The sequence below is a fragment of the Adiantum capillus-veneris genome, chromosome 27 (assembly GCF_014529385.1).
Source record: "Adiantum capillus-veneris isolate H3 chromosome 27, ASM1452938v2, whole genome shotgun sequence".
NCBI classification, from domain to species: domain Eukaryota; kingdom Viridiplantae; phylum Streptophyta; class Polypodiopsida; order Polypodiales; family Pteridaceae; genus Adiantum; species Adiantum capillus-veneris.
Genome location: NC_140957.1, coordinates 87,369,497 through 87,441,585, shown reverse-complemented (window position 1 = coordinate 87,441,585; position 72,089 = coordinate 87,369,497). Strand labels below are relative to the sequence as shown.

The 72,089-nt window shown below is 41.7% G+C and overlaps 1 protein-coding gene across 1 annotated transcript; it reads left to right on the top strand.

Moving 5' to 3' along the window:
• Nucleotides 1-38,403: 38,403 nt before the first annotated feature.
• LOC147422340 (aconitate hydratase, cytoplasmic-like) lies at nt 38,404-45,941 on the top strand. The gene is made up of 19 exons (XM_086503679.1): nt 38,404-39,028; nt 40,664-40,768; nt 40,850-41,010; nt 41,119-41,397; nt 41,718-41,879; nt 41,957-42,101; nt 42,201-42,343; nt 42,435-42,491; nt 42,572-42,651; nt 42,732-42,807; nt 42,898-43,083; nt 43,169-43,236; nt 43,324-43,442; nt 43,523-43,644; nt 43,726-43,828; nt 44,412-44,887; nt 44,985-45,083; nt 45,201-45,443; nt 45,527-45,941. Exons 1-19 carry the CDS (start codon nt 38,779-38,781, stop codon nt 45,587-45,589), a joined length of 2,937 nt encoding a protein of 978 aa, XP_086359805.1. The 5' UTR covers nt 38,404-38,778; the 3' UTR covers nt 45,590-45,941.
• The last annotated feature ends 26,148 nt before the right edge of the window (nt 45,942-72,089 follow it).

Here is a 72,089-nt window from a genome sequence, read left to right as displayed (position 1 = left end):
ACTTTTGGTGTTTATCAACACCACAATCCTATGAGATTTTCACTTTATTTACTAACCACACACCTCAGTTTTTCCCACTTTAAGTGGAAAATTCCCAAATTACATGAATTTAGTCGATTTGGAGATTCCCATAATGTGAGATTTTTACCAAAATACCTAATATGGTCTTACTGGTTGATCCTTTTCGTACAATTTTCCTTTTTTATCTACATAGTGTGCATATGAATTATGGGTGCCATACAATGCGAACATCATTCTGTTTGATGTGTCCCTTAGATTCGTGAATGATTGCACACTTGTGGTAGTGGATGCAGAATCATTTGCAAACCTAACAGTCTTTTCAACCTTCGGTGACATCTGGACACCTTGACTAAATTCATGCAAGAATTTGTTGTTCAAAGAATCAATTTTTAACTTTTCAGGTGCCTGTGCATCTTTATGATGATTTTGAACTTGCAGTGTTTTTACTGGTGCTTCTAATGGTAATGCAGAATCATCTAATTGCATTAAAAGTGAGAGTTAGATGCACTTACATCGAGATTCACATTTTCAATTTTCTATGTACCTTACTTGGCAGTTGACGAGTTCCTGTTGGCTGGATTTCTTGGAAAATCTTCAAAAAAATGTCCACCTTTTCGTCCACAATCTGAGCAATACGCCACGATTGGTGGTATTTCATTTGGTTATGTCATGTCAAGCTCTAGCTGAGGAGTTTCAGCTTTTATGCTTGTCAAGTTGTCGGCATCTTCATTCGAAACACTAAGCATCAAGTTGTAGATTGCTCCATCTTGACCTTTGTACTGTCTTTGGCTTGGTTCTCCAATTAGATTGGCTTCTATTGGTTGTTCTGTTGGATCTGGCAATTTTGGTTCTCGATTATAGATGTGACCACTGTAATCCATGTACAATGATCCTGATTGCATATGCTGGCTTGTGCAGATTTTTGAATAAACACTTGGGTTGACTTTTTGCACTTCTATCTGCACTTCATCTTTGAGCTTGCAATACCTAGCTCCACTGAAGTCTGTGAACATCTGGGAGTTCTCTGAATCTAGCTTTACCCTGATCAATAGGATCTTGGCTCCTGTGTTGCTTTTGCTACTCATTAAGTATCTATGGCCTTTTGAATCTGCATATAAGACTTTATCTCCATTGTAGCCATATAGCTATAAAATCTGCTATGTTGCGTCTGTGGATGTGTTGCTACAGCTGCTACCTTGCTCTGTTGTACTTGAACTCTCAGCTCGATTTGAGTCCATGTCGACTGGTTCTGTAAAAACTCTCCTAGCAAGTTTTGGTATCGATTAGCAAAATTTCTGATGCTTGGTTTTTATTAAACTGTTTATGACAAAGCACGTTTATAGTTGATTGCTCCTAAAACTCACAAGAGTTGATTAATTCTAGCTCAAAAGTTTCAGAATTGATTTAGGCCCTGAATAGTCTAATTTCCTATCCACCGTGATTTGTGCTTTGTTCGTCCGATTAGAAGTTAATTTGTAATGCAATTGCTTGAACTTGCCAATTTTTGAACTTTATATGCCTCTCAAACGGCTTTGAGTTGGTCAATTTCAGCTTTTTCGCCTGTTCGGATTTGCTTTTACGTGGTGTAATTTTCCAGATTGTTGTTCTCGATTTTTGCTTACTTTGCGGTACAATTCTCCGGCCTTCTTGTTTTTTGCTATTTCGGCCTTTTTCCGAGCTCTTTTTGACTTTTTCTGGCACTTTCGGCCACTTTCTCTTTATTTTTCTTTATTGTTTTTTAAATTTTGAATTTTCTAAAAAAATTAGTATTTTTGTGATTTTTTTTAATTCCTTTTTTGAATTTTCTGTGAGTTTTTTGAGTTTTTCACTATTTTTGTGATTTTTTTGGTAATTTTTTTTATAATTTTTTTTATGGCTTTTTATGGATTTTTTATCTTTTTTTTATTTTTTAGAATTTTCTGTGTTTTTTGGGTTATCAGATCAATTTTTTTTGTTTTTTAATGAATTTTCTACGAGGTTTTTAAATTTTTTATAAATTTTTGTGCGAGTTTTTCTATTTTTTGAATTTTTTAAAACCTTTAATTGATTTTTTTATTTTGTGATTTTTTAATGTTCTTTTCGTATTTTTTTGACTAATATACAAATAAATGAAATGAAAGTGAAAAAAGAAAAAATTGAAATTAAAATGAAATGTAAAGGGAAAAAATGAAATTGAATTGAAATGAAATGAAATTGAATTGAAATGAAATGAAATTGAATTGAAATGAAATGAAATTGAATTGAAATGAAATGAAATTGAATTGAAATGAAATGAAATTGAAAGAAACAAAATGAAATGAATAAAATACAAAAGTCAATGCACACATACAAAAAAGCAAAAAGACAAAAGGCTCCGAGGCACGTTGAGGAAAGAGAGAAAAAAGACATGAGGGTCCTTTTTTTTGTCTTTAATGAATTGTGTGTTATGTGTGTAAGGGTGCGTTCACGCATGTGTGTGTGTGTGTGTGGTGGTTGACGGCGTTCACGCGCACAAAGGAGAGAGACGAGAGAGAGAAAGTTAGAGAGAGAACTGGTGCATCCACGTAGTTAGAGGGAGAGAATGAGAGAGAGAGAGAGAGAGGGAGAGTTAGAGAGAGAGTGTAGGCAGAAGGGTGTTCACGTGCCACGAAGCGCGAGAGAGCGTCGGCGAAAGAAGAAGGTAAAAGAAGATTACTTTAATGTCGTAGGAAACTATCGAAAGAAACCATAACGAAGAAAGTTCATGCGCCAAAAGGCACGCTCGGAAAAACCCGAATTTAGTCCGACTAATAGCCGAAACGCTAAAAATTACCTGAAAATCCAAAAAAAAACACCAAAAACATCCAAAAAAAAATCTTTAAAATTTCTAAAAATCTTAGAAAACCATCGACAATCACAGTTGAACACTTCCGTCATGCAAAAGCACACCAAAATTAGCAGATTTTACTGAAAATGCCAAATTCGACAAAATCGACAATCTGACCCTCCGGAAATAGTAAAACGCTCAAAATTTGGCAAACGAAAGGCCAAATGCGTTGGAAAGCAAGCCATGAACACACATTAAAAACAGCTTGTAAAGATCACAAAATATCAAATTTTTATGGAATTAAGCAAAAATTAGTAAATTAATGCTAAAAATTTGCAAAAAATATCATTTTTTAAAAAAAATTCACCATTTACTGGGGATTAGTGCAACTAAATAAAATCATAAAAATCACATCAATTCAATTGCCAAACAATTTCATCAATAAAATCAAGACTATGCAATTAAACCGACAAAATTAGCGACAAAATTAGGTCAAAATTTGACACAATTGGAGTGTATAAATCCCTGTTTTGAGATAATAAATGCAGCAATTAACCATTACACACATCAAATATGCAATCAAAACATTGAATTAATCATGCACATTAAGCACTTTTTGGGCCACACACACTAATAAATTTGGCAGTTTTTACCAATCTTTAGGTGCGCACACAAAAGGGTTAAACTTGTCGAAATTGCAATGTGACTTCACAAATCATTAGTTGGACATAACCACAACACAAATTAACCATCACAAATGAAAAATCATTAAGCACACATTGATTTTTAGGTGCACAAACATGCGCAAAATAGTGCACATATACCTAAAATTAGGCATACACACACTCAATTAGAATGCACATACACTTGTAATTGACCATTCAAGCATGCAATTAACTCAATTAGGCACCCAATTAGCAACACACAATTCACCAATTAGCAATTAAAACTTTTCAATTTCATACGCCACCAAATCTTTAAAAATTTGGCATTACGACCACATGAAAACGAACAATGGAAAAATTTTCAATCCAACACAGCATCAACATTACATTGCATTATGGTGGAATCTCTACACAATTCTACACATCCTTAAATTCTAGGGAGGTTGAGAATACCACCTTGATTACCTTTCCACTGAAGATCAATTGAATGGTTGAATGCTCCAATCCTTCATAGCAAATTAGTAAGTTAGCAAAAATTAGTCAAATTAGCAAGGGGTTAGTGTGAAATTAGAGTGTGTAAATACACAATTGGCAAGATACAGTGACACATTTGGGAACTATGAACACATTGCTTCATGCACACGCATCCAAAATCCACAAAAACATTCAATTATGCCACAATACACTAGCGTAGGCCATCGTCCCCGGCAACGACGCCAAATGTTGGGGGTCCCATCATTGCAATAGCTCCAATGACCAACAAAATTATCAATCCGGAGGGATGAGCTACCTGGCTAGGGCATGGAGACACTCACACGGTTAGTGAGCTAATATGGCAACACAAATGGTTAGCTCTACGAGGTGATCTTCTCGGCCTATGGAGGAGCTAAGCCACAATGAAGGGCAATCTCCACATCCATTTCCCTTCACCTCTAATCAACCCAATCACACACACTAATGATTGCAAGACACACAAAACACAAATCCTATCATGCAATACACTGATCGCAAGCACACACACATAGATCTATCGAGCACCACACTCCAATCAAACCTACATGCACACACAAGAAAAAGAGGGCAATCACACAAGATTAGAGAGAGATTAATCACTAATTAGTTAAGATTTAGTTAATCTAAGCATTATAGGCAATCATAAAAAGCATGAGAGAGGCATAGTGAAAGAGAATGAATCATTGATTAGTGTTAATCAAGTCTCATGAGCAAGGAGAAGCTCAAGGACTCCATAGCCACACACCTCAAGAGCTCTCACCAAAGAGTGCTCTCCACAAATGAGCTTGAGAACCCTAATTTCTTTTACGCACTGCCTTATATACCTAAGGTAAAAATATGCAATGTCCGGGCGTCCAAGGCCTTTAAGGCTCCACCACGTATTGAATCTGTAACCTAGGCACACTAACTGACCTATTCTTTACAGTTTGGAACTCCCATTGAGCCCGTAACACATTAAAATATTACAATGGCTTGAAATAAATCGGGAATTTACAATACGTGACCATTTTGGGAAAACGTTAAAAATATGTAACTCCAATCTTTACTGCTTCTTTGTATTCATCCTCGATGTGCATCCGTACGTCTTTGGTCTTTAGCATCTTTTGTTAACTGACGTTGACTCTGCTAACATTATATACTTGTACAAAAATATGCTTATTTTGATGTGTTTGTGTGTTTGTGTGTGTGTGTGTGTGTGTCAAGTGTGTGTATGAAGCTAAATCTAAGGTCTTTAAGCTCCATTAGTTAGCATTGCTCTTTGACATACCATCTCTTATTTGGACCCTTTGACTTTGGCCTCGTGTTGAATAGATCCATAAGCACATGTCTACATTCTAACCCTTGTTCCCTTTTATTCTCCCACATTAAATGATCAGTTTAATGTGAGAAAATCATTTGGGTTGGTTAGATATTAGATTTTATGGCATGTGTAGACTTAAAATGATAACTTGAATTAATGGACTAACAACATACTACATGCATTGGGTTGGATTGGGTTGGAAAGTGTGTACAAGAACTTGCTACTTCTTATATGGTAGTTCATATGGCTAGGTCTACCTCTCAAGGTCCCATGGGTACCCTTTTCCAAGGGTCAAGGTGCAATTCCCAAAGGTCAAGAGTGGCTCCAAAAATTGGAAAAATCTAGGGTGATTGGGATACCATTTTGGACTCTTGTGCAGCTCACCTCCTAGATGTCTAAGTCATGTGCCCTCACATGCTTACATGCTTACTAAATTGTTGATTGTACAAGAGATGGTTCTCAACCAATTGTTTCAGTATAGGCCAAAGGCCACAATCCCAACAAACCTCCTAGACTATTGACCAACTACAGAGAGTATGAGTACCACAAAGGCCAAACCGTGCACATTATAATGATACGATGGACTATGATGCAATGAAGGCTAAAGACACCTCCCCTCAAACATAAGTCTCTTCGGACCAAGCTATCCACACAGATCAAGCTATCCTCCAAGATGACTCCAAAAAAAGAAGGTAGGGCTCACCCATATTTTGCCTACAAGTCGCCACTATTAATGCCAAGTCACAGGACACTAGCTTGATATTCATCCCTTCTACAGTGTTGTTTGTCAAGATGCTGCTACAATGTGTACATGCTTTAATCTTCCAATTCAATCCTTTGCTAAGTATTCGGGCTTTCTACAGTATTTCTTGATTCCTTTATTGGATGAAGGACTAAATGCTATGCAGTAAAAACTAGATATAATGCAATTTGATGGTGATCGTGCTCTTCCCCTTGAAAACACCTTTTTCTTATCTCTCATAGTGCTCGATGGAGCACTCTTATCACTTGGAGATTCTCCAAGGATAGCATCTGTCTCCGCACAATAGCACAAGGTGCTCCATAAATGAGAATAGTTTGTGACTTTGTTGTCACGAACGCTCTTAGATTTTTAGTCACCCTTAGAAAGAGGGTTGGTGATTCTCCACAAAAGCTTATTCACAAAGTATTTGTGATTCTCATCAGGAACTCTCACAGCAAGAGGTTTTGCACCTTCCCAGCTAGACAGCACACATTCCGACATTTCTGGTGAAGCTGACGCGAAGTTGTTGGGGTGGGAGTTTGTGAATTGATCTACATACTTTGTTAGCCATGGATGAAAATGAAGAGACACATGAGATGCACTTTGATCTTGCAGTCATGCAGATGTTTCAAGCATTTTCCATGTATATGCAGCAACAACAAGCAGCAAAAAGAAGCCTTTATCCACGCTAACTCTAATGGCTCACTTTTTTGAGTGCTTCCCCTTTTGTGTGGTGACTGTGTTTGTTTACCATAAAGACAATGCTCACAGTGAAAAGTCTTAGAAATTGAAGCCAGGAACATAACCAAAACAAGACAAGATTTTCATTCCCTTTTAAAACATATATCCTAACCGGACATGCCACAAAGAAACACTTGGCTGCTTGGTTACTCAAATTACATGGTTTTTAACATTGGATACATATAGCATGTACAAAGTCCCAGACTTTGAACCATGTGCTACCACTAAAGAACCTTTGGTGATCTTCCATGAACTATCACCAAATGTGCAGTAATATCTCACGTCATCCAATTTTCCTGTACTAATCAAGCTTCGGTACATGTCTCACATTCTTGAGCATGAATGAAGAACCATTCTGAAATTTTAGCTGCACATCACCGGCACCAACTATGTTGCAAGCAAAATCATTGCCAAGATGAACATGACCTTTACAGACTACATTATGTATACTGAACTACTTGCTGTGAGGAGTCACATGAAACGATGCACTTGAGTCAAGACCCCAATTCTATAAAGCATAGTCATTAGTGGCAACCAAAAATGTTGAATCCATGGCAGATGTGAAATAAATGTCTCCATCAGAATCTTCAACAAAAACATTATTGATCTCTTCTCAATATTTATACTGCTTTCCTTTGTCTTGCCTTCTTCTTGCTTCTTGTCTTTACCTTTCTCTCGTTTCCACTTTCAACAGTCTTTCTTCATATGACCCTTTTTGTGACAATGATAGCACCCAATGTCTTTTCGGCCATGTGATTTGCTACGAGATTTTCCTCTTTGATTTTGCTTGCCCTTTTCTTGTTATCGACCATGAGCAACAAGAGCATTGCTAGTACCACGAGAAGCATCAAGATTCTTCCTGCTAACCTCTTCAGTAAGCAAACTGCCCTCAACATTAGCACATGTTAAACCATCACGAGGTACTGAGTTACTTATGGCTGTGCGAAAAGTATCCCAACTTTCTGGCAACGTAACTAGCAAGAACATTGTTTTGGCTGAATCGTCGAAATTGACTCCTTGTGTAGAAAACTAACTAAAAATGGTGTTGAACTCATTGAGATGGTTGCACATGGGTGTGCCCTCATCCATTTTCAAATCAGCTAACTTTTTCAGCCAATAAACGTGTGATGTTGCACTTGCTTCTCATACAGGTCACATAACTTCTTCCGCAACTCATAGCTAGTATTTTCCATGTTCACATTAAAGTATACATTCTTTGACAAAGTCAGCATGATGGTGGACCTGGCAAGCTCATCCAACTCCTACCAATCATACTCATCCATATCCTCAGGCTTTATCCCCTTTATCTTTATCGGCCGGATCTACTTCTTCTGTACTAAGACATTGTAAATTTTTTCCTTCCAAAAATGGGAATTTAGTGCCATCTAACTTCTCAATGTTGAACAAGGATGTTGAGGGTCCCATCGTTGCATAACTCCAATGAACAACAAAATTATCAATCCAGAGGGATGAGCTACCCGGTTAGGGCATGAAAACACTCACACAATTAGTGAGCTAATCATGGCAACACGAATGATTGATTCTACGAGGTGAGCTTCTTGGCCTATGGAGGAGCTAAGACATGATGATGGGAAATCTCCACATCCACTTCCCTTCACCTCCAATCAACCCAATCACACACACTAACGATTACAAGATGCATACAACACTAATCTTTTCATGCAACACACTAATCGCGAGCACACACACCTAGATCTATTGAGCACCACACTCCAATCAAACCTACATGCACACACAAGCAAAAGAGGCCAATCACACAAGATTAGAGAGGGATTAACCACTAATTAGTTAAGATCTAGCTAATCAAAGCATCATAGGCAATCATAAGAAGCATGAGAAAGGCATAATTAGTGTTAAGCAAGTCACATGAGCAAGGAGAAGCTCAAGGACTCCATAGCCACACACCTCAAGAGCTCTCAACAAATGAGCTTGAGATCCCTAATTTCTTTTACACATTGTCTTATATACCTAGGGTAAAAATATGCAATGTTCGGGCGCCCAAGGCCTTTAGGGCTCCATCACTTACTGAATCTGCAACCTAGGCACACTAACTGACCTATTCTTTACAACTTGGAACATCCAACAATTCGATGCGGCGTTTGGAGACGAGGGCTTAGCAGACTCCTCTAAGCTACGCCATGTAGCTATGCACTTTCAAAAGTCTGCCAAGCAATGGTGGTCTAGCCTACGGGTCAACGGTGAAGCTCCACGATCATGGAAAGCTTTACGAGCTTCCATTATGAAGCAGTTTTTGCTCACCGGTGCCAAAGACAAAGTACTCACCGAATGGCGAAGCTTGAAGCTCTCTCCCTACGAATCCATTCACAAATATATAGACAAGTTTTGGGATTTACAACTCAAAGCCACTGTCTTCAAGAAGTTGGATTTTGGAGAGCAAAAGCAACAATTTTGTGCGGGCTTAATTGAAGAAATGGCGGAGTATGTCAACTCCCAAAGGCCACGCACCGTATCGGCGATTATACACCATACTATGGTGGCCTCTTGAATCAATTTCCAAACGGGGGACTAAAAGAAATTCTAAGCATGGAAAACAAGGGTTCCAATGAGCCTAAGGGGAAGGACAATGTCCAAAAGTTTCCTAAGGGCAACTCCAACAAAGCTAAAGAGAAGGGAGTTTATAAAGGCAAAAATAAACTCTCTCCTGAAGAGCTTGAGCGTTATCACAAGGATAACCGTTGTTTCAAGTGTGGAAAGCAAGGGCATGCGTACCACGCTTTTCCCCAAAAGAATACCCACCATGAACCTCCTAGAGCTACCTTGGTCGAAATCCAAGAGGAGGAAATTCACCACAAAGGATCTCCTCTATGCCATGCTTGGGGAAAGGTAAGAGAACATGATGCTTTTATTCTCTTTGACCCTGGTTCTACTCACAATTTTATATATATATAGTTGGCCACCAAGCTAGGCATACAAGCCTACGAGATGGGAGATGTCCTACCCGCAGACGGTGCTTTCAAGGGGCAAGAAGCTTCAGTCACTCCCTTAATCGGGAAATTGAGGCTCCATGTCCAAAGCTATGTGGACAAAGAGGACTTCTTTATCTCTCCTCTCAAGCATGAGGATGTAATCCTAGGGGCACCATGGTTTGATCGCATGGCTGCCAATGTTAAATTTCCTGAAAGGAGAATCTCCTTTAAGTTCGGAGAAAAAGATATGTATATAGATACTAAGGAAATGGGTAACACTATACCCATTGTACATACACAAGCTTTCAACAAGTCAATAAAGAGCTCTATTTCTGTGTACATGATTTCATTAAAGATTCTCAAAATGAGCCTAATGTTTTAGCAAAAGAAAATATACACAATCAAAAGGAATTAGAGTTATCCAATTTTCTCAAGGGGTTTCAAGATGTCTATATTGACAACATCCCTTGTGAGCTACCTCCTGAACGAGGCAATGATGACCATGCAATTGAACTTCTTCTAGGAAGTTCACTGCCTAACAAACCTCCTTATAGAGTTTCTCAAGCTCAACAAGAGGAGATTATGCGGCAAGTGCATGACTTAGTTGAGAAGGGCATGGTTAGGCCTAGCTCATCTCCATTTTGTTCTCCTGTGCTACTAGTGCAAAAGAAAGATGGCACATATCGTATGTGTGTCGACTATAGAGCACTAAATAGGATCACTATCAAGAATAGGTTTCCCGTTCCATGGGTAGAAGACCTATTTGATAAGCTACAAGGATCCACCTACTTCAGTAGGATTGACCTAGAAAGTGGCTATCATCAAATAAGGATAGTTGATCAAGACATTGTAAAGACCACATTTCACACTACGTTTGGTCTTTACGAATACATTGTCATGCCTTTTGTCTTGACCAATGCACCAGCCACATTCAACCGCTTGATGAAGAAGCTATTCAGGCCTCACCGAGCCTTTACTGGAGTGTTCTTTGATGATATCATCATCTACTCTAATTCATTAGACGAACACGAGCAACACCTCCAGGTAATATTTCAAATTCTAAGAGAGAATAAACTTTATGTTAATCGAAAGAAAAGTGATTTTTCTTACAAGAGATTTAGTATTTAAGTCACATTATCTCTCAAAATGGCATCCAAATGGATCCATCAACGTTAGAGGTAATAAAAGGATGGCATAAACCAAGGAATCTTCATGAATTAAGAAGATTTATAGGTATGTGCACATACTATAGATGCTTCATAGAAAAGTTCTCACTAATAGTAGGACCATTACATGACCTAACAAAGAAAAATGTTAGGTACACATGGTCTGCCAAGGAAAACAATGCATTTGAAAAGCTTATCTCCTAACATGTGCTTACACTACCGGATCTCTCAAAGCCATTTGAGGTCCAATGTGATGCTTGTGGTGATTGCCTTGGAGCTGTTTTTCTTCAAGAAGGGCACACCATAGGCTATAAAAGTCGAAGGCTCGACACAGTTGAGCAAGCTCTAGGCATATATGAAAAGGAACTCCTCGCAGTTCTATATGCCTTAGACTCATGGAAGCACTATTTATTGGGGACTCCTTTCATTCTGTGAGAACGGATCACCAAAGTCGTAAGTACTTCATGACGTAGACCAAGCTCTCCGACAAACAAATGAGTTGGGAAAACTTTCTTTCGCAATTTCATTTTCATATTGCTCACATTGCTGGCAAGCATAATCAAGTAGCCGATGCACTCTCAAGACAGTCGAGAGTGAATGTGGTTTCCATAGCAACTCACAATTATCTATCTTTTATGATAGATGAGTATGCTATTGATTCCAATTTTAGAGATGTGATTTCAGCCCTTGCACTAGGGAAGAATGAGGAACCATTTACGTTACAAGATGGTTATCTTCTCTATGGCAATAGACTATGCGTTACTAGCTCACTACGTGAGAAAGTAATATATGAATCTTATGCTCCTCCTTATGCAAGGCATAGAGGGATTCAGTCTACCCTAAAGGCGATTGAAACATATTTCTATTGGCCTACCATGAAAGCAAACATACAAGAGTATGTTTCTAAATGTGTGGTATGCCAAAAGACAAAGTTTGATAGAGGGAAGCAACCTGCATTGCTTCAATCTTTGCAAATCCATAATTCACCATGGGAGAGCATATCCATGGATTTTATCTTTGGATTGCCTAAGTCTATCCATGGGAATATGGGAATATGGACGATAGTAAACAGGTTCAGTAAACAAGCTCATTTTATACCTGTCAAAAAGACTATCAAAGCCATCAAATGGCAGCCCTCTTCATTTCACAAATCTTCAAGTACCATGGCTTGCCAATGTGCATAGTGTCGGATAGAGATCCTAGAATGCCCAGTAATTTCTGGAAGGGACTCTTTGAGAATTTAGGAACAAGGCTAAACTTCTCTTCGGCCTGTCACCCGCAAACGGATTGGCCAAAGTGAAATAGCTAACCTAACAATTCTCGATCTACTAAAAGCCTATGTAACAGAAGTAGATCAAAGATCCCAATGGGAGAAATACTTACCCTTAGTGGAGTATGCCTACAATAACATTGTACATACTTCCACGGGAAAAGCACCTTTTGAGGTAATTGAGGGAAGATCAAAAAGTCCCTTGCTACTTAAGGTACACGGGAAGATCTTCACTGCAGATGAGTATAGAAGAGACCTACAAGAATCTTTCCAAAAGATTAAGGATGCTATCTCTATCTCACAGCAAAGGCAAAAGGCTGCTACTGACAAGCACAAAAGAGCCCAAGCCTTTAAAGAAAATGATTGGGTCTTACTCAAATTTCCCAAGGCTCGATTAAGGCACACGACGGGCAAGAATCCTACGAGACACCAAAAGTACTATGCTAAGTTAGCAAAAAGGTACTATGGTCCCTTCCAAATTCTTAGGCCAATCAATGAGATGGCCTATCAACTCAAGTTGCCCAGCCATTGGCTCATACACAATGATTTTCATGTGAGCCTATTAAAGCCTTACAAAGGAGAGCCACCTCAAGAACCTACTATTGAAGACCCACCGGAGATCGAGGCCCAAGAAGAGGTGCTGCAACCCGAGTCCATTCTCCGACATGAAGACAAGGTACTAATAGGCGATAAGACTATCTGATGATATCTTATTAAGTTTAAGAATTATCCTTTTGAAGATGCTAGATGGTGCAAGGCATACAATTAAAGGATAACCTAAACCTTTTCAATGCTTACAATGCTTCCCTAGAGTAAGCAAATGTACAAATGTTAAAAATGAACAAAGTTTTTGTCTTATAAGACTCTCTTTTTCTTTACTGTGCACAAAAATGAAGTAGTATGCATGCTTATATCACGTTTGCGGAGACGACGTCTCCCAATCACCAAGTAGAGCTTGTCCCTCTACTATGGAAGATTGATAGGACTAATGTGCAGAAATTCTTGCGGCACCTTAGGCTCTCAAGCGCCAAATAGACTAGTCATCCATTCTGGAACGATGTCGTAGGGTAACATAGGGATCCTTTACCCGCTAGGAAAAAGGACTAATGAATATGCTTTATCTTCTCTACCCCATAGTCGAGGATGATTATGATTTCAAGAGAGAGGTAATGCCATAATAATCAATATCTAATTCTCCTAAATGATTTTGTCATGTTAAATTGATCATTTAATATGGGGAAGTGCCAGGGGAGAAAAAGCTAGAATATTGGTTAAGCTAGCAGACTGGCCACAGTAGGGATCCAAAGGAGGGAAAATAGGGATCCAAAAGGGGGGCCATCTGCAAAAGAGAAATGTACACCAATGGGCTTAAAAGACCCTAAGGTTCATCCCATTAAGACTTCCAAAATGCTAAGGTTCCAAAGTTCAAAGGTTTTGTCCAAATGTCAAAAGCGTAGGGAAATTGGAGGCTTTGTGTGTGTCCCAAAAGTCTTCAACCATCCCTACATAGGAGGGGGCGAGCCCTAGAAGTAGGAGATGAGAGAGAAACTCTCTCTCTCTCACACACACAAGCTCCCTTTACACAAAGAGAATGAGGGACACATGTCAACTCCCTAGCCCAGATGCCCACAAGGTGTACTCAGTTCCTATTGGATGGCCTTGGAGGTGGACCAATGAGAATTAAGGTAGAGTACATCTAGTTTAATTAAATTAAAAACACTTGATAAAAGGACCAATAAGAATTAAGCTCTCTAGAAGACTATGGACAGTCTCCCAAGGGGTCCAGTGAGCATTCAGCAGCCCAATGGCTTGCCTGATTCCTATAGGCCAGGAGGCAAAGGGGTCCAATGAGAGTTTAGTTGAATTAAGTAATTACCTAAAGCTCTCACAAAAGGGGAAAGGGGGCCACATGGCAGAAGACTATCACTTATGTTGGTTAATTTCCATTGGCTAGGCCAGGGGAGGTCCAATGAGGTGGGAGAATGAGCAAATAGCAAGAGGGGTCGACTGAGAGAGAGAGGGGGCTGATTTTGCAAGGCATTATCACACACACACTCACACAATCCCAGGTGTGAAGCAAAGAAGACTCTATCTCCTTCTCAAGCTTTAATGGAAAGCTTATCACCTACTCCAAGCTTGTGAGAAGGGGGGTATACACCAACAACTCTTGGCTTTGTGATGCAATTCCAACCAAGATCCAAGCTTCAATGCATGCTCATCTCCTCTAATATGCTAATTACTAAGCTAAGCTATGCTAATATGAGTGATTATGTGAGGAGATGTACATCTTTCTCGTAAGAATACTCCTTCTTCCTCTCAATCTACTCTCATACCCCGCTAGCTCTCACCATCTTCGAAGGTGTGTGAGGTCTTGGGTCTGAGACCGTGAGGGAATTGATGTTGTGTTTGATAGTGTTTTGCTTAGTGCATGAAGTTTCCATCTTCATTGCACTAGTATTGAAGGAACACAAAGCATTGTATTGTAAAATGTCTCTCTCTTGATGGGAGAAACCATAATACAAAGCCTTTTGGAGTGGGGACCAGCTCCATGCAAATCCGGTCCTCAACTGTTGTCAATTGCTTAATTTCTCTCTCTTTTGAAGTATTGTTCATGCTATCTAACTAGGTGTTAAACTTTTTGTTGCTCTCTCCACCCAAGCACTCTTGTTATTCTCATTAGGAAGCTATTCTAATGAAATGCTCACTATGTTCATGCTATTTTCCGCTACACACAAGTTACTAGACCATTAAGTGTTACACCTAACCATGCCTTTCTCAACTAACTTATGCACTTGCCGCATAATCTCCTCTTGTTGAGCTTGGGAAACTCTATAATTAGGAGGTTTATTTGGCGGTGAACTTCCTAGAAGAAGTTCAATTGCATGGTGTTTGTTGCCTCGTTTGGGAGGGAGTTCACAAGGGATATCGTCAATAAAAACATCTTGGAACCCCTTCAGGAATTTGGATTACTCTATTCCTTTTTATTGTTTATATTTTCTTTTGCCAAAGCATTAGGTTCGTTTTGAGAATCTTTAACAAAAACCATGTACACGGAAATAAAGCTCTTTATTGACTTATTGAAAGCTTGCTTATGTACAAGAGGTATGGTACTACCCAACTCCTTAGCATCTATGTACATATCTTTTACCCTGAACCTAAAGTAAATTTGCCTTTCAGGGAATTTAACATTGGCAGCCATGCAATCAAACCATGGCGCCCCTAGGATTACATCCTCGTGTTTGAGAGGAGAGATAAAGAAATCCTCCTTGTCCACATAGCTTTGGACATGGAGCCTCAATTTCCTCAATTAAGGGAGTGACTGAGGCTTCTTGCCCCTTGAAAGCACCATTGGTAGGTAGGACATCTTCCATCTCATAGGCTTGAATGCCTAGCTTGGTGGCGAACTCTATGGATATGAAATTGTGGGTAGAACAGGGGTCAAAAGAGAATAAAAGCATCATGTTCTCTTACCTTTTCCTAAGCATGGCATAGAGGAGATCCTTTGTGATGAGCATCCTCTTTTTGAATTTCGACCAAGGTAGCTCTAGTAGGCTCATTACGTGTATTCTTGTGGGGGCAAGCACGATAGACATGCCCTTGCTCCCCGCACTTGAAACAACGGTTATCTTTCCGATAATGCTCTAGCTCTTCAGGAGAGAGTTTATTTTTGTCTTTATAAACTCCTTTCTCCTTAGCTTTGTTGTTGTTGGCGTTGCCTTTGGGAGACTTTTGGATGTTGTCCTTCCCCTTAGGCTTGTTACGATCCTTGTTTTCCATGGGCTTAATATTTCTCTTAGCCCTTTGTTGGAAGTTGATTCGTGATGCCACCATGGTATGGTGTATGACCGCAAATATGGTGCGTGGCCTTTGGGAGTTAACATACTCCGCTCTCCAAAATTCATTTTTAAAGACAATGGCTTTGAGATGTAAATCCCAAAACTTGTCTACATATTTGTGAATAGATTCGAGAGCTTCAAGCTTCACCATTCGGTGAGTACTTTGTCTTTGGTATCAATAGCCAAAAACTGCTTCATGATGGAAGCTCTTAAAGCTTTCCATGTTCGTGGAGATTCACCGTTTGCCCATAGGCTAGACCACCATTGCCTGGTGGATTTTTGAAAATGCATAGCTACATGATGCCTCATCTCTGAACGCCACATCAAAAGGCAAAATGTACTTTTAGTCCCACATAGGTGGTTAGTGGAGTGAAATACATTGCTCCAAGGATACTTTTTCGTGTGCTTTCTCTGGCTTCAACTCAAAGGTGGGAATATCAAATTTGATATAAAAAAGCATAAAAAGCCTTGCAAACGAAATCTTTTAATCCAATCCTTGAGCTTCATGACAGATACATTGTCTTCACTTTTTTCTCTACCCCAGCACACGCCTGCTCACTTTCTCCGATTTCAGTAAGGTTTGACGAGCGATCGCAGGTCGACAAATATTTTGGCCTCCATTTTGACTACAGGCAGTGCTGCACAGGCTATTTTGTCATTTTGTGCAGAGTTTCTGTCAGTGCCGTTTTATGCATAATAGATGCCTTACAGTCTTCTACAGTTTGTGCTATATAGTGCGCGTTGTTCCTGCTCTATTTCTCCTATTTTCGGACAGTTTTCACATCATGTGTAGCATTTACCATGGATGAAAACAACAACACAGATGTGTTCAAGATGTTTGCTGCTGAGGACAGGTTGGATGGGGACAATTACCCTATGTGGGCTTATATGATGCAACACGTCCTTGTGTCAAAGGGCGTCTGGAATATTGTGTAGGGCATTGATGTACGTCCTGGTTCTGAGGATGTAGGCAATGTTGAGGATGTTGCAGGTCTTGCTGCAAGGATTGTTGTTGTTAGAGTTGTTTTGCCTACGGCAGAACAAGCTCGTTGGGATGTTAAGGATGCGCAAGCTCATGCATTGATTGCGTTTTCTGTGAAGCGCACCATTGTTCCTCACATCCGTTCGGCAAAATATGCAAAACAGGCTTGGGATATTTTGGCTGGTCTTTATGCAAGTCTCAATGAGGCTAAAATTGCTTTGCTGCGTAAACAGTTGGAGTCGAAGATTATGCATGAGGAAGATGATATGGAAACTTTCCTTGCTAGTGTCAAGGATATCAATGGGCAACTTATTTCTGCAGGTGAAGTCTTTTCAAACAGTTCCTTTGTGCAGACTGTTCTTGATGCCTTACCAGATTCCTACCAGACTTTTGCTAGTACTTGGAGACTGATGACCCAAGGAAATCCTGAAGTTGTCAAGTTTGATGCATTATGTACATTGCTGTTGCAAGAGTCACTTTCCAAAAAAAACAGGACTAGACAACGTGCAGTTGAACAGGATTTTATTGCTTCTCAAAGAAAGGGTTGTAACAGCAATGCAGCCACTTCTTATGGTTCTACTGCGAGTGGCAAAACTTCTGTTCCTAATGCTTCTGCTGGCAACAATTCGTCGGGCAATTCTGGTGACAAGGGCAAAAAGAAGATGTGTTGCCATTATTGTAAAGCTAATGATCACTTGATCAAGTCGTGTCCTAAGTTGAAGGCCAAAGAGGCTAAGAAGAAAGAGGGTGGTTCCACTGCAAATGCTGGTTCCACTACAAATGCATCCATTGTTGAGTCTTCTGTGAAAGGAGACTGTGATGCTGATGTTGATGCAGAATGGGCTTTTAGCACAGAGTGCACTTACAATCCTGCTGTCCATGATGCATGCTTGTCAGTTGCTACAGATTCACGTGTGTGGTACTTTGATAGTGGTGCTACAAAGCACATTACCTCACATCGTGAATTGTTTACCTCTCTCGTGTCTGTCCCTCATGGGAATTCACTCACTTGTGCCAACAATGCCTCTTATCCAGTTCAGGGAGTTGAAGGGCTATTTCAGATGCAAAACTTTGGCATGCACGTCTTGGTCATCTGAAATTTGCCAGTTTGCTGCGTTTGCAGAAATTTGATATAGTTGCTTCTTTGTCGCCTCTTGAAGCACCTGTCAAACATGTTTGTGAAGGCTGTATTTTGGGTAAGATGCAGCGTTCTAAGTTTCCAAAGGATGGTTCAGTTCGGGCCACATGCAGGTTGCAGCTTGTGCATAGTGATGTTTGTGGGCCCATGCAAACTCCGTCCCTAGGCAATTACCTGTAATTCATGAATTTCATTGATGATTACTCCAGGCATGCATGGGTATTCCCGCTTAAAGCGAAGTCTGAAGTTTTTATGTGCTTCAAACAATTTCTGGCTATGGCTGAAAATGTCTCGAAATGTACTATGGGCACCCTCCATTCCGATCGAGGAGGGGAGTATATGTCTCATGATTTCAATGTATTTATGGCTAGTCGTGGGATAAAATACCAATGTACAGTGCCTTATACGCCTCAACAAAATGGTGTTGCTGAGAGGAAAAACAGGTCACTGACGGAAATGGCACGATGTATGGTCAAAAGTCAAGCTTTGCCGCATTCTTTTTGGCTTGAGGCCATCATGTGTGCCACTTATGTACTTAACAGGTGTCCTACGAAAGCTTTGCAGTCTATTACTCCATATGAAGCATGGCATGATAGAAAACCTTCTATTGCGCACATGCGTGTTTTTGGCTGTTTATCATATGCTTTGGTGCCACAAACACAGCGCAGAAAATTGGATGATAAGGCTGTCAAATGTATTTTTGTTGGTTATAGTGCTGAAAGCAAAGGTTACAGGTTGTATCATCCGCAAACAAAACGTATTCTGGTTTCACGGGATGTAACATTTAATGGCCTAAAATCTTTTGTGTAGCGGAATTTAGCATGAACATAGTGGGCATTTCATTAGAGTTGATTCCTAATGAGAATTACAAGAGTGCTTGGGTGGAGAGAGCAACAAAAAAGCATAACACCTAGTTAGATAGCATCGACAATACTTTCAAAAGAGAGAGCAATTAAGCTATTGACAACAGTTGAGGACCGGATTTGCATGGAGCCGGTCCCCCCTCCAAAAGGCTTTGTATTATGGTTTCTCCCATCAAGAGAGACATTGTACAATACAATTCTTTGTGTTCCTTCAAGACTAGCTAGTGCAATGAAGATGGAAGCTTCATACACCAAGCAAAACACTTAATCAAACACAACTTGAATTATCCCCGTTCTCAGACCCAAGACCTCACACACCTTCGAAGATGGTGAGAGCTAGCAGGGTATGAGAGTAGATTGAGAGGAAAAAGAAGTATCTTACGAGAAAGAAGTACATCTCCTCACATAATCACTCATATTAGCATAGCTTAGCTTAGTAATTAGCTTGGTAGAGAAGATGAGCATGCATTGAAGCTTGGCTCTTGGTTGGATTTGCATCCACATGCCAAGAGAGTGTTGATGTAGGCTTCTATCTCACAAGCTTGGAGTAGGTGATGAGCTCTCCATTAAAGCTTGGGAGGAGATAGAGTATTTTCCCTTCACACATGGTCAAGTGTGAGAGTGTGTGTGTCAATGCCAAGCAAAAATCAGCCCCCCCCCTCTCTTGGGCGAGCCCTAGCTGCTAAATAAGTCTGGCTTTTGCCTCATTGGACCTCCCCAGGTCAAGCCAATAGGGATTAAGCAGCATAAGTGATAGCCTTCTGACATGTGTCCCCCTTTCCCCTTTTGTGAGAGCTTTAGGTAATTAAATAATTAAACTAAACTCTCATTGGACCCCTTTGCCTCCTGGCCAATAGGAATCAGGCAAGCCATGGGGCACCTGAATGCTCATTGGACCCCTTGGGAGACTGCCCAATAGTCTTCTAGGACACTTAATTCTTATTGGTTTCTTTTATTAAATGTTTTTAAATTAATTAAACTAGATTTACTCTAGCTTAATTCTCATTGGTCCACTTCAAGGGTCTTCCAATAGGAATTGGGCACACCTTGTGGGCATCTGGCCTAGGGAGCTGACATGTGTCCCTCATTCCCTTTGTGTAAAGGGAGCCTGTGTGTGTGTGTGTGGCTTTCTCTCTCATCCCCTAGCTTTGGGGCTCGCCCCCTCCCATGTAGGGATATGCAAAGACTTTTAGGGCACACACTAAGCATCCAATTTTCCCTAGGGTTGACCTTTGGACACAACCTTTGAATTTTGGAACCTTAGCATTTTGGAAGTCTTAATGGGCTGAACCTTAGGGTCTTTTTGGCCCATTGTTTCACATGGCTCTTTTGCAGATGGCCCCCCCTTTGGATCCCTATTTTCCCTCCTTTGGATCCCTACTGTGGCCGGTCTGCTAACTTAACCAATATTCTAGCTTTTTCTCCCTTGGCACTTCCCCACATTAAATGATCAGTTTAATATGAGAAAATCATTTAGGAGAATTAGATATTGATTATTATGACATTACCTCTCTCTTGAAATCATAGTCGTCCTCGACTATGGTGTAGAGAAGATAAAGCATATGCATGAGTCCTTTTCTTAGCGGGTAGAGGATCCCTATGTTACCCTACGACATCATTCCATAATGGATGACTAGTCCATTTGGCGCTTGAGAGCCTGAGGCTGCCGCAAGCATGTCTGCACATTAGTCCTATCAGTCTTCCATAGTAGAGTGACAAGCTCTACTTGGTGTTTGGGAGACGTCGTCTCCGCAAACTTGATCTAAGCATGCATACTACTTCATTTTTGTGCACAAATAAAGAAAAAGAGAGTCTTATAAGACAAAAATTTTTGTTCATTTTTAACATTTTGTACATTTGCTTACTCTTGGGAAGCATTGTAAGCATTGACAAGGTTTAGGTTATCCTTTAATTGTATGCCTTGCATCCATCTAGCATCTTCAAAAGGATAATTCTTAAACTTAATAAGATATCGTCTGATAGTCTTACCGCCTCTTAATACCTTGTCTTCATGTCGGAGAATGGACTCGGGCTGCAGCACCTCCTCGTGGTCCTCGATCTCCGGTGGGTCTTCAATAGTTGGTTCTTGAGGTGGCTCTCCTTTGTAAGGCTTTAAGAGGCTCACATGAAAAGCATTGTGTATGAGCCAATGATTGGGCAACTTAAGTTGATAGGCCATCTCATTGATTGGCCTAAGAATCTGGAAGGGACCATAGTACCTTTTTGCTAGTTTAGCATAGTACTTTTGGTGGCCCGTAGGATTCTTGCCCGTAGTGTGCCTTAATCGAGCCTTGGGAAACTTTAACAAGACCCAATCGTTTTCTTTAAAGGCTTGGGCTCTTCTGTGCTTGTCAGCAGCAGCCTTTTGCCTTTGCTGTGAGATAGAGATAGCATCCTTAATCTTTTGGAAAGATTCTTGTAGGTCTCGGCTATACTCATCTGCAGCGAAGATCTTCCCATGTACCTTAAGTAGCAAGGGACTTTTTGATCTTCCCTCAATTACCTCGAAAGGTGCTTTTCCTGTAGAAGTATGTACAGTGTTATTGTAAGCATACTCTACTAAGGGTAAGTACTTCTCCCATTGGGATCTTTGATCTACTTCCGTTACATAGGCTTTTAGTAGATCGAGAATAGTTAGGTTAGCTATTTCACTTTGGCCATCAGTTTGTGGATGATAGGCCGAAGAGAAGTTTAGCCTTGTTCCTAAATTCTCAAAGAGACCCTTCCAGAAATTACTGGTCATTCTAGGATCTCTATCCGACACTATGGACATTGGCAAGCCATGGTACTTGAAAATTTGTGAAATGAAGAGGGTTGCCATTTGATGGGCTTTGATAGTCTTTTTGACAGGTATAAAATGAGCTTGTTTACTGAACCTGTCTACTATCGTCCATATTCCCGTATTCCCATGGATAGACTTAGGCAATCCAAAGATAAAATCCATGGATATGCTCTCCCACGGTGAATTAGGGATTGGCAAGGGTTGAAGCAATCCAAGTTGCTTCCCTCTATCAAATTTTGTCTTTTGACATACCACACATTTGGAAACATACTCATGTATGTTCACTTTCATGGTAGGCCAATAGAAATATGTTTCAATTCCCTTTAGGGTAGACTGAATCCCTCTATGCCCCGCATATGGGGGAGCATGAGATTCATACATTACTTTCTCACGTAGTGAGTTAGTAACGCATAGTCTATTGCCATAGAGAAGATAACCATCTTGTAAAGTAAATGGTTCTTCTTTCTTCCCTAATGCAAGGGCTGAAATCACATCTCTAAAATCGGGATCAATAGCATACTCATCTATCATTAAAGATAGATCATTGTGAGTTGCTATGGAAACCGCATTCACTCTCGGTCGTCTTGAGAGTGCATCGGCTACTTGATTATGCTTGCCAGCAATGTGAGCAATATGAAAATGAAATTGCGAAAGGAAATTTTCCCACCTCATTTGTTTGTCGGAGAGCTTGGTCTGCGTCATGAAGTACTTAAGACTTTGGTGATCCGTTCGCAGAATGAAAGGAGTCCCCAATAAATAGTGCTTCCATGAGTCTAAGGCATGTAGAACTGCAAGGAGTTCTTTTTCGTATATGCCTAGAGCTTGCTCAACAGGGTCGAGCCTTCGACTCTCATAGCCTATGGCGTGCCCTTCTTGGAGCAAAACAGCCCCAAGGCAATCACCACAAGCATCACATTGGACCTCAAATGGTTTTGAGAGATCCGGTAGTGTAAGCACAGGTTGAGAGATAAGCTTTTCTTTAAGCTTTTCGAAAGCATTGTTCTCCTTAGCAGACCACGTATACCTAACATTTTTCTTTGTTAGGTCATGTAATGGTCCCGCAATTTGTGAGAACTTTTCTATGAAGCGTCTATAGTATGCACACATACCTATAAAGCTTCTTAGTTCATGAAGATTCCTTGGTTTAGGCCATCCTTTTATTACCTCTAACTTGGATGGATCCATTTGGATTCCATCTTGAGAGATAATGTGACCTAAATATTGAATCTCTTGCAAGAAAAATTCACTTTTCTTTCGATTAACATAAAGTTTATTCTCTCTTAAAACTTGAAATATTACCTGGAGGTGTTGCTTGTGTTCCTCTAATGAATTAGAGTAGATGATAATATCATCAAAGAACACTCCAGTGAAGGTTCGATGAGGTCTGAACAGCTTCTCCATCAAGCGGTTAAATGTGGCTGGTGCATTAGTCAAGCCAAAAGGCATGACAATGTATTCGTAAAGACCAAATGTAGTACGAAATGCGGTCTTTACAATGTCTTGATCAACTATCCTTATTTGATGATAGCCACTTTTTAGGTCAATCCTACTGAAGTAGGTCGATCCTTGTAGCTTATCAAATAGGTCTTCTACCCGTGGAACGGGAAACCTATTCTTGATAGTGATCTATTTAGTGCTCTATAGTCGACACACATACGATATGTGCCGTCTTTCTTTTGCACTAATAGCACAGGTGAGCAAAATGGAGATGAGCTAGGCCTAACCATGCCCTTCTCAATTAACTCATGCACTTGCCGCATAATCTCCTCTTGTTGAGCTTGAGAAACTCTATAAGGAGGTTTGTTAGGCGGTGAACTTCCTGGAAGAAGTTCAATTGCATGGTCGTCATTACCTCGTTTAGGAGGTAGCTCACAAGGGATGTCGTCAATAAAGACATCTTGAAACCCCTTGAGAAAATTGGATAACTCTAATTCCTTTTGGTTGCTTTTATTTTCTTTTGCTAAAGCATTAGGTTCATTTTGAGAATCTTTAACAAAAATCATGTACACGGAAATAGAGCTCTTTATTGACTTGTTGAAAGCTGGTGTATGTACAATGGGGATGGTGTTACCCATCTCCCTAGCATCTATATACATGTCCTTTTCCCTGAACTTAAAGGAGATTCTCCTTTCAGGAAATTTAACATGGGCAGCCAGACGGTCAAACCATGGTGCCCCTAGGATTACATCCTCATGCTTGAGAGGAGAGATAAAGAAGTCCTCTTTGTCCACATAGCCTTGGACATGAAGCCTCAATTTCCCGATTAAGGGAGTGACTGAAGCTTCTTGCCCCTTGAAGGCACTGTCTGCGGGTAGGATATCTCCCATCTCGTAGGATTGTATGCCTAGCTTGGTGGCTAACTCCATAGATATAAAATTGTGAGTAGAACCAGGGTCAAAGAGAATAAAAGCATCATGTTCTCTTACCTTTCCCCAAGCATGGCATAGAGGAGATCCTTTGTGGTGAGTTTGGTGAATCTCCTCCTCTTGGATTTCAACCAAAGAAGCTCTAGGAGGATCTTGGCGGTTGTTCTTTTGGGGACAAGCGCGGTACGCATGCCCTTGTTCGCCGCACTTGAAACACCGGTTATCTTTACGATAACGCTCAAGCTCTTCAGGAGAGAGTTTATTCTTTCCTTTGTAAACTCCCTTCTCTTTAGCTTTGTTGGAATTGCCCTTAGGAGACTTTTGGACATTGTCCTTCCCCTTAGGCTCATTGGAACCCTTGTTTTCCGGGGGCTTATTATTTCTTTTACCCCCCGTTTGGAAATTGATTCGCGAGGCCACCATAGTATGGTGTATTACCGCCGATATGGTACGTGGCCTTTGGGAGTTGACATACTCCGCCATTTCTTCGGTTAAGCCCGCACAAAATTGTTGCTTTTGCTCTCCAAAATCCAACTTTTTGAAGACAGTGGCTTTGAGTTGTAGGTCCCAAAACTTGTCTACATATTTGTGGATGGATTCATTGGGAGAGAGCTTTAAGCTTCGCCATTCGGTGAGTACTTTGTCTTTGGCATCGGTGGCCAAAAACTGCTTCATAATGGAAGCTCTTAAAGCCTTCCATGTTCGTGGAGCTTCACCGTTGGCTCGTAGGCTAGACCACCATTGTCTGGCGGACTTTTGAAAGTGCATAGCTACATGGCGTAGCTTAGAGGACTCCGTGAAGCCCTCATCTCCAAACGCCGCATCGAATTGCTGGATAAAGGCCAAAACTTTGTCTGTAGCACCGAAGGTGCCATCATAGGTAAGGAAAGAGATGCTCTTCCCTCCCTCTTTGAATTTCTTCAGCTTGGACGACCTCTTCCATGCGGCATAGGATTTTCTATGGCCTCTTCTTTTTGATGGTTCAAAAGTTGCACCATCACTTTCTTCAGAAGATGAAGAATTTGAAGAAGGTGGAGAAGAGGGTGACCTCTTTCTCGCCTTTTTCTTGTCTTGATCTTTGTCGTCTTCACCATAGCTTTCATAAGAGGAAGAGGATGAAGAAGATGGAGAAGAGGGTGTCCTCTTTCTCGCCTTTTTCTTCTCTTGCTTTTTATCATCCCTCTTTGAATTATGGCGTGGAGAAGAGTGTGATGGTCTTCTCCGCTTTGGTGGTGATGGAGAGCGTTTAGCCCGCCGTCTTCGTGGAGCCATCTCCGCCGAGGTGGCGGGAGACTCGCTTCTTTCTCGTTCCTTCGGTGGAGGCTCTTGAGTTCTCCTTTGGGAAGGAGATGCATCATCAAGAAGTAAGTTCTTGAGCCCTTCATATGGATTCTCTTCTTCTTCCCGAATCGGAGAGAGACCTCTTTTGGTAGTCTCACAAGGAGGCTTCCTAGGTGTTCTCTCGTCATGGTGATGAGCTTGGAGAATCCCGTGAGCACGGAGCTGCCGTTGCACTTCACTTTGGAGAGATGGATTGCCCATGGCTTGTTGAAGCCTAGAAACAAGATAATTAACAAGCATTGAAGCATCATTAGTAGCTTGCTCATGAGCAAAATCAAAGTTATCAACATTAATTTCACTCTCTTTAATATTGTCAGCCATTCTAACAACTTTTAGGTGTAAACTTTTTAGGTGTACTTTGGCACTTCAAGCCCTAGTTGCTACTCCTCTTTACCCCTTTAGAAAAAGCACTCAAGCTACTGTACCCGCGGCTCGAATACCATTAATTGCAAGGAATAGAAGAGAGGGTCTTTCGACACCAAAACAGCACCGGCTCCTGTCAAGCTTCTAATAGCTCAATAGTGGTTAAGCCGTAGGCAAGCCCCGTAGGACTCCACTATTAAGACCATAGCTCTCGACGGTGATGCCCCGTTAACTGCACAAAGGCAGGCGCACTGCAAGGCTGAAAAATCCCTATTCTACTTACTCACAGGCAATTAATAATACCAACCATTTGTAGCTAGCTTGAGGACCTCCCTTCTTGAGCAAGAAAAGAGAAACCTTGAGCTCTGATACCAATGTAACATTTAATGGCCTAAAATCTTTTGTGTAGCGGAATTTAGCATGAACATAGTGGGCATTTCATTAGAGTTGATTCCTAATGAGAATTACAAGAGTGCTTGGGTGGAGAGAGCAACAAAAAGCATAACACCTAGTTAGATAGCATCGACAATACTTTCAAAAGAGAGAGCAATTAAGCTATTGACAACAGTTGAGGACCGGATTTGCATGGAGCCGGTCCCCCCTCCAAAAGGCTTTGTATTATGGTTTCTCCCATCAAGAGAGACATTGTACAATACAATTCTTTGTGTTCCTTCAAGACTAGCTAGTGCAATGAAGATGGAAGCTTCATACACCAAGCAAAACACTTAATCAAACACAACTTGAATTATCCCCGTTCTCAGACCCAAGACCTCACACACCTTCGAAGATGGTGAGAGCTAGCAGGGTATGAGAGTAGATTGAGAGGAAAAAGAAGTATCTTACGAGAAAGAAGTACATCTCCTCACATAATCACTCATATTAGCATAGCTTAGCTTAGTAATTAGCTTGGTAGAGAAGATGAGCATGCATTGAAGCTTGGCTCTTGGTTGGATTTGCATCCACATGCCAAGAGAGTGTTGATGTAGGCTTCTATCTCACAAGCTTGGAGTAGGTGATGAGCTCTCCATTAAAGCTTGGGAGGAGATAGAGTATTTTCCCTTCACACATGGTCAAGTGTGAGAGTGTGTGTGTCAATGCCAAGCAAAAATCAGCCCCCCCCCTCTCTTGGGCGAGCCCTAGCTGCTAAATAAGTCTGGCTTTTGCCTCATTGGACCTCCCCAGGTCAAGCCAATAGGGATTAAGCAGCATAAGTGATAGCCTTCTGACATGTGTCCCCCTTTCCCCTTTTGTGAGAGCTTTAGGTAATTAAATAATTAAACTAAACTCTCATTGGACCCCTTTGCCTCCTGGCCAATAGGAATCAGGCAAGCCATGGGGCTCCTGAATGCTCATTGGACCCCTTGGGAGACTGCCCAATAGTCTTCTAGGACACTTAATTCTTATTGGTTTCTTTTATTAAATGTTTTTAAATTAATTAAACTAGATTTACTCTAGCTTAATTCTCATTGGTCCACTTCAAGGGTCTTCCAATAGGAATTGGGCACACCTTGTGGGCATCTGGCCTAGGGAGCTGACATGTGTCCCTCATTCCCTTTGTGTAAAGGGAGCCTGTGTGTGTGTGTGTGGCTTTCTCTCTCATCCCCTAGCTTTGGGGCTCGCCCCCTCCCATGTAGGGATATGCAAAGACTTTTAGGGCACACACTAAGCATCCAATTTTCCCTAGGGTTGACCTTTGGACACAACCTTTGAATTTTGGAAACTTAGCATTTTGGAAGTCTTAATGGGCTGAACCTTAGGGTCTTTTTGGCCCATTGTTTCACATGGCTCTTTTGCAGATGGCCCCCCCTTTGGATCCCTATTTTCCCTCCTTTGGATCCCTACTGTGGCCGGTCTGCTAACTTAACCAATATTCTAGCTTTTTCTCCCTTGGCACTTCCCCACATTAAATGATCAGTTTAATATGAGAAAATCATTTAGGAGAATTAGATATTGATTATTATGACACGGGATGTAGTGTTTGTGGAAGATTCTGTTCAGGCCTTGCTGTCATGTACTAGAGACAGTAATGTAAGCTCATAGGACACTTATGACACTTTGTTGCCTCTTTTCAGTGGTGGAAATACGAATGTAAGTTCCAATCAGACAAATGTACAGCCTATGGGGGTTTCTGAAAATGTTTTAGATAAGCCTATTACTGATGCAGATGTACATGATGTACTTGATGAGGAAAGGGATGAAAATGAGTAGGCTAGAGGTATGCCAAAATGGATGGTGCACACTTTGCATGATAGTAAATTGGATGCACCTTTGTCTAGTCGTACTCGTTCAGGCTCTCGCCATGCATCTTATGCATCAGATTGTTATGCTTTGGCTGTGTCTAGCTTACATGATGTTGAGGAGCCTCTGTCTTTTGATGAAGCACAGAATTCAAAAAATTGGATGGCTGCCATGCAATCAGAATATGATGCACTTATAGAAAATGACACATGGACTTTATGTGATTTGCCTCCTGGCTAAAAGGCCATTGGTACGAAGTGGGTTTACAAGTTGAAATGCAACCCGGATGGTGAGATCGATCACCATAAGTCTCGACTTGTTGCAAAGGGTTATGCACAGCAAAAAGGCATTGATTATGAAGAGACTTTTGCTCCCACTTGTCGTATGACTACTGTGTGTTTTCTATGTGCATTGGCAGCTCATTTTGGTTGGGATGTACATCAATCAGACATTGTTACTGCTTTCTTGAATGGTGACATATTTGAGGAAGTTTATGTAACGCAGCCTCGTGGTTTTGTCATAAAAGGACAAGAGGACAAAGTGTGCAGATGTAAGAAGGCTTTGTATGGGTTGAAGCAATCTCCTCGTGCTTGGTATGAGAAAGATGACACTCATTTGGTCAAAGGAGGCTTTCGTAACAGTCCAACAGAAAGCACAATGTATGTAAATCGTGAGGATGATGTACTTCTCATTGTGGTTCTTTATGTCGATGATTTGCTGATCACTGGACCAAATGAGAGACATATTGCTGAATTTAAGGCTGATTTGAATGCTACTTTCAAGATGAAAGATTTGGGGCTGTTGCATCATTACTTGGGTATACAGTTTAAGCAGTGTGATGGTGGTATTGCCTTGTGTCAGAAAAGTTACATAGAGACATTGCTATGTAAGTTTGGACTTGAGGATTGCAAACCTATTGCCACTCCCATGGAAACAGGTTTGAAGTTGAATCTACATGATGCTGGCAATCCTGCTGATGTCACTCTTTACCAAACTGTTGTTGGCTGCCCCATTTATGTATGCAACACGAGGCTAGATATTCAGTTTGCAGTCTCACATGTCTCATTGCCGCCAGACTTATATGCTTTTTCGGACTCAGATTGGGCTGGTTGTTTTAACACGCGAGTGTCCACAAGTGGTTTTTGTTTCATGCTTGGCAGTTCATGTATATCATGGTTGAGAAAGAAGCAACATACTGTGGCCACTTCGAGTTGTGAGGCTGAGTACAGGGCAATCTTCACAGCTAGGATTGAGTGTGTATGGCTCAGACGCCTTATGGCTGATTTGGGTGTTGGACAAGACACTACCAACACTATCTACACTGACAGTCAAAGCGCATTGGCAGTTGCGAGGAACCCAGATTTTCATGTTTGCACAAAGCACATTGAGGTGCATTACCACTATGTTAGGGAGACACTCTCAGCAGGAGAGATCAACTTGGCTTATGTGCCAACACAAGACAACCTTGTAGATCTTTTCACAAAGGCATTGTCTCGTGAGAAGCTTGAAGCTTTCCGTAAGGCTTTGGGCTTACTCTCCTTTGTGGACTGATCATGTCCTCAGGGCATGGCACTTCCCTTTACTCATGTGCCAGCTCTCGTTCACCGCATCACTCCAGGGGGGAATTGTTACCATATACATGTGGTAGTGATGTGTGTGAACACACTAGGACTGTCAGGGCATTTTTTCCCTCTTTAGGAGGTTTTTTCCCCCGTGCATTGTATATGCACCCATCACTCTAGGGCTATCCATCTTTCCATTGCACACTAAGTAACACACTCTCTATTGTGTGCCTTGAGCTTCCTTCGTCTTCTCCAAGCTGTGTGCATTTCTCTGCAACCCTAATTCCAAAATTTAGATCTCAAATTTTCAAGTATCATGGCTTGCCAACATCCATAGTGTCAGACAAAAATCCTAGAATCACTAGTAATTTCTAGAAGGGTCTCTTTGAGAATCTAGGAAGTAGATTAAATTTCTCTTTCGGCCTATCATTCACAAACGGATGATCAAAGAGAAATAACTAATCTAATGATTCTTGAATCTAGTTAAAGCCTATGTCATGGAAGTAGATCAATGTTCTCAATGAGAGAAATACCTACCTCTTATATAGTATGCATACAATGACATTGTACATACTTCTATGGGGAAAGCACCTTTCAGAGTTAAAGAGGGAAGATCCAAAAGTCCCTTACTACTTAAAGTACATGGAAGTAGATCAATGTTCTCAATGAGAGAAATACCTACCTCTTATATAGTATGCATACAATGACATTGTACATACTTCTATGGGGAAAGCACCTTTCAAAGTTAAAGAGGGAAGATCCAAAAGTCCCTTACTACTTAAAGTACATGGGAAGACCTTTGCTGCTGATGAATATAGCCGAGACTCACAATAATCTTTTCCAAAGATCAAAGAAGTTATATCCATCTCAAAGCAAAGGCAAAAAGGGCTGCTGCTAATAAGCACAGAGGACTTAGCCTTTTAGAAAAATATTTGGGTCTTGCTAAAGCTCGTCTAAAGCATACTACGGGAAAGAATCCTACGGGCCACCGAGAGTATTATGCTAAACTAGCAAAAAGATACTATGGTCTTTTTAAATTCTTAAGCCAATCAATGAGATGGCTTATCAATTAAAGTTGCCCAACCATTGGCTCATTCACAATGTTAACCATGTGAGCCTACTTAAGCCTTACAAAGGAGAGCCATAAAAAGAACCAATAACTGAGGACCCGCCAGAGATCAAAGATCAAGAAGAGGTATTGCAGCCCGAATCGATTCTTTGACACGAAGACACGGTACCAAGAAACGATAAGATTATCCAATGACATCTTGTTAAGTTTAAGAATTATCCTTTTGAAGATGCTAGATGGATACAAGGACCCTAGCTTAAGGAAAATATGAACCTTGTCAATGCTTACAATGCTACACTAGAGTAAGCAAATAAAAATGCATTTTAAATGAACAGTGTTTTTGTCTTATAAGACTCATTCTCTTTCTTTTATTGTGAGCAAAATTTAAGAAGTATGCATGCTTAGGATCATGTTTGTGTTGACGACGTCTCCCAAACACCAAGTAGAACTTGTCACTCTACTTTGGAAGTATGATATGGACTAAAGAGCAGACATGCCATGCGGCAGCTAAATCTCTCGAGCACCAAATGGATTGATCATCCATTCTGGAATGATGTCATAGGGTAAAAAGGGATCCTCTACCCGCTAAGAAACATGGACTAATGACTAGGCTTTATCTTCTCTACCTCATAGTCAAGGACGATTTGAAATCATAGTCAAGGACGACTATGATTTCAAGAGAGAGTTAATGTCATAAAATATAATATCTAACTTTACCAAATTATTTTCTCATATTAACTAATCATTTAATATGGAAGATAAAAAGGGAACAAGAGTTAGGATATAGATATGTGCTTCTAGACCTATCTCAACAAGGAACCAAAAGGAGAAATGGTTGCTCTCAATAGGGGTCCAAAAGGAGACGGTCTACCAAAGAGCAATGTGCAATAAGTGCTTCTAGATTTACCTCAGCAAGAGACTAAGAGGAGATGGTTACATCTCAATAGGGGTCCAAAAGGAGGTAGTCTATCAAAGAGCAATGTGCATCTAATGGAGCTTAAAGGTTAGCTTCATTAAATACCTCCAAAAGTTAGTGTTAAAAAGTCCTTTGACCTTAGGCAAGCTAGGGATGACCTTGAAGTGGGAATCCTACCCAAGCATAAGGTGCTTGTCGGCTTGCTAACTAAAGTGCTTAAAGTATTTGTGGGAACCTTGCCCAAGCTTAAGGTGATTCTGATGCTTAAATGACTAAGGTTCTTGAAGTGTTTAATTCAAAGATAAACGCTCAAGAGACATAAACGGTTTTCATGCTTGATTGACTAAGTGCTTGAAGTGTTCAATTCAAACCAAATGACTTAAGAAGCATAAAAGACACATGTCAGAATCCTCCACATGTGGCCCTCATGATGTGCTTGAATCCTATTGGATAGGCTTTAAAGGGTTCCAATGAGAATTTAGATGCATAAAAATAAATAATTAAGTTCTTTCTCTCAAAGAGGAAAAAGAAGACACATGTCCAAATAATATAATTAAATAATACGAGAGAGAGAGAGAGAGAGAGAGAGGGGGTGGACTAAGCTTGAGAGGGGGGCGGGGGGGGGGGGTATACTCTCCAGCGCACACACACACACTCTCTCTCTCTCTCATTGTGTGGAGTGCAAAGGGCAATAACTCAATCTCCTTCCCCAAGCTTGTTGAGAAGTACTACACCAACACTCTTGGGTATGGAATGCAAATCCAACCAAGAGCCATGCATCAATGCTTAAGCTTGCCATCTTCTTCATCTTCATTACTATGCTATGCTAAGCAAGAAGAGTGATGATAAGTTGATGATAAGTGAGGAACTATTTCTTTCTCCTGTGGATGATTCTTCATCCTCTTCCCTACCCTCATTCCCCGCTAGCTCTCTCCACCTTCGAAGGTGTTTGAGGCCTTGGGACTAAGTCTTGGGATAGTTAATGCTTTTTGCAAAGTTTACGTTATGCTCATAATGCATGAAGCTTTCCATCTTCATAGAATCTCCAAGGTCACAGGGAACACAAAGATTGGATTTTACCAAGTCTCTCTTGATGAGAGAATCTATACTACAAACGCCTTTTGGAGGGGGGACCGGCTCCAAGTAAATCTGGTCCTCAACTATTGTCATGTTCTCTAATACTCTCTCTCTTGCAAAAGTATTGTTCATGCCAAGATAATTAAGTACTATGTTTATTTGCTACCATCAATTAAGTTCACCCTCTATGTTCGCAATTAAGTACTATGTTTATTTGCTACCATCAATTAAGTTCACCCTCTATGTTCGCAAAGTGATCTCACAAAAATGCTCACTTTAATTCTCTTAATTCCGCTATTCTCAAATTTCATAGGCCATTTCCATTACAAAAGATTACCTAGGAGATGTTGCTTATGCTCCTCGAGAGAATTAGAGTAGATAATGATATCATCAAAGAACACTTCAGTAAACTTGCGAGAGGGCCTAAAAATTTTCTCCATTAGGCGGTTGAATGTGGCCGGAGCATTTGCTAAGCCAAAAGGCATGACAAGATATTCATAAAGACCAAATATTGTGCAAAAAGTAGTCCTTACAATATCTTCATTCACTATCCTTATTTGATGATAGCCACATTTTTAGGTCAATCCTACTGAAGTAAGTAGAACCTTGTAGCTTATCAAATAGACCTTCTTCCCGCGGCACGAGAAATCTGTTTTTGATAGTGATCCGGTTTAGTGCTCTATAGTCGCCACACATACGATATGTGTCGTGTTTCTTTTGCACTAGTAGGATTGGTGAACAAAAGGGAGAGGAGCTAGGCCTCACCATCTCCTTGTCTACTAGCTCATGCACTTCCCTCATAATCTCCTCTTGCTGAGCTTGAAAAACTCTATAAGGAGGTTTATTAGGCAGTGAGCTCCCAGGTAGAAGCTCTATCTTATCATCATCATCCCCTCGTTTTGGAGGTAACTCCATAGGGATGTCATCGATAAATGCATCTTGGAATCTATTTAAAAAATTAGACAAGTCTAATTCTTCTTGATTCCTATCACTTTGTTTTGTTAAAACATTAGCATCATTTAGAGATTGTTTGACAAAAAACATGTACGAGGAAATCAAGCTTTTCATTGACTTATCAAAAGCAAGTGAATTTACAAGAGGTATAGTACGGCCCGAGTCATTGGCATCTATATACATGTTCTTTTCCCTGTAGGTGAAATAAATTCTCCTTTCAGGGAACTTCATGTTGGCAGCCATGCGGTTGAACCATGGCGTCCCTAAGAAAACATCCTCATGTTGGAGAGGGGAGATGAAAAAGTCTTCTTTGTCGACGTAGCTTTGGACATGAAGCCTCAAACTCTCAATCAAGGGAGTAACGGAGGCTTGTTGTCCCTTGAAAGCTCCATCGGTAATTACAATATCTCCCATCTCAAAAGCTTGTATACCGAACTTAGTGGCCAACTCCATTGATATGAAGTTTTGAGTAGAGCCAAGGTCAAAAAGGATGAAGACATCATGCTCCCTCACCTTTCCCCAAGCATGGGAAATCGATGACCCTTTGCAATGAGCATCCTCTTTTGGAGCTTCGATCATGGAAGCTCTAGGAGTCTCATTGCGGGTATTCCTTTTGGGGCAAGAACGATAGCCATGTCCTTGCTCCCCACACTTAAAGCATTTATGATCTTTGCGAAAAGCCTATAAATCTTCAGGAGAGAGTTTATTTTTACCAACTCCTTTCTCCATGGTCTTGTTGTTGTTGAAATTGCCTTGGGAAGAGCTTTGAGCATTGTTCTTCCCTCTTGACTCATTTTGATCTTTGTTTTCGATGGGCTTGGCATTTCTTTTAGCCCCTTGTTGGAAATTAATATGAGAAGCAACCACAATGTGGTGGATGACTTCGGTGATAGAACCAAGCCATTGTGAGTTGACATACTCGGCCATTTCTTCAGGTAATTCCACAAAAAAATTGTTGCTTTTGCTTAGAGAAGTCTATGTTTTGAAAGACTGTAGCTTTGAGATGCAAATCCCAAAGCTTGTCCACATATTTGTGGATAGACTCATTGGAGAGTAGTTTCAAAATCCACCATTTGGTGAGCACTTTATCTTTGGCATCGCTTGCAAGGACTTTCTTCATGATGGAAACTTTCCATCTCGTAGAGTTTTCCATGTCTTTGGAGCTTTGCCGTTGCTACGAAGTCTAGCCCACCATTGACGAGCAGGATTTTGAAAGTGCATAGCTACATGATGTAGCTTGGAGGACTCAATGAAGCCCTCGTCTCCAAAGGCCACATCAAATTGCCGGATGAAGGCCAATACTTTGTCAGTAGCACCAAAGGTGCCATCATAGGTGAGAAAAGAGATACTCTTTCCTCCCTCTTTGAAGCTCTTAAGCTTGTGTTCCCATTCAGGATAGGATTTGCGATGTCCTCTCCTCTTGTATTCTATAGGAGAATAGCCCTTGCTTTCGTCAAAAGAAGAGTAAGGTGATGAAGAAGGAGAAGAGGGTGACCTCTTTCTTGCCTTTTTCTTCCTTTGTTTCCTCTCTTCCCTTTCAGAGTGACAAGGAGAAGGACTATATGAGGATCTTTTCCTCCTGGGAGGAGTTGGAGATCATCGAGATTGCCGTCTATGTGGAGCCACATCTTCAGAGGAATTTGGAGATTCACTTCTTTGTCGTTCATTGGATTCCTCCTCTTCTCTTATCAGAGAGAGTCTTCTTTTGGAAGTCTCAACAAGAGGCTTCCTAAGCTCTCTCTCTCTTCTTGGAGAGGTAGGGAAATCCAATACGCATGAAGTTGTTGAGTAACTTTGGCTTGCAAGGCAGGGTTGCCCATAGCTTGTTGCAACCTAGTAACAAGATAGTTCACAAACATTGGGGCATCATCAGTAGCACCTTCATGTGCAAAATCAAAGTTGTCAATATTCATTCTACTCTCTTTATTATTGTCAGCCACGCTAACTGAACTTATGTATATGCTACTTTGTGCTTTGGTACCCTCAGAAACCTTAGTTGCTACTCTTCTTTACCTTTGAAAATTAGCTCTCAAGCAGCCACACCCGTGGTTTAGAGACTGTTGATTGCAAAGAGTAGTGGAGAGGGTTTAACATTGCTCGATTGATTATGGTTCCTGTTGAGCTTGCTAGTAGCTCAATAATGATTAAGCCAAAGGCAAGCCCCAATAGACTCTATTATTAAGTCTATATTTTCCAATGCTATACCTCAAACTAAGTCCTTTTCAACCAAGATAATAGATCCCAATTACCCTCTTGCAATGAACATGTCCAACCTTTCATGGACAACTTAAGGACCTCTCTTCTTAAGCAAGAAAAGAGAAACCAATAGCTCTGATACCAATGTAATGGATTATGACTATGACATGGATAATAGCGGAATTTAAATAACCATAGTGAGCATTTCCTTTCAGAGGGTTCTTTAAGGAGCATAAGAAGAGTACTTGATTAAAAGCAGCAAAATGAACATTACACCTAATTAGCTTGGCATGAACAATACTTGTAAAATACACAGAGAAAGGATTAGAGAAATTGACAACAATTGAGGATCGGATTTACATGGAGCCGGTCACCCCTCCAAAAGTCTTTTGTATTATAGATTCTCCCATGTAGAGAGACTTGGTACAATACAAGATTTGTGTTCCTTGAAACCTCGTTGGTGCAATGAAGATGAAAAGCTTCATGCACCAAGATTATGCCCTTAACTATCTTACCAAAGCATTAAATTGTCCTTGGCCTTAGTCCCAAGACCTCAAACACCTTCAAAGATGGAGAGAGCTAGCAGGGAATGAGGGTAGCGAAGAGGAAGAAGAAGTAACATACGAGAAAGAAATAGTCTCCTCACTTTGTATTACTCTTGTAGCTTATCATAGAATAGTAGCATATTAATGGAGATGAAGAAGATGGCAAGCATGCACTTTGGAGCATGGCTCTTGGTTGGATTTGCATTCCATAGCCAAGAGTTGTTGGTGTAGGCTCTCAACTTCTCAAGCTTGGAGAAGGAGATGGTGTTCTTGTACAACACACTATGAGAATAATGAGAGTGTGTGTGGAGAGGGTATATGGTCAAGCTACCCCCCTCCTTGCTTGGGTCAACCCCTCTTCCTAGCTCTAATTTCAAGATGATTGGACCTTAACTCTTGTTCCCATTTATTTCCCCACATTAAATGATTACTACAATGTGAGAAAATTGTTTGGCTTAGTTAGATATTAGATTTTATGGCACATACACCAAATACAATGTTTCACTTTAATATGCACAATACGTGTGGAAACTGCAACACTGTCTGAGCTTCCGACAACACCAAAATGGGGGATTTATAGAAATTTAATCTTTCAAGTTCTTACATGTGAATGCACTATAACTCCAAAATGAAGGCCAAAACAGTCCCAAAATGGAAATTAGTTGCACAGTTTTGTCCACTAGCGATGTTGTGTCCCCTATCTAGCCTTGGCGATAATAAATGTAGGTGAGAAGTCATCTAAGTGTACCATGCATAGAGCATGATATCTCAACATGTAGAGCCACACAAGCTGGACCAGGGGTGTGCTGCACGGTCTTATGCAATATCATAGAAACTCCTTTGCGGCTTCAAACATCACAAAACCACTTGTGACAAAAGATATTTCATGAAAATCCTTTGCATGGTAGGAACTGAGGTGCATTGATGCGCAAGAGCATCGGATATTGGCATAGGGGTGTGTTGTGGGCTTATGCAATATCATAAAAACTTCCTTTGCGGTTTCAAACATCACTTGTGTACAAAAGACATCCCATGCAAATCCTTTGCATGGTAGGAACCGAGTTGTGTTGATATGCATGAGCATCAGATATTGCCATATGTGAGCAAAGTTCAAATGCATGCATTAAATGATGTATAAGAGGATGGGACTTATTGTAGTGCACCATGTAGATGCATTTGACACATACCAATACTAGTGGGCAAAAGATAGGGCACCAAAGATTGCCAACTAGCAAGGGCAAAAGATCATTGCAAATTAATTGATGCATGTGCATTGGATAAGAGGGCCAATCAAATTGAAACCCACAAGTTGAGAAGCCAAAAATAATGATGTAGGAGGAAAAGAGCAAGTCTTTTGTTAAAGATATGTTTCTGAGTGCATGCACTAACCCCACACCACTGAATCCATTCAAAACAAGTGCGTCCTAGTTAGGATACATCCTAAACCAAGTTGTACGTCATAATCGTCCAAAGATCTTTTGGCTAGAAAATTGCATGCCAAATCTCCCTCTATGGCCTTGCATGCCAAAAAGGAAGGTGCCACTGCTGAGCCTCAAGATTATACTGGTCGACTGCTGAGCATGTCACAACTGAGCGACGAGCACTCACGAGCAAGAAGGAAACAAGTAATGGAAGGGGGGATATCCTTGTCCATACGTGACACAGGTGAGAGTCAAGGGATTGACGGTGCAGACAAGTCTACGTAGGCGCATCGGGATTGACAAGATATCAAGTTCACGAGTCAGAGCTCCAATCACACCCTGATTTGCCTGAGGCTACTGGGCTATCTAAGAGTGCCACACACATTTGTTGCTCAACTACTATTCAGCTTTGATTATATGCATATGTGGCTTTTGTCGGATGATGTGGCCACTCATAAGCCCTGTTCTAAAGAAGGGGCGAAAATATATAGCAAGGTTTTATTATGTGCATAGTGCGTGTGCACGACACGTTCTGATGAGGCCAAGTGTGAATGTATTGAGATGCGCCACCCCGGAAATGATTGCCACGCAAGCATAGGCTTTGGTTTCTTCTTGCCTTTCAACCTTCTCAGGAAGTGGTGGCCAAGCTCCAAAAGACAATTTCGCCGAGTGGGCAGCGGAATCAAGATCTATATTAGGCTGTCAACGTTAGGGCTTTACCGTCTGCAATTCTGCCTCGTGCGGCGAGGTCATCAGCTAGGTCATCCGCTTGGGTTAGGTGGAGAAAGCAGGAAGAAGACGCATCTCTGCGCAAAATTCGTGGAGACCCGATTAATTTTGCCTTAGCAACTCCACAAAAAAGCGAAAAAAAGCAAATGAGGTTCCCCTCTCCTTGATTGGGGTGTGGCTTTATGTTCCTGATTAAAAAAGAAATTTCACCTCCCTCTTACACAAATCCGCTAATTTGGGCAGAAAAGCATGCATATATCTTCTCTGATTCGAGGAGCGATAAGCACCCACACCCCTTTGTCTTGTAGAGCAGCCTCCTGTGCAGGCCCTCTTGTGCAGCAGCGGGGGTTTGTACTTATTGGAAGCGTCGGCAACACCAACCGCCCTCTATTACCAGAATCAGCGTTCCGCAAGCTCCCTTTTGCCGCCTCGCCAGTTAGAGCATCTGCTGTCTCTATTTCTCCTCTTCAACGTCTTTCTAGGAGCCTTGCAACAATGGGTAACTATACGCAGGGCCCTTAAGCTTTCTGATTTTGGAGATGTCTTGTAGGATAGTTTAAAGAAGTGATTTTGAAAGCTTCAGAAGAAAACAAGTGGGATCGTTGTTTGTTATGACATCCTCAATAGTTTTTCTGCAACGATCTGCTTCAGTCCTACTCGTTGTCGACCATTTAAACATACTTGTATGCTTTTTCAGTGTAGGTTTAGAATCGTGTGAGATCTGGGTCATCTTAGGATTCGTTCCTTATAACTTTTACTGTTCTCTCGTGGGCGGAGCAAACTTCAGTGACAGTGGGGTTGTGTGTGTGGCAGTAAAAAATTTGATGTATTTTACACCGCAGATTAATCTTAGTCCGAAGGCCCCAAATGTAAAGATCTAGGCACCCACCTCCTTAGCTGTCCTTTTCCTCACATAGTCGATGATGGCACTGCTGCCATGATATATAGCTCACTCAGCTAGAATACAAAGAATCCAAGGAAAGGTGAATTGTGAGTGGGTTTCTGGCACTGCTCTTTTCATAGACCACACTTTTGTAGGTAGCATGCTTCTGGATACAGTAAAATGTATTCTCGTTGTCGTGCGAAAACCAGAAAATGAGTCTAATCTCTGATGATCGTATGTTTATAGCTGACCTGTTGGTCACCTGTAGGCTGTGTAGAATGGGGTTTGAGTTGGGTTGGGTGAAGAGTAGGTCACTGTTCTTATGCTTGTGAATTTGAAATGGGCAGATAAGCACTGATTATTGTAATGCTACTTGGCATTCCTATGCAGCAAAGTTCAAGACAAACTTTTGGATTACGTCCCAATCCCTGCATGCAATAAGTTGAGACTAGGCCCTACGTATTGTCTGCTTTCAACTCCCAACTTTTTTTTGATGATACTTTGAAGGTTTCATCGGTTAACATGGGTATATTTGTTCTGCTTCAGTCAACTGTAGTGACTCAATCTCTAAGATTTAGTAGAAAGCTCTGACGTTGCCAGCAGGTGTATGACATCCCACTTTAGTATTTACTGATGTAGTTTGATGGTTGATAGTCTTGTGCAGATGGCCTGACCAATAGAATTTGTAGACCAATACAATTGATATTAGTTCCTGGGATCTTTTTGGGTTATGCCAAAAAGTTCTGTTACATAGCTTTTCTTGATACTTGCAAACAGCATATGGTGCTTCCAATTGAGCTGAATGCCTCAGTGCTACAAGGTCATAAGCTTTAGTGATCGTCATGCTTTGTTGATTTCGGTGAACCAGCTGAACATTCTCCCAAGCTATGGACACTGTTCATGTGTATGTAGTGCGAGAGCATATGTGATACATGATTGATGCCATTTATGGGGATGTTATAATGCCGATGGGTATGTTATCTTGTTGATGTCCAAGCCTTGAACTAGCACTTTCCCGTAAGGGTGAAGTCGGGGCTTTTACTCTCGGATTTGCCAAGGTATATGTTGGTGACCTGTGAGACTTTTGCAAACTTTTCTGCAAACTTTTCTTGTCATGAGTTGTCATCATCGTTTACAATTGCTGAAGAGTTTCATATGTGCCATATTCCAGTGATTATCAGCTCCGTCATTTGATTGCGTAAAAGTTCATGACAGAGCCTGGTTGGCCTAACTCTTATGCTTCTATTGCAGCTTCGGAAAATCCATTCAAGTATACTTTGACGGACTTGCCAAAGCAGGAGGGTGGGAGCTTTGGAAAATATTACAGTCTTCCTGCATTGAAGGATCCTCGTATAGGTAATTTTAGTGAGCTCAATGTTGTTTGGATATAAGCAAATTGGCTTGGTAATGACACAACAATGTGCTCTTTGACTTTAGATTCTCTCCCTTACTCCATCAAAATTTTGTTGGAGTCTGCTGTTCGGAACTGCGACAATTTTCAAGTAAACAAAGATGATGTGGAGAAAATTCTTGATTGGGAAAATACTGCTCCTAAACTAGTTGAAATACCTTTTAAACCTGCCAGAGTCATACTTCAGGTGGGTCTTGCACATCAATGGCCAATCATGCATAATCAGTCACATTGAAAGTCGAGGCCACTTGTTGATGTTTACAGGACGTAACTGGTCAATGCCTATGGCTTGCAGGACTTTACAGGAGTTCCAGCTGTTGTGGATCTTGCTGCCATGCGTGATGCTATTAAAAGGCTTGGAGGAGATGCAAATAAGATAAATCCGTTGGTCCCTGTAGATCTTGTCATAGACCACTCTGTTCAAGTGGATGTTGCACGGGCAGAGAATGCTCTGCAAGCAAACATGCAGTATGAATTTAACCGGAACAAAGAGCGGTTCGCTTTTTTGAAATGGGGCTCAACGGCTTTCAAAAATATGCTGGTTGTGCCCCCAGGCTCTGGTATAGTACATCAGGTATTGTAGCAGTGCAATTTTCACCTTCAAACCATACCATGAACATGATGCCTTCTTGAAGATAGTACTTTAAGTCCAGTCTGAAGAGATGTGCATTGGTACATGGAAAATCTGGAAGCAATTTTGTTTTGTTGTTTGAAGTTATTTGTCTGTTTGCCATACTGATGTAATAGTGTTCACATACATTCCGAGGTGTCTTTTAGAGATTAGAGGTGAAAACGAGAGTGGCTTAGTGGCTCCATTTCTGTGTTCACCGACAATGTTCATGACTTTCTTCACACCATCAGCATGCAGTAATTTCTAGTTTTGATGTTTTGCAGGTGAACTTAGAGTACCTTGGCCGAGTTGTTTTCAACAGTGATGGCATTCTTTACCCTGACAGTCTGGTAGGTACAGACTCGCATACCACCATGATAGATGGGCTTGGTGTGGCAGGCTGGGGGGTTGGTGGCATTGAAGCAGAGGCCACAATGCTTGGTCAAGTAAGGGTTTACAGTTGCTCTTTTTAAGAACAAGTGATTTCTCTTCAATTTGTATCAGTCTTTGTTGTTCTGTGCAGCCCATGAGTATGGTTCTTCCAGGCGTTGTTGGTTTTAAACTGACTGGGAAGATGCGAACAGGGGTGACAGCAACCGACTTAGTCCTTACTATCACCCAAATGCTCAGAAAGCATGGTGTGGTTGGCAAGTTTGTGGAATTTCATGGTTAGAATATGATTCATGTGGCATGTGCTACTTTCTATTCAGACCATTCTTTAGTGTTTATTTATTTTTTCATATAAATCATATAATTGCTTTGTACAGGTCAGGGCATGTCTGCTTTATCGTTAGCAGACCGTGCAACGATTGCGAACATGTCCCCTGAATATGGAGCGACCATGGGCTTTTTCCCTGTTGATCATGTGACACTACAGTATCTCCGATTGACGGGAAGAGATGAAGAGAGAGTGAGTCTTTTTTAGTGCTAAAATTGCTCGATTCTTTTCGTTGGTAATATGTGCAAGAGGGCTTAATTCTTAATTTTTTGTCTTTGTGCAGGTGAAGATGATTGAAGCATACTTGCGCGCCAACAAGATGTTCATTGATTACAGTGAGGTGAGATTGTGTAAGTGCACAGAGAGCTGTGATTCTATTACTTGTCCTGCTTATTAATGGTCTGCTATTTCAAACAACAGCCTAAAAAAGAGAAGACATATTCTTCATACCTGGAGCTAGACCTTGATACAGTGGAGCCTTCCCTCTCTGGTCCTAAAAGGTATGATCTCTAAATTAACAGAAATGTCTGCCCATGTTTTGACACTGCATTGTGGGCATTGATTTTATTTTATGTTGAAGGCCTCATGATCGAGTTTCATTGAAGAACATGAAGGAGGATTGGCAAGCCTGTCTGGATAATAAAGTTGGCTTTAAGGTAGTACCAAGATCTCGGCCTTTTCCATACCATTTTAATAATCACTTAAGTTGTGGCATATATTGAAATGGGCTAGTTCTTCATTTTTAGGGATTTTCTATACCAAAAGAGGTGCAGGGTGTAGTGTCGGAATTCTCGTATCATGGAAAACCAGCAGAGTTAAGGCACGGTGATGTTGTAATTGCAGCTATCACGAGCTGCACAAATACTTCAAATCCAAGTGTCATGTTGGGAGCAGGCCTCGTTGCAAAGAAAGCATATGAATTAGGCCTAGAGGTGTTGGCCTTTCATTGACTTTGATTTTGATATACCTCCCATTCAAGCTGGCAAAGAGTCCTCATTTTTGTGAACTATGGAACAGGTCAAGCCTTGGATTAAGACAAGCTTAGCACCTGGCTCTGGAGTTGTGACAAAATATCTTCATGAAAGGTTAAGATTCCTGTATGTCTAGCTGTGCAATTCGACAGAAGATTATGTTGCTCCAATCTGATGTTTGTTTCTTTTGTCCACTTGCAGTGGCTTGAACAAGTATTTAGACCTCCAAGGGTTTAGCTTAGTTGGTTATGGTTGTACCACTTGCATTGGCAACTCAGGAGAGATTGATGAAGCAGTGGCAGAAGCAATCACTGAGAAAGGTTAAGTATTGCACGCAATTGGTACCACTGCTTAATTGAGTTCATAATTGTGTTAACATATGCCAGCACACATTATGTAGACATTGTTGCTGCTGCTGTACTGTCTGGAAACCGCAATTTTGAGGGCAGAGTGCACCCATTAACGCGAGCCAACTATCTTGCTTCTCCGCCTCTTGTTGTTGCGTATGCACTCGCTGGAACTGTAAGTTCTCTTCCCTTTTTGAACTTCCATGTTCAGGAATTGAAGTGATTTTATTTGGTAACCTATATTCTGGCAATGCAGGTCAATATTGACTTTGAAAGGGAAGCAATTGGTGTTGGCAAAGGTGGAAAGGAAGTGTTCCTCAGGGACATCTGGCCAACAAATGAGGAAATTGCAAAGGTAGGTTCCTAAAACTAGATCATAGATTTTCCATACGTGAACCATATGTCAATAGCTTATGGGTATGGAAGCCTTGGAGTCGAACCATACGTGACCCTAATTTTATACTAAGAAATACAGAGTAAATCTGTAATTTCAGATTTATTCAAAGCCACTTTGAGTAAAAACATCGATGAAGATTGAAGTAGATGTGCCAAACTTTTAATTCTAAAAAGTTGAGACTCAAGAGCTTCAAAGTCGAAAGTAGAATATTGACAGAAGAGACCAAAAGCGTCCATTGATAATAGATCAAAATAAACAAGACCAAGAACGTGAACTCCTGAATGAACATGAATAGCATTTCGAACTTCAAAATTAGAAATCGTACACGTAGGTTCCCAAAGCTAACGTTAAAACTTGGGGGTTTGATTTTATTAGCCTGCTTTTTTTTAAAAAGAACTTTTGGTCAAGTATGTTTAAACATATCATATGGGTATGATATTCTTCGTTTCATACGTCTGTCAACCATACGGGTCTGAACTCCAACTATGAACTAGATTATAAATGCAAAATTTTTCTGCTCTCTGCATCTTTATTTGCACAGGTAGTTGAATCTTCAGTCTTACCGGAGATGTTCAAGTCTACGTACAAATCTATCACGAAGGGCAACACCATGTGGAATGAGTTACATGCCCCTAGTGGTGCCCTCTACTCTTGGGATCCTAAGTCTACCTATGTACACGATCCTCCTTTCTTCAAGACCATGACTCTCGATCCTCCTGGTGCCCATGGTGTCAAAGATGCTTATTGTCTACTAAACTTTGGAGATAGCATAACAACCGACCACATCTCTCCGGCTGGGAACATTCACAAGGACAGTCCAGCGGCCAAGTATCTGATGGAGAGAGGGGTGGACAGGAAAGACTTCAATTCTTATGGTAGCCGCCGTGGTAACGACGAAGTGATGGCGAGGGGAACTTTTGCAAACATTCGAATTGTCAACAAGTTCTTGAAGGGTGAAGTAGGACCAAAGACAATTCATGTGCCTTCTGGAGAGAAGCTTTATGTGTATGATGCGGCTGTGGTGAGCCTTACATTCATTTCATTTACTTGCATTTGCAACATGATGGATGTTATTTTTCTCAATTTGGGCATGTTTTAACCTTAATGGCCATGTGCAGAAATACAAAGAAGCAGGTGCAGAGACTATAATTTTAGCAGGAGCTGAATATGGTAGTGGAAGCTCCAGAGATTGGGCTGCTAAGGGTCCCTACCTCCAGGTAACTTATCTATACCTTGCCAGGTTGAAGGAAGATTGTTTATGGGTTTTTATCATGTTACCTGATGCTATTGTGGGTTGTCATGGTTTATTAAAATTGTTCTTGATGGGTGTTCAGGGTGTTAAAGCGGTTATTGCAAAGAGTTTTGAGCGCATTCATCGCAGCAATCTTGTCGGCATGGGAATCATTCCTCTCTGCTTCAAGGCAGGCCAAGATGCAGATTCTCTGGGCTTGACAGGCTATGAGAGATACACTATTGACCTGCCCTCAGACATCAAGTCCATCACTCCAGGGCAAGATGTTGAAGTGAAAACCGATAATGGGAAGAGTTTCACTTGTACTCTGCGATTCGACACACAGGTACTACACATATTTACATGTCTGATGCAATGGGCGTTTCAGGTTTCACTTCTTGACTTACGGGTTTCGTTTATTTCTTGCAGGTTGAACTGACCTACTTTGAACATGGTGGAATTCTTCAGTATGTGCTTAGGCAACTCATTTAAGCGAGAGAATCCCAGTCATCCTTGTTAACTTTTAGTCGCGCAGGAGCTTTTGAGGACCAATTTTTGATTGATATTAGCAGTCATGTCTAGGTAGTGATGGACCTTAACTGGCCAGGTGAAAATAGCTTGAGAGGAAATAAGAAGCTCCTATCAGCATCTGATTTATGTAAATTCTGCCATGGCATGAGGCTCAAGGCAAGCCCAGGGACACAATAACCGCTATTATGGGCCATGATGGCTTTGAATAAGGGAGGTTCTCATTGTTCAACAGGTTATAGCAGCACCGCCCCTGGAAGTCTGTACATCTGTTCTGATTTGAAATATATATTTTCCAACTGAGAGCTTTCAAGCAGTCAGGGTCTTACTGTCCTAATAATGAGTGGTATCATAGTATTATGTTTTAGCTGTTTTGGTCTATAGATTACTTAGCTTCCCATCAAGATTCCCCCCACCCCCCCCTCGTTCGCCCCCCCTTGTACTGTGTTTTTTTAAAATGGCATCCTGGACATCTCAGCCCCTTATCCGATGACTTTTTATAAAGCCACCTACTTTGAACCCCTTTTCTTCTCTTAAATTATGTTCACAAAGTTTTGACATGTCATGCGACCTCAAGTCCAAGCTTTGGAGCTATGGAGGATTAAAGTTGCATAGCTCTGATACCATATTGTGAATCACCGAGTAGCCTAAGACTGGTGAACGACCTCTTGTGATCGATGGCCTTCAATAAGACGTCATTCACCAAGTCTAGGCTAGTTGGTGATTCACAAGCAGCGATGTGGCACTTATTGACAAGCCGTATCTGATGGTTCATAATGGCTCCCAATAGTTACATGCTTTGCCTCATGTAGGTACTATTTTAGTGGATATTATGTGTACTAGTCTCTTTTTAACAGATTTTGATAACTACTTGGCTACATGAGTAAGACCAGCTTTGACGTATCTACAAGCCTCTCAGTTGTACACAACTGGTGCATTATCAGTCAACCATGTAGCACATGAGAAGCCTTTTTTAATGGTTGAGAAGGTGACAAGTGGATAATTTTGAGGTGGTAACAGGTGGAAACTAGGAGATGTCACGTAAAAAAAGTGTACCTGTAGGGCAGGTTCAATAGGTCTTTTACATTTGGGTATCATCTAAGTACAAACTAGGAAGGGAAAATAGTGTTGTAATATTGAAAAATTTCAAGATACCTCTCTCTCTCTCTCTCTCTCTCTCTTCTGCCCTCACGCGCTCTGCTGCTGCCAGCGGCTGCCTGCGCGCTGTTACACGCAGGCCCCCCCCCCCCCCCCCCCCCCCCCCCCCCCCCCAGCGCCGCTCTCCTCCGCCTTGCACCCTCTGCCCTTGCGCACCCGCACCCCTTGCCCCCCCCCCCCCCCCCCCCCCCCCCCCCCACCCGCGCCCCCCGCTCCCCCTCTCTATAGTGATAGGCCCCCCTTGTCCCCTCTCTCTATCGCGTTGCCCCCCCCCCCCCCCGCTATCGCTTTACATTTTACATTTTAACCCTTTAACCCTATCGCCTATCGCCCCCCCCTTTTTAACTCTCGCCTAAACTCTTTACATTTTCTGCATTGTAACGTTTATCGCCTATCCCCCCCCCCCCGCCCCCCCCCCCCCCCCCTCCCCCCCCTTTCTCTCTCTCTCTCTCTCTCTCTCCCGTACTCTATCTCTATTGCTTCCTTTTAACTCTATTTTTATAACTTTATCGCCCGTACTCTCTCTCTCTCTCTCTCTCTCTCTCTCTCTCTCTCTCTCTCTCTCGTACTCTATCATTGCCCCTCCCTTGCCATACCTCCTCGCGTTCCCCCACTCGCCCAGCCATCGCGCTCGTTGTTAGTGTGGGTGCACACGTGCGTTTAGTGACTCCTTTTCGGACGGCAATCAAGCATGAGGAAGCTGAACGATAAAGTGACCCCCCTAGAGGATGCCATTCAAAAGTGCAAAAAGGAAATGACGGAGACCATTACCAAGATGAACCGCAATCTCTTGGGCACAATAAACATGCTCGAAGGACGCGTGCTGATCCAAGAGAGCAAGATAAATACGCTGGAAAACCGAGTGATGACTCAAGATGAAGAGATTGTGTCACTCAAGAAAGATCTCGCCGAAGCACGATCAAGAAACACACTGGAAGAGGGCGAACTGCAACCCTCCGTAATCGAAGAAATTAACACGAACAAGGAGCAAGTACGGGCCATCAAAGAGAGAGAAGAGCAACACAAAGAAATGACGATTTCTTGGGTGGATGTTCTTACCAAAACTCAACAGAAGGCGGATGAAGCCGAGAAATGGATCAAGGTGGCCAAGAAAGGAAAAGGCAAGGAGATAACGCCCACGTCCACACCCACTATCATTAATCAGACACTAGAGGAGGAGCAAAGAAGACGGGTGTGCGCTTTACATGTGAGAATTTGCGATCTTAAAGACAAAGGCAATGTGGATGAAGAAGTAAAAGAACTCACAGCCTTGATGGGGGTTTATGAGTCGACGCACACAAGGGCATGGAGAGTAGGCAATATAAAGAAAAATGGAAGCAGTGGAGAAACCTCAAAAGAAAGAGTGCTCATCCTCCGTTTTCCCTCCATGGAAGCGAAGAAGTCCTTCTTGAAGAAAAGACCAACTCTTAAAGAGACTGACATCTTTCTCGGAGATGATCTCACCCTCTCGCAGATCGCTCATATGCAGGAGGTAATGCCGGAGATTAGAGCGGCAAGGTTTAAAGGCAAGATTGCCTTTTACCGAGATGGAAAAGTGGTAATACTAGATCGGTGCTCCACATGACAGTGCGAGACTTATGGGACCACACTCAAAGTGGCTTCCTGGAACTGTAATGGATCTATGCGTCTTTATGTGGGTGCTTTTGAGGATAGCTTTACCGGAAGAGATATCATCTTTTACTCTGAGACACACCAGGCCCCTGGGCAATCCATGGCTCACATCAGTGGATACAGGTGGGAGACAGCTTACAGACAGGAGACACGCTCAGAGCACAGAGGACGGGGCTCGGGGGGAGTGGCAATGTTATTTAGAGAGGATCTGCAGCCATTGATACATATAGCCTGCAGGGATGAGCAGGCTAGGTACATGTGGGTGAGATTGAAAGCAGAGACAGACAGATATCTCTACCTTGCTATTTGGTACTTTCCCCCGAGTACATCAGTTTATGCATCACCCAGAGGACAGTCCCCTTTCTCTATTTTGGATGATGACATATGGGAGTTCTCTAGGGATGGTGACATTATCATCCTAGGGGACTTCAATGCTAGGATTGCCCATCACCAGGCAGTGTTCTATGATACTTCAGAGGAGATGCTTAGAGAGCTAGATGTTGTAGAGACCGGCCTGTCCATACTATCACAAGATGTGGAATATACTGAGTATGGGCGACACATGATAGACATGGGCACCGCACATGGATTGGCCATCTTGAACGGCCTACAAAGATTTCCTGCTTCCCACACAGACATGGAGCCAGCACAGTGGACTATGTCATGGCACAGCCGAATCTCATCTCTAGTATCCAGGATCTCACAGTTGGGGCCCAGACCGGTTGGGGTGGTAGTGGATCATGCTCTGGTGTCGATGACCATCTCCTTCCAATTCAGTGTAGCACACAGGCCACGCGTAGCAGCCCCTACTCGCTACACCTTCACATGGGAGACGGATTCTGTATACATGGACGGGATCTACAGACGCCTATGCACTGAGGGCTCGGGGCGACCTCTAGAGGAGCTAACTACTATACTGACACAGACATTACATGATGCAGCAGCAGAGGCATACCCACACACCCAGCCTGAGCAGAGCCGTCGATCAGGGAGCATGCCTCAGAACAGCTGGTACGATGAGGAGTGCCGCCAGACTAGAGCCAGACTTCAGAGGGAGGTGCTTTTGGGGGACGTCACTCACAGACAGTCACAGATTGACTTCCGACGCCTAGTGCGGCGGAAGAAGAGGGCTTTTTTGGCTCGAGCAGGATCTATACCAGCTATTCTTGAGTCAGGACTCGCGTGAGGCGTGGGGGCTCTTTCATGAGTAGTCCCCGCCCTTGCTATTTCCTCCACAGAGACCTGGGGTCAGTACGCATTATCTTTGTACACAGTACCTAGACAGCCACCCCTCCCCAACCCCCTCGATCCATGCCCACACACATGTGCTTTTTTCACCGCTTAGATGGTGAAGAAAGCTATTGACAGGATGAGGACTGGGAGAGCATACGATCATGATGGCTTAGTCGCTGAGCATTTCATGCATGCCAAAGACCTACTAGCAAAGCTTCTAGCAGTTATTTTTAACCGTGCCATGTGTGAGGGCCTACCGGACTCTTGGAGCCTATCTACGATCATACCTATCTTCAAGTCAGGAGACCCCATGGAGCCTGGGAATTATCGCACTTTCATGATTGGACACACACTGGCACGGTTGTATGCATCCACTCTTGAGCAACAGCTGAGTAGATGAGCAGAGAGGGAAGGAATACGTGCAGCTGGGCAGGCAGGGTTCAGGAGAGGCTTCTCTACTCTTGACACTCAGGGCCATCATCGAGGAAGGCAGATCTCATGGGAGACGGATCTATTGTAGCTTTGTGGACTTCCGCAAATATTTTGACACAATACCCAGAGCTAGATTGATGCGCAGATTACAGGAAATGGGAGTACCCACAGAGCTCATTTGGGGGATCATGGCATTGTACAGATCAGTAGTAGGGCATGTACGCACCCCTGAGGGACTTTCTACACCGGTTCACTCCACTATTGGGGTGAAGCAGGGTTGCCCGCTCTCTCCTACCTTTTTCGGTATGTATGCGGATGAGGTTTCTGACTACATTGAGAGCGATGGGGATAGAGGTGCACAATTGGCAGGGACATGGATTCCACTTTTGTTATATGCTAATGATGTAGTGTTGATCTCCGAATCTCCAGAGGGAATGCAATGTCAACTGAATGCTTTGCATAGGTTTGCCCATGAAAGTGGTTTGTCTGTCAACCTTGGTAAAACCAAGGTTATGGTGTTTAATACCACCGCACAGTGGATCAGGAGGTCAACACCTACATTCACATACGGCCAAGAGACTGTGGAGTACACAAATGCTTACACTTACCTTGGAGTGGTTTTTAGCGGACCTGCATTCTCACTCAGAAGAGCAGTAGAGACCAGACTGACTAGAGCCCACGCAACACTGGGTAGATTAGAGAAGATGTGTTCGCAGGTTCACTTTCAGGAGCCCCGGACGAAGCTTTGGCTCTTTGACACTTTGGTGGCTTCAGCATTGCTCTATGGAGCTGAGATATGGGGACCTTCATTGGATCACCGCGGGAGGCCGGGTCGCACAGATGGATGGGGGAACATGGAGAAACCTCTCGTCTCTATGGTCTCGCGGCTCATTAGAGCCAAGGCATCAGTACCACGGGCCATTATCCGAGCAGAGCTAGCGGCCCCCCCACTAGTGGTGGAGGCGCTCACCAGATCAGTCTCCTTCATAAACCGCACATGGGAACTTCCTAGAGACATATATGCTCGCATAGCACTTGAGTCCTCTCGACAGTTAGCCATACAAGGAGATACAACATGTTGGTATGGGGAGATGGCATCATGGTTTCAGGCGCATGGGTTCAACATAGACAGGCTGCCACCATTCCAGTACTCATTGGATGCACCATCTCTCACTCTTACACAGTCAGAGATCACCAAGCTCATTTGCCAAGACCTGACCAGCTAGACACCAGGAGGACATGGATACAACCAGCATAGGAATTGGGCCGAAAATGGCTTTCTACAGAGACCACCTTCTCCAGCTTACGGAAGATGGTTTTGTGACGAGACCCAGATACATGGATACCCACTTGTCTCATGGGATATGATGTGCTATTGGCCAGTTACGCACATCTTCTCACCAGCTGCTGCAGATTGAGACTGGGAGATACAGCGGAGTACCAGCAGAGGCCAAGACATGCCCCTTGTGTGACATGGAGCCTGAGACAGAGCTGCATTATACATGCCGCTGCCCCGTCTACTACGAGATACGAGGCCGCTTCCATTGCTTGTTCAAAGAGGGTTTTGGACAACTCTCAAGAGTCATGGGATACGAAGATCAGAGAGGCCTGGGTTTGTTCTTGCTCGAGCTGCGCAGACACAGAGATAGCCTGATGAATGGCGAGGCTAGCCAGTCTCAAAGACGGATCACAGACTTCTTCAGAGCAGACACGGGACAGCTGCAAGCGCCACTCCCATAGCAGAGCTCCCCCTCGTCTCACACCAAAGGCACACTGATCGATCGAGCGATTGAACTGGGAAAATCTAGGCGCCCACGACTGCAGAGGACTACACATCATTGACGGAGGCTACTTCAGAAGATTCGGAGCACGCTGGCCAGGCATGCACAATGCCCGGTTAGACTACTAACCATGGAGGAGATTGATGAGATCCGCCAACGACTGATGCTAGATCTCTTGTGATTCAGCTATCCCAGCAAGCCGCCCATTTTTGCTTAGTTCACATCGACCAATCTAGGATCCATCTTTGTTTTGTACTGTTGTTATTTTGTTACTCCGACTTTGTATTAGATCCACCACCTTGTAACTTTCTGGTCTCATAGGTCACTATGGCCTTTTGAAGACGTTAATATAACATTTCATTTCATTTCATTTTCTCTCTCTCTCTCTCTCTCTCTCTCTCTCTCTAACTTGCATAACTTTAAAGAAAACCCAATAGTTTTCTGATTCCCTCGCCACCACCCCCCTCACCTCCATTCTCCCATTTGTGCCCTAGCTGTGTGCAGCTCACTACAACATCAAACCTTCCTGCATCAGTTGGCTCGCAGCCTTCACGTTGTCCAGGCTCTATCAGGCCTTGCTTAAGCTGACTGAGCTGAGGCTCATGGAGAAGAGAGAGAGTATGAGAGACACACTACCCCACCCATCTTGCTTCCTATATATATATATATATATATATATATATATATATATATATATATATATATATATATATATATATATATATATATATATATATATATATATATATATATATATATATATATATATAGAGAGAGAGAGAGAGAGAGAGAGAGAGAGAGAGAACCACGTGGTCAAACCTTCGCCGTCACCTTCTACCCCATATGACCACCTTGGCCTATATCTCACACGGGCATGGGAGGAGATGGGATCTACGGTGGGATGATTGAGGACCGTAGATCCCGTGCCTCCGTGGACAATGTAAACTCGGGAAAAATGTAAACTCGGGTACCCGAGTTTACTTCGCCCCTCCCCCCCCGCCCCACGGGATTGAACCCACAACCTAGGGTTTGAGGGCCATGCGGCCTATCCACCACGCCCGTGCACGTCACTGTGGAATAGTATCGGAGCTCGCAAAAGTAAACTCGGGTATTTTTGTAAACTCGGGTACCCGAGTTTACAAAAATATCCGAGTTTACTTTTGCGACAAGATCTACGGTGCGCGCCTAATGTCGGGGCCCAAAAGTGATGGGAGCCTTTGATCCCATCTCCCATGCCCGTGTTAGATATAGCTGAGGTACGACCACCCTGTTCCCTTACTCCCCTTCGAATTTCTTCAAACCATCATCCACTCATTCGGCTTTTTCACGACTTTCCTAAAATCGTACCAGACATACAAGTTGTCATTTTCCTTTCAATGACCTCATCCTTCCAAGTGAACCATTTTATGATTCCCAACAATTTTGAAAGGCTATCAAACCTGCTTTTTATTTCATTGCTTCCCCAATGGGTTTAAAGAGGTTTCTATTTTTCTGAAAAGAAAACATTGGACACTTCTAAATAAGAGAAAATGCTTCTATAAGCCACAATCTTATAGCTAAAACACAACTAGTTAGAAGTAATTAGAAAGAGGAAGGTCTTCACGAAGAATGGTCCTTTTCTTTTACTATAAGAATTTTTCCTCTTCTCAATTCATTAAACCTAGTACATCTCCTTGGGGTTCACCTGTTCTCTTTCAGAAGAAAGATGGATTACTTTGTGATGTATTGAGTATGGAGCCAAGGCATGTGTTATGAGAAGAAGCGAGAAAAATCACTCGTAGGAAAACCAATTATGCATACTCAGCTCGTCGGAATATATTGGTTGGACAATGGCCAAAAAGTGGTTGGAAAAATATCGGTAGAGGTAGACACATGGCTAGTGGCTAGTGGAAGATGTTCAATGGTCGAATTTTGAATGGATGCGCCTACTTGTGTGGGCACATCTACACATGGACGATTGCCTCTCATGTGAGAGGGCATCCCATAGAGGCTCCTTTACATCTATAAATGGAAATCTCATCTACTGCTTCAACTACCTTTCGAACCCTTCTAATAGGCATTTATGGTGAAATTCTTGGGATGGACTGGTTAACTAGCCATGATGTGCATATTCATTGTGCACAAGGAAGCCTATCATTTATTGACAATCACGTCCAAGAAGTATCGGTTCAAGGAATGAATGGATGGATGATAGAAGGTTCATTTGGTCAAAGCAAATCATCTTTGAAAGGTTTTCGTTGCAAAGGCCAACATATTTTTGTACTCAAAACTTAACAAGGTAGAAGAGCAATCTTTTGATCCTAAACCAATGTGGATACAAGAATATTTTGATGTATTTCTTGAAGAAAGAACCAAAATCCATCATTTCTATAGTGGAACTTGAGATCAAGACCATTCCGGGGAGAGAACTAGTAAAAAAAAAGCCCTATAAAGTGTCATTCTCAGAAGCGATAAGAGGGTAAGGAGAAAATTCAACACCTTACCGCGAGCAAAGATCATTAAACTTAGTACATCTCCTTGGGTGCATCTCCTCTCTTTCAAAAGAAGAAAGATGGATCATTTTGGTGATGCATTGATTATCGAGGTCTTAACCATATAAGTATCATATTTTTCATATAGATTGTTGAGTATGAAGCATTAATTATCTTTGTGATTTTTAATTCTAGAAATGCATATTTGTAGGGCCCATGTTATGAGAAGAATCCATCGTGCGTGAGAAAGATCATAAGTCGAAAAATAAAAAATTCATACCCGGCTCACCAAAATATAACGGACGCTTGATGGCCAAAAAGTCGTTGAAAAACCACTGGTAGACACATGGTCGGTGGATGGTGGGCGGTGTTCAATGGTCAGTGGACGAATTTTAATTGGACGTGTCTGTACATGGACACATCTACACATGAACTGTTGCCTCTCATGTGAGAGGGTAGCCCATAGAGGCTTCTTTGCATCTATAAAAGGAGGTCTCCTCTACACATGAAAAGTAAAAGCGAGAAGAAGCAAGATGTACAAGGTAGGGAGAGAATAAGGAGGGATGACCATTAAGGGTTTCTAAGCCCTTTGTGAATCAATTTAAGTTTGAAGTGTACAACCATAAAGTGGCTACTTTCCCATGGATGTAGCCCACACTTGGGTGAACCACATATATCTTGTGTTCTCTCTCTCTCTCTCTCTCTCTCTCTCTCTCTCTCTCTCTCTCTCTCTCTCTCGTGTATGTTATGTCTCTCTATGAGAGACTAGGGACTAGCACATGCAACTCTCCACCCAACCATGCCTGATATAGGCCCTTGACATGCTAGATATAGGCTCCCTTGTACTACATGTGTGTGCTGGCTCTCGGCCCTGGCCTGTCTTAACCTAAGCCTAACACTACTTCCCCCTTGGAGAAGCGTTTTCGTCCTCAAAAACAAAAGTGATGATATTTTCATAAGAACACTAATGTTTTGCACAGTGACACCCTTCACGGAATCTAGTTGTCCATTTGACCAGAACACAGTTCAGTAGAAGGTTCAATGAAATGAAGAAGAACATCTTGATCTTCCACATTGTTGTCCCTCTGCAACCGTTTGTGTAACTGGTCTATAACCAACATAATGTGTACACTCTATTTATAACTCACTAGAGTACTTTAAATGAGTTTCCACAACTACCTTTTCTCACTTTCCATGAAACTAACATGCTCATATAACTCATCAACAAAGATTAAGTCCTTGACTTCTGATCATCACATTAGCCATAATTGGTGATCGAGGTTGAGAACCTGACCAAAACATGAAGGGACTAAACCTAGTCGCAACATGATTTGCCTCATGGTAAGCAAACTCCAACTAGAAAGATAACCTTTCCAATTGGATTTCTTTGTGCTAAATACACACTTAGCATATCCTTTAGCACAAGATTAACATTTGTAATTTGCCTATCCATTTCTGGATGATTGGCATTGTTGGTGTTTCTGAACCATTTACAGACACTGTTCGTAAAAAATGATTGGTAAACTACGATCACAATTCCTTACAACATTGTTGAGTAATCAACAATGTTATGGACAACCAACTTGTTAACTTTAGAGATTGGAAAAGTGGATTGAATAAACCGTATAAAGTTTTGTCAATTGATATACAAGCACCCACATCAAGCCATGACCTCTGATGGTGATTAGTAGACCCACATGAATCTCATAGTAATATTGTACATATAGTGCGAAATGCTTTCAAAGTTATCAATTTCATGAACTTGCATGCTGCTCCAAAATAGCCTTTGCTAACACTAGAACTCATAACACCTAGTGTGTGCATTTAGCAAAAACAGATCAAAACATGCATTCCATAACCATCCTTATCGATGCATCTGACTAATTTTACGCTCACAAACCATAGGGAAAAACTAAATACTTTCCTGTGCAATTATGTGAAAGCTGTTCTAACATAGTTGGACCATAATAGAATGTGAAAATTAAACACATCTAGGGGCCAACGATAAAAAATATTTATGAACAAATAAACAACCATCCCAACCATTAAAGTTGTTCAATAATATTTGTAGCTGAACAAGTCTTACTAGGTATTCAACAATTTTTTGCCACTAAAATTGTTCGTGATACGACGTGCTCAAAATGGTCTAAAAAATGGATCTGACCAATACCAAGGAACATTGTCGCGACACATAATTGAAATAATAGGCACCACTGTCAGACCAGAGACTCATATTCTTCACATTTGGAATATGTCTCATATAAAGATATCCAAAAAATGGCATCCTCAAGTACGAGATATACTTGTGTGTGGAGGTAGCTATACTCACTCAACAACATGAGTGAGAGGAACCTCATAAACCTTGCTTCACACCAGCTAAATCGAACTCCATGGAGTTCCTAGACCATGTTGCACCCTTGTGACTAGCCAAAGGAAAACCTACCATGTAGGTCCATAATTGCAAGGTGTAGGAATATATATGGTACACTACTATTCCAATATGCTTTGCTCCTACATCACCTTGTCATGCGTCTGAAGAGCGAAATGGATGAAAGCATTGTATCATACATACTCTACTTGGAAAATTCAATCAAAGTATACTCTATGCTTACTTGGAAACCAAATCATATGCTTACTTCAAGGTTGAAAATAGCGCTCACTTACCTCGAGGCAAGTGCACTGTCCAAACCTGAAAGGGACTTGGAAGGTACATTACCAAAATCCACCCTAAAAGACATAGTATGTCTTTGACTTGTGAAACACTAAATGAAGGACTAGTAAAAATAAATGAATATTGAACTGGTAACCTTGGATGTTTCCTTAGCAATCCAAACCCCTTGGTTAGATTGGAAACTTCTTAAACTAGCAGTTAACGATGATCGACACAGTCTACTGTGTACAAAAGCGATTGTAATCAACTCATGAACTTGAACCTATCCACTACCCCTTGGTAGATTGAGGACGTCTTTCTTTGAAAGTATAACTGTGAAGAGGCTGTTCCATGACTCTCAACACTTATGGAGTGATTGTGTATTAGCTGAGACATACCCCTGAAAATACCACTCCTACATACACAATCAATGCTACAACTAAGCAACATATCTTCTCAAGGTGGAATCTTATTCACAAGTGGATCCTATAATTATATCTCTCCATTGAATAGAAGGAAAATATTCCCAACACCCCAAAGAAGATAATCATACTAGATTTTCTTGGGTGTTTAAACAAGAGATTTACCTGCTTTGAAGCTCTCTTAATCTATTCATGTCATCCCATGAATTAGTTTCTTGATAGGGAGGCCATGCCTAATTGCTATCCACAGAAATCATCATCCTTATTGATTGCACCTTGTGCATAGAGCCAATGATAGTAGACACATACAATGATCACAAGCAAATATACCAGCTTCAACTCTTCCTAGACAAAGTAGCTAATGTTATAGCGGAAGCATAAAAAATTACTCAGTGGAATGATTCCAACGTAATGGCACACCATGCATGCATATCGAAAAAAATAGAGTCATAAGACCTTTGCTTCAATAACGGTCTCAACAGTGTGAGCCGATGCAATATGTGCTTTGCACAATTTATACTGGCATGAATACATCATAGTTTGACGTTGCCAAATGTAAAATGTGAGCTTATATCCTTATACTACCAATTCACTAAACCTGTGTGCCATTATCCTTGATCTTAAGTCAAGGGATAGTACTTTGATATGGAGTAGAAGACTTGCTTCTCATTAAGTCTATCAAAGAACTTTGCTTTTCACAACGGAGAAATATTTTTCAAATAAAAGTTAATAACAAAAATACAAGAAGAACTTAAAATTGTCTAGCATTGTTGCCTCTCTGAGACGAGTTGCCTTTGCTTGAATCTGGATCATAGCATGTATGCTGATAAATTTAAAGTTTTCACATGTACTTGCATGCCCTCTTGGCTTGGTTCATACCGAGCACTAGTGAAAAAGCATTCAAAAATGTTGCAAAGTTTCCCCCACATGATGATAGCATATTCCAAACTTTCAAAGCTTCTATGCAATATGCATGAAATTGAGGCCTTGCTTCGCACACATCAAAAGATAAGACAATATGGAGCCTGTGATTATAGCTAACAAATACTCCTACTGACAAACAGATGTCAATGCAAAAGAAAATTGACCTGGTCGAGTTTTCACAGACAATTGGCCTTGCTGAATCGTGCATCTTATTGAGAATCATAAACGCTCCTTAGATTGCCCAATGTTGATAGTAGATAGCTCAAAAAACTTAGGTATGAAACTGCAAAATGTTGCTTGAGCAAAGTTTTTGCTTGCAAAGCCGACAACTTGCTTGAATCACCCCATGGTGTCGTAATCTGTGTTGAATTTAGCTCGTAGCCGTGCTTTCAACAAATTTTTATGGCTGACCGGCCGTCCTTCTGCACTTCTTGGAGGCACAAACTTTAAAGGTTATGAAATTTGTAATACTTTAGTTTGTTTGCACAAGCCATGCTCGTGAGTATCTTTGTATAGAGCCATGCTCCCTAGTTAAAACATGATCGATGTATCGCGGCCGATCTTATGGCATGGTCGTACTGGATAGAGTTTTAAGAAAATTGACCCCGTCGATTCTCGACCTTGTCGAGTAGAATGTTGTATTGGAAGCATAAAAATACCTACAATAATTGCATGGACAAAGCATACCTAGGTTGCACAATACTCATTTGCATGCAACCGTTACCGATTACCCTTGAAAGCCCATCAAATCTTGCTGGTCGACAATGGGTTGATCATGATTGTTTTTGAATGCATCTAGTTCATAAAATATTTCCTAGGAGCCTTGCCCTAGCAAAAGTCAAACCCTAAATTTTGAGTTAAATAGAGAGATATCTTTGGCTGCTTCTTGAACACGGCTAGGAGCTGGCCAACATCTTGCACTCTTCATCTAGGCTAGCAACAGATCTTGCCTTTGCATCATCAAAGGCGTGTATGTTCATCATGTTTGGACAACTCTGCAAAATTTGGAGAGTACAAACATTAAACTTAATTCCATAGTTACCCATATTAATGGCTTTTCATCGTAGCCAGAGTAGATGCCTTAGTTCGTAGCCAACTCTTTCTTTGCCAATCCCATAATTTGTCAGTTTGAGCTTCCCAAATTTTGAACCAATGCTCAACAAGCCTTTTCTTGCCGGTAATTGATCACTTGATGCGATCACTATCCTCAGTTCTAGGCTTGTATGTACGATTTTAAAGTGAGAGATCCACGATCAGGTATCCCAATAATTTTTTGCAATTCTTCTCTCCTAGGCTGGGCTTGAAACCGGCGCATAACATGAGGGGCTTGCTATGAAGTTTTATAGCCTTCAAAATTTCTAACTCAGAATCTGCCTATGGATCCCTACCATAGGCTATGGCCCTTATATGGAGAGGGTGCACAAAATAGAGTGCCCCTTCGCTAAAAATATGAAAAAAAAACTCTCAATGATGGCGACAAGCTACCAAATGACAGTGCAAGAAGAATTTCCAATGCAATGTCCTGAATTTCTAATCTCATGCATGCGTTCATGAAGCATTTTTTCTTCAAGGCGGCCTGCAAACATGTTTGGGAGCCTTGCCAAATTCTGTACATCTCAACTCACCCATTCCTCCATGCAAGGGGTTGTTCCTGTGTTCCCTTCTCCTCTCTTGATCTCCACCAAGAATCCCTCTTTCTCGTGGCTATTCAAGCACCACGAAGGGAGAGAGAGAGAGAGAGAGAGAGAGAGAGAGAGAGAGAGAGAGAGAGAGAGAGAGAGAGAGAGATAATCCCTGCACCCGACCTTGCACCACCATCCTTGCAAGAGGCTTGCTACCCACAACCACTAGCTCACCATGAAGGACACACACACACACACACACACACACACACACACACACACACACACACACACACACACACACACACAGATAGATAGATAGATAGATAGAGAGAGAGAGAGAGAGAGAGAGAGAGAGAGAGAGAGAGAGAGAAGAGATTCAACGTCCAAGTCCTCCACTCCTCCACTCCTCCATGACTCCCTTGCCCCCGAGCTCTAATACCAATATGAGAGACTGGGGACTAGCACATGCAACTCTCCATCCAACCATTCCTAATAAGGCCCTTGGCCTACTATTTATAGGCTCCCTTGTGCTACATGTGTGTCCTGGACCTTGGCACTAGCCCGTCTTACCCTAGGCCTGGAATTCTCTCCATCAAGTACACCACTCTAATTGCTACTTAGTGACCTATTAATCCTAATATAGATGAGAGGCTTGATCGTCTACATGGATCCAAGATGTTCACCAAAATTGATCATCACTCAAGCTATTGTTAAATCCGAATTCAAAAAGATGCAAGATATGAAGTATTGGATGACTGTCTTGGTATTCTTTGATGATATCTTGGTCTATTCCAAAGAAGAAGAAGAGCATGAAGCTCATGTTAAAAAAGTATTAGGGATGCTATGCCAGCACAAGATCTTTGCAAAAATAAGTGTACATTTTTCAGTCCTAAAGTCACTTTTTTAGGCTTTGTCATTTCACCTCAAGGGGTATCAATTGACTGAGAAAATCAAAGATAGTTTGGAATGGCACGACCTCCCTCACAAAGCAAAGCCAGTGGATTTCTAGGAACCACATGATAGTATAGGACTTTTTAAAAGGAGTATGCTCTCAAAACGGAACCATTGATTGATCTTTTGCTGAAGAACAATTCCAAAATCTATCCGCAAGATGAGCATGAAGCCCGTTTTACGCAACTCAAAGAGTATACGATCTCAAGTACTATTCAAACTTTCATAGTGCACCCAAGAGTTCGAGGTAATGCATATGCTAGTAATATTGCCTTTGGAGGTGTTTTGACACAAGACGAATGACCTATAGCTTATAGTTCTCAAAAGCTCAGGATACATGAGGTTAACTATGTCACTCGTGACTTAGAGTTACTTGTAGTCATGCATGCTCTCAAGCTTTGGAGGCATTATCTCTTTGGTCAAAAGTTTCAATAGTAATTGATCACAAGAGCTTAAAGTGGATCTTCACCCAACCTAACCTCAATATTTGACAATGAAGATGGATAGAACTATTGCAAGAATATGATATTGACCTCAAATTCACACCAAGGAAGGACAATATTGTAGTAGATGCCCTAAGTCGCAAAGCGTTTCTAAGAGCTATTTACATGGCCAACAATCCTATTTTAGACAAGGTTACAAATGCTGATGTGAAGGATGAAGAATATCAAAAGTATATTTCAATCTTACACAGTGAGAATGTATCCAAGCCTCTACATTATACTCTTGAGAATGAACGACTTTATTATAGGAATTGTAAAGTGTGTCGTGCTCTGTATAGTGGGTGCTCCTCAATGCAATATGAGTGAAAACTCACTCCAACATAAAGAAAACACATTATAAAAGATACGGACTTTGCATGGCTCTTGTAAGGAATCCTAATTTTTAAGGATAAATGCTAATATTGTGTAGGGTTAAGGGGACAAGAACATTCAAGAAGCTAAATTTGAATAGTCTTTTCTAGCCCTTTTTTTAGGCACATGTAGGATGTGGACCTAAGAGTTCACTTTCTCTTTCTAGCCTTTTGAAAGTGAAGGGAGTAAAGGAGTGTGGCCACATCGACAAAAACATGTGTCACTAAGGGCTAAAAATTGGTTATTTTTCAAAAAAGTTAACTTTACTTTCTTTTGACTTAAAACTCCCCCCCAACATTTATGCATATAGAAAAAATTATTTTTTGACCTACAAGCACTAACCGTCCACTTTTTCAAAAATCTTTTCCCCCCAAAAAAAACCTTTGTTCTCTCCTCCTCTCCCTCTCCTCTCTCTCCCTACCCCCCTTCTCTCCTCCTCCTCCCCTTTGTGTCTCTCTCCCACCTTGCCCCCTTCTCTCCTCCCCCCCCCCCCTCTCTCTTTTTATCCTTTGCTTCCTCACACGTCAGCTGCCATGGTGCTCACGAACATCACAAATTGTATGCCTCCACCACCACATACTCTGAACACCAAAAGCGTACATATTTGCTTGTCCATGGAGTTTGCAACGAAGGCCACACATGAGGGTGAGTAGAAGTCATCAAAGGAATGTCGCACTGTCGGTGAGATGAATGTCGACATTTTGGTGGATGGCCATTTGTACTGTAACATTTAATAGCCTAGTAACTTGTGTGTAGCGGAGAATAGCATGAACATAGTGAGCTATTCATTAGAATAGATTCCTAATGAGATTAACAAGAGTGCTTGGGTGGAGAAAGCAACAAAAAGCATAACACCTAGTTAGATAGCATGAACAATACTTCAAAAGAGAGAGAAATTAAGCAATTGACAACAGTTGAGGACCGGATTTGCATGGAGCCGGTCCCCCCTCCAAAAGGCTTTGTATTATGGTTTCTCCCATCAAGAGAGACATTTTACAATACAATTTCTTGTGTTCCTTCAATACTAGCTAGTGCAATAAAGATGGAAACTTCATGCACTAAGCAAAACACTTATCAAACACAACATCAATTCCCTCACGGTCTCATACCCAAGACCTCACACACCTTCAAAGATGGTGAGAGCTAGCGGGGTATGACAGTAGATGAGAGGAAGAAGGAGTATTCTTACGAGAAAGATGCACATCTCCTCACATAATCACTCATATTAGCATAGCTTAGCTTAGTAATTAGCATGGTAGAGGAGATGAACATGCATTGAATCTTGGCTCTTGGTTGGATTTGCATCACAAAGCCAAGAGTTGTTGGTGTAGGCCTCCCTTCTCACAAGCTTGGAGTAGGTGATAAGCTTTCCATTAAAGCTTGAGAAGGAGAGAGAGTCTTCTTACTCCACACATGAGCTAGTTTGAGTGTGTAGGTGATAATGCCTTTGAAAATCAGCCCCCCCTCTCTCTCTTGGTCGACCCCTCTTGCTATTTGCTCTTTGCTAGCATCCTATTGGACCCCCCAGGCTTAGCCAGTGGTAATTAAGCAGCATAAGTGATAGCCTTCTGACATGTGTCCCCCTTTCCACTTTTGTGAGAGCTTTAGGTAATTACTAATTGCAACTAGACTCTCATTGGACCCCTTTGCCTCCTGGCCAATAGGAATCAGGTAAGCCATTGGGCTGCTGAATGCTCCTTGGACCCCTTGGGAGACTGTCCAATAGTCTTCTAGAGAGCTTAATTCCCATTGGCTCTTTTATGAAGTGTTTTTAAATTAATTAAACTAAATTTACTCTAGCCTAATTCTCATTGGTCCACCTCCAAGGCCATCCAATAGGATTTGAGTACACCTTGTGGGCATCTAGGCTAGGGAGCTGACATGTGTCCCTCATTCCCTTTGTGTAAAGGGAGCTTGTGTGTGTGTGTGTGTGTGTGTGTGTGTGTGTGTGTGTGTGTGAGTTTATCTCTCATCCCCTACTTGCAAGGCTCGCCCCCTCCTATGTAGCGATTGACAAAGACTTTTTGCGGCACACATTAAGCATCCAATTTCCGTAGTGTTTGGTCTTTGGACACAACCTTTGAATTTTGGAACCTTAGCATTTTGGAAGTCTTAATGGGCTGAACCTTAAGGTCTTTTAAGCCCATTGTTGCACATTGATCTTTTGCAAATGGCCCCCCCTTTGGATCCCTATTTCCCTCTTTTGGATCCCTACTGTGGCCGGTCTGCTAGCTTAACCAATATTCTTGCCTTTTCTCCCCTGGCACTTCCCCATATTAAATGATCAATTTAACATGAGAAAATCATTTAGGAGAATTAGATATTGATTATTATGACATTACCTCTCTCTAAATGGACTCGGTCTGCAACACCTCTTCTTGGTCCTCAATCTCCGGTGGGTCTTCAATGGTTGGTTCTTGTGGTGGTTCTCCTTTGTAAGGCTTTAGTAGACTCACATGGAAAGCATTGTGTATGAGCCAATGGTTGGGCAACATGACTTGATAGACCATCTCATTGATTGGCCTAAGAATTTGGAAGGGACCATAGTACCTTTTTGCTAACTTAGCATAGTACTTTTGGTGTCCCGTAGGATTCTTGCCCGTCGTGTGCCTTAATCGAGCCTTCGGCAATTTGAGTAAGACCCAATCATTTTCTTTGAAGGCTTGGGCTCTTCTGTGCTTGTCAGTAGCAGCCTTTTGCCTTTGCTGTGAGATAGAGATAGCATCCTTAATCTTTTGGAAATATTCTTGTAGGTCTCGGCTATACTCATCTGCAGCGAAGATCTTCCTGTGTACCTTAAGTAGAAAGGGACTTTTTGATTTTTCCTCAATTACCTCAAAAGGTGCTTTTCCCGTGGAAGTATGTAGAGGGTTATTGTATGCATACTCTACTAAGGGTAAGTACATCTCAAAGAGACCCTTCCAGAAATTACTGGTCATTCTAGGATCTCTATCCGACACTATGGACATTGGCAAGCCATGGTACTTGAAGATTTGTGAAATGAAGAGGGTTGCCATTTGATGGGCTTTGATAGTCTTTTTGATAGGTATAAAATGAGCTTGTTTATTGAACCTGTCTACTATCGTCCATATTCCCGTATTCCCATGGATAGACTTAGGCAATCTAAAAATAAAATCCATGTATATGCTCTCCCATGGTGAATTAGGGATTGGCAAAGGTTGAAGCAATCCAGGTTTCTTCCCTCTATCAAACTTCGTCTTTTTGTTGGGGTATAAAGCCCAATGTGGTCGCCCAGGTAAGTGGGCAGGCCGCCAGGTATGTACACATATTCTTTTGTTAAAACCTAATAAGAACTCACTATGCTCTACACATTACAGTAGAGCGACTTCACCATATCGTCGTGCTCTTCTTCTCGCACTCTCTCTCGCGTCGCACTTCCGCTCATACTCCTTCAACTAGTATCAGAGCTCAGATTAAGGCTCGGGGCAGCATTTGCAGGTAGCCAGAGTCACCTGCTCAGATTGAAGTGAAATTCGACAGGCGAAGACACGGCCCCGAATACTGTGGGTGAGTCCGAAGGGCTCGGTGTTCTCAGAATTTCATTCTGAGGTCATCTCGGCCACTGTTCGGCTTCGACAAAGTTTTGCACAGGCCATTTTCAACTACGTGGTCTCGGCGGGTGCAGATCCGACTTTGCAAATTTGGGGTTTCGGCCTACGACTGCAGGTGCTGAGGATATCGACACTCCCAGAGTGTTGATTTGTGGTTGTCTACACATCGAAGGACGGCTCACAGTTCTTGGAGGCGTGTCACATACGACACGGGCGCATCTACACACAGACTGTAGGCGACATCCACTAGTTCATCAGGTAGCTTGTGTTTGCTGCTTGATATTCCAGATTTCATCCTGACATTGCAGGTACTTCCACATGGGATGTATTGTCAGAGATGATGTATGTCTGTTGAGGGTTTGCTGGCTGTGAGTCACGCAGCAAACAACCGCCGCAACGGTTACAGCATATAGTGGGAAATTTGTGGATGTATGACTTTGTGGGAAGTCTATGTACTGTCAGATTTACTGCAGCCTTTGTTGAGGGTCGAGTGAGGTTTTATTGAGCTGGGGGATTCTCGAATGTTGAGATCCTTTCGGTGATACAGGTCTTGGAGCGATCCCTCGAGCACCCTTAGATAGGCAGCTAGGATGTATTGACTGTGAGTTAGACAGTTGGGATTGCATCTTTGCTTTACTGCCGTTGAGGCATTGTCGCAGTCTATGCTTACAGGACAGTGACAGGACAGTGAGAGACAGTACAAGTGCAGGACAGGTTTACCCGCAGCTTACAGTGTCAGAGAGACAGTGTTTTTTGAGCTGTTTTTGGTCGGTTTTTTGAGTACACCAGAGCCATTTTAAAAAGGAGACTCTGCCAAAATTTCTGCAGAATCTGAAGCTTTCTTGGTTCATTTGACAGGTTGATATTGGTTCAGAGGTCAGTTTACAGGTGAAACTCTGTCGAATTTTTCCCAGGAAAGTAAACTACTGTGAAGCGTAGCTATGGCTGGATCACAGGACACTGCTATTTACAATATCAAGAAGATGGATGGAACCAATTTCCCATTGTGGAAGAAGCAGATTTGGCACGTGTTGGTACAAAAGAAGCAGATAAAACCTATAAAGCTCAAGGGGATAAAACCACAAGATATGGACGAAGATGAATGGAGCGAAATGGATGAATTGGCACTTTCTACCATTATGTTGACTTTGGCAGAAAGCGTTTACTTCAATGTAGCAAACGAGATATCGGCTTATCAAGCATGGTTAAAGCTGAGTGATCTTTATGAGAAGCAGAGTGCAGCTTCACAGGTATACTGGCTTAAGAAGCTTGTTGACTTGAAGATGAAAGAAGGGACACCTATGTCCAATCATCTGAATGAATCCAACACAATCTACAGTCAGTTGTCAGCTCAAGGTGTCAAGTTTAATGAACCTGTTAGAGCTATGTTCCAGTTGATCACATTGCCGGAAAGTTGGGACACTTTTCGCACAGCTTTGAGTAATTCTGCACCTCCAGATGGTTTGACTATAGCAGGTGTAGAAGGAAGTCTGCTTACTAAAGAAACCAACAGAAAGACAATGGACAAAGGCAAAGGAACAGCCTTAGTTGTCAGGGGAAGGACCAAAGAAAAGTACAAAGGTGGAAAGAGGGATCAGTCTCGTAGCAAGTCCCGCAGTACTAAAGGCAAGAGTGACATAGAATGCTACCATTGTGGCAAGAAGGGTCACATGAAAAGAGATTGCAGAGAATGAAAAGCAGAAAAAGGCAAAGAGAAAGCTAAAGACCATGGTGAGAAGAACAAGTCCTCAGTGAAGATTCAAGAAATAAATGTGACAAACACTATTGCAGAGGATGACAGTCTAGTGTCAGGAGATATCTACTTCTTGAAAAATACAATGGACTCAGCTCTTCTTACAGCATCTGATGGAAATGCAATGAGTGACTGGATTATAGACTCAAGGGCATCACTTCATGTGTCTCCAAACAAGGAGTGGTTTACCTCTTATGTGACCACTAAAGATCATGTTCGGCTAGGCAATGGGCAGACATGTGAGATCTTAGGCGTTGGAGATGTTCAATTGAAGTTTCAGAATGGCTCTTCTTTCACACTGAAGAATGTGAGACATGTTCCCGCAATTACAAAGAGCTTGATCAGCACAGGTTTACTTGATGATGCTGGCTACGTCACCACTTTTGGACAAAACATGTGGAAGATATCCAAGGGTTCGATGACAGTAGCACATGGAGTAAAGTCTGGAGTACTTTACATGATTTATGTATCAAATGTCTCTAAAAATGTAATCAATGTAACCGAGCAGCCGAACGTTTCTTTGTGGCATAGCCGGTTAGGACATATGTCCAAGAAGGGAATGGAAATCTTGTCTCGTTCTGGTTATTTGCCTGGCTTTTCATTTAATGATTTTGAATTCTGTGAACATTGTCTGTATGGTAAGCAAACACAACAGCCACATAAGCATAGAAGCAATAGAAGAGATACACAGTTGGCACTTGTTCATAGTGATTTGTGTGGACCTATGCCTAACCTATCTCTAGGGGGAGCTTCTTACTTATGACATTTATAGATGATTACTCGAGGAAAGTATGGGTTTACTTTCTCAAGCACAAGGATGAAGCGTTTAGTGTTTTCAAAACGTTTGTGACACTTGTGGAGAATCAGAGTGGCAAGAAGCTTAAATGCTTACGCACTAACAATGGTGGAGAGTATGTTTCAAAGGCCTTTCAGGACTTCTGTGAGTCAAAAGGTATAAAACATGAACTTACTGCTCCTTACAATCCTCCTCAAAATGGTGTTGCTGAGAGGATGAATAGGACCATACAAGAGAAGGTCAGAAGTATGTTGTCTAATGCATAGCTGCCAAATGGGTTTTGGGTTGAAGCTGTATCAACAGCTGTTCATCTTATAAATAGATCTCCTAGCAAGGTTTTGCAGAAGGATTTAGTGCCAGAGATGGTATGGTCAGGCAAAATGCCCTCATACAAGCATCTCAGAGTCTTTGGTTGTGAGGCATATACTCACGTTCCAAAGGAATTTAGGAACAAACTTGAGCCAAAGAGTAGAAAGTGCATCTTTCTAGGCTATGGTAATTCTGGTGAGATGGGGTACAGACTTTGGGATCCCGAATCTAGAAAGTTTATCCGCCGCAACAATGATGTTCACTTTAATGAATCCAAATATCATTCTAAACCAAAGAGGGTTGAGGAGATTAGAAGAGTTGTCTTCCAAGAAGATGGACCTGCACGTGCAAGACAAGATGTCAGGGCTCAAGAGGAGCAAGGACAAGATAGAGTGGAACCACAGGTTGTGGCTGAACCTGAGCCACCTATTGTGCGTAGATCTGGACGTATCACGCGACCTCCTGATAGGTTTGTTCCATCTATGAACTATGTCATGTTGACTGATTGCAATGAGCCTTCATGTTACAAGGAAGCAGTGCAAATGAAGGACTCCGGGAATTGGCAATTGGCCATGCAGTCAGAGATGACAGCTCTGCATAAAAACCAGACATGGAAGCTAATTAAATTACCACAGGGCAAAAAGGCTCTAACTTGTAAATGGGTTTACAGGTATAAGATCACCGCTCATGATAGTCAACCAAAGTACAAAGCAAGGCTTGTTGCCAAGGGCTTTAAGCAAGAACAAGGCATTGAATTTGATGAAGTCTTTTCTCCGGTGGTCAAGATGACTACATTGAGATGCTTTCTTGCATTGGTTGCCATATTAGATTTGGTGTTGCACCAAATGGATGTCAAGACAGCGTTCTTGCATGGTGATTTAGATGTGTAAATTTACATGCAGCAGCCAGAAGGGTTTGTTGAGAAAGGCAAGAAAGATTTGGTATACCAGTTGTTAAAAAGTCTTTATGGCTTAAAACAATCACCGAGGGCATGGTACCATAAGTTCCACAAGTTTATGCTTTCTCAAGGCTACAAACGTAGTGAGTTCGATCACTGTCTATATACAAAGAAGGCTAAGGATGGCAGTTGGCTGATCCTTATTTTGTATGTGGATGACATGTTGATTGCTGGCAAGCACTTGGAAGAAATTTCAGCTTTGAAGTCAAAGATGGCAAAATCGTTTGACATGAAAGACATGGGTGAGGCAAGTCATATACTTGGTATGCGCATTGAGAGAGACAGATCAAAGAAGTTGATTTGGTTATCTCAAACATAGTATATTGACAAGGTTTTGCAATGTTTCAATATGGAGAAGGGAAAGGCATTGAGTGTTCCATTGCCACCATATGTGAACTTAGCAAACAAGATTGTCGTGTGTCTGAGGAAGAACATGCTGAAATGGATAAGATTCCATATGCGTTTGCAGTGGGTAGTTTGATGAATGCAATGATTGCTACTCGCCCAGACATTGCATTTGCAGTGGGAGTAGTAAGTCGATACATATCAAACCCAGGCAAGAAACATTGGGAGGCAGTGAAAGGAATATTGAGATACCTGAAAGCTACAAAGAGTATGCGTATATGCTATGGGAGTTAGGAGCTAAGTGTAAAGGGTTTTACAGACTCAGATTATGCAGGTGACTTAGACAACCGAAGGTCTACGTCAGGGTATGTCTTTACATTGGCTGGTGGAGCAGTATCATGGCGTTCTAGATTACAAGATTGTGTTACTCAGTCTACTACAGAGGCTGAATATGTTGCAACATCAGAGGCATGCAAAGAATCAATTTGGCTTAATCGACTAGTAACAGATTTGGGATAGTCAAAGTGCTATACAATTGGCTCGCAATCCAGTTTATCACTCAAAGACAAAGCATGTGGATGTGAAGTATCATTTCATCAGGGAAATGCTCGAGGATAAGCAACTTCAGCTTGTCAAAGTTCACACCACAAAAAATCCTGCTGATCTACTTACAAAAGGACTTCCCTCAAAGAGCTTTGCGCATTTTTGCACGCAATTAGGTGTAGGGTAGTACATCACTTCTCTACATCTCTTGTATATTAGCTTGTATAGTAGCTTCTCTCACACTTAAAGTACCACATTGGACTTTAAGTGGGAGGTTGTTGGGGTATAAAGCCCAATGTGGTCGCCCAGGTAAGTGGGCGGGCCACCAGGTATGTACACATATTCTTTTGTTAAAACCTAATAAGAACTCACTATGCTCTACACATTACAGTAGAGCGAGTTCACCATATCGTCGTGCTCTTCTTCTCGCACTCTCTCTCGCGTCGCACTTCTGCTCATACTCCTTCACTTTTGGCATACAACACATTTAGAAACATACTCTTGTATGTTTGCTTTCATGGTAGGCCAATAGAAATATGTTTCAATCCCCTTTACGGTAGACTGAATCCCTCTATGTCCTGCATAAGGAGGAGCATGAGATTCATACATTACTTTCTCACGTAGTGAGCTAGTAACGCATAGTCTATTGCCATAGAGAAGATAACCATCTTGTAAAGTAAATGGTTCCTCTTTCTTCCCTAGTGCAAGGGCTGAAATCACATCTCTAAAATCGGGATCAATAGCATACTCATCTATCATAGAAGATAGATCATTGTGAGTTGCTATGGAAACAACATTCAGTCTCGGCTAGCTTGAGAGTGCATCGGCTACTTGATTATGCTTGCCAGCAATGTGAGCAATATGAAAATGAAATTGCAAAAGAAAATTTTCCCACCTCATTTTTTTGTCGGAGAGCTTGGTATGCGTCATGAAGTACTTAAGACTTTGGTGATCCGTTCGCAGAATGAAAGGAGTCCCTAATAAATAGTGCTTCCATGAGTCTAAGGCATGTAGAACTGCAAGGATTTCCTTTTCATATATGCCTAGATCTTGCTCAACAGGGTCAAGCCTTCGATTTTCATAGACTATGGCGTGCCCTTCTTGAAGCAAAACAGCTCCAAGGCAATCACCACAAGCATCACATTGGACCTCAAATGGCTTTGAGAGATCCGGTAATGTAAGCATAGGTTGAGAGATAAGCTTTTCTTTAAGCTTTTCGAAAGCATTGTTCTCCTTGGCAGACCATGTGTAACTAACATTTTTCTTTCTTAGGTCATGTAATGAGCCTGCTATTAGTGAGAACTTTTCTATGAAGCGTCTATAGTATGCGCACATACCTATAAAGCTTCTTAACTCATGAAGATTCCTTGGTTTAGGCCATCCTTTTATTACTTCTAACTTTGATGGATCCATTTGGATGCCATCTTGAGAGATAATGTGACCTACATACTGAATCTCTTGTAAGGAAAATTCACTTTTCTTTCGATTAACATAAAGTTTATTCTCTTTTAGAACTTAAAATATTACCTGGAGGTGTTGCTTGTGTTCGTCTAATGAATTAGAGTAAAGAACACACCGGTAAAGGTTCAGTGAGGCCTGAATAGCTTCTCCATCAGGTGGTTGAATGTGGCTGGTGCATTGGTCAAGCCAAAAGGCATAACAATGTATTCGTAAAGACCAAACATAGTGCGGAATGCGGTCTTTACAATGTCTTGATCAACTATCCTTATTTCATGATAGCCACTTTTTAGGTCAATCCTACTGAAGTAGGTGGACCCTTGTAGCTTATCAAATAGGTCTTCTACTTGTGGAACGGGAAACCTATTATTGATAGTGATCCTATTTAGTGCTCTATAGTCGACACACATACGATATGTGTCGTCTTTTATTTGCACTAGTAGCACATGAGAACAAAATTGAGATGAGCTAGGCCTAACCATGCCCTTCTCAACTAGCTCATGCACTTGCCACATAATCTCCTCTTGTTGAGCTTGAGAAACTCTATAAGGAGGTTTGTTAGGCGGTGAACTTCCTGGAAGAAGTTCAATTGCATGG

Bases quoted from the DNA above. Each gene is read 5' to 3' on its own strand.
- LOC147422340 (XM_086503679.1), top strand. From the start codon at position 38,779: ATGCATATATCTTCTCTGATTCGAGGAGCGATAAGCACCCACACCCCT. The intron at 39,029-40,663 runs GTAACTATACGC...CTTCTATTGCAG, and splicing joins TAGGAGCCTTGCAACAATGG to CTTCGGAAAATCCATTCAAG. The intron at 42,344-42,434 runs GTGAGTCTTTTT...GTCTTTGTGCAG, and splicing joins CGGGAAGAGATGAAGAGAGA to GTGAAGATGATTGAAGCATA.